The 60,948-nt window shown below is 38.4% G+C and overlaps 8 protein-coding genes across 12 annotated transcripts; 4 read left to right on the forward strand and 4 right to left on the reverse strand.

Annotated features, from left to right (window-relative positions):
* The first annotated feature begins 6,568 nt into the window (after positions 1-6,568).
* LOC137749583 (uncharacterized) lies at positions 6,569-9,973 on the forward strand. The gene is made up of 7 exons (XM_088688430.1): positions 6,569-6,795; positions 8,202-8,300; positions 8,438-8,500; positions 8,603-8,650; positions 8,752-8,805; positions 9,476-9,533; positions 9,663-9,973. Exons 2-7 carry the CDS (start codon positions 8,241-8,243, stop codon positions 9,704-9,706), a joined length of 327 nt encoding a protein of 108 aa, XP_088544556.1. The 5' UTR covers positions 6,569-6,795; positions 8,202-8,240; the 3' UTR covers positions 9,707-9,973.
* A 12,902-nt stretch (positions 9,974-22,875) lies between these two features.
* LOC137709469 (pfkB-like carbohydrate kinase family protein) lies at positions 22,876-24,924 on the reverse strand. The gene is made up of 5 exons (XM_068448561.2): positions 24,629-24,924; positions 24,107-24,517; positions 23,521-23,655; positions 23,266-23,382; positions 22,876-23,159 (listed from the first exon to the last, which is right to left on the reverse strand). Exons 1-5 carry the CDS (start codon positions 24,809-24,811, stop codon positions 23,022-23,024), a joined length of 984 nt encoding a protein of 327 aa, XP_068304662.2. The 5' UTR covers positions 24,812-24,924; the 3' UTR covers positions 22,876-23,021.
* Positions 24,925-26,136: 1,212 nt separating this feature from the next.
* Positions 26,137-36,065, reverse strand: LOC137707697 (Zn-dependent exopeptidases superfamily protein). The gene is made up of 16 exons (XM_068446601.2): positions 35,685-36,065; positions 34,278-34,391; positions 34,051-34,165; positions 32,881-32,963; positions 32,562-32,638; positions 32,135-32,212; positions 30,786-30,857; positions 30,590-30,663; positions 30,022-30,154; positions 29,873-29,944; positions 29,308-29,427; positions 28,822-28,893; positions 28,104-28,244; positions 27,499-27,583; positions 26,951-27,392; positions 26,137-26,591 (listed from the first exon to the last, which is right to left on the reverse strand). The coding sequence occupies exons 1-16, from the start codon at positions 35,746-35,748 to the stop codon at positions 26,324-26,326; spliced, it is 2,010 nt and encodes a 669-aa protein (XP_068302702.2). The 5' UTR covers positions 35,749-36,065; the 3' UTR covers positions 26,137-26,323.
* A 154-nt stretch (positions 36,066-36,219) lies between these two features.
* On the forward strand, positions 36,220-41,737 carry LOC137707571 (NADH dehydrogenase [ubiquinone] iron-sulfur protein 1, mitochondrial). Its single transcript, XM_068446468.2, has 5 exons — positions 36,220-36,768; positions 37,218-37,464; positions 38,922-39,216; positions 40,076-40,450; positions 40,623-41,737. Exons 1-5 carry the CDS (start codon positions 36,336-36,338, stop codon positions 41,520-41,522), a joined length of 2,250 nt encoding a protein of 749 aa, XP_068302569.2. The 5' UTR covers positions 36,220-36,335; the 3' UTR covers positions 41,523-41,737.
* A 1,410-nt stretch (positions 41,738-43,147) lies between these two features.
* LOC137708660 (uncharacterized) lies at positions 43,148-45,481 on the reverse strand. Its single transcript, XM_068447782.2, has 3 exons — positions 45,271-45,481; positions 44,467-44,715; positions 43,148-43,485 (listed from the first exon to the last, which is right to left on the reverse strand). The coding sequence occupies exons 1-3, from the start codon at positions 45,384-45,386 to the stop codon at positions 43,407-43,409; spliced, it is 444 nt and encodes a 147-aa protein (XP_068303883.2). The 5' UTR covers positions 45,387-45,481; the 3' UTR covers positions 43,148-43,406.
* Positions 45,482-46,379: 898 nt separating this feature from the next.
* Positions 46,380-49,175, reverse strand: LOC137707935 (uncharacterized). The gene is made up of 2 exons (XM_068446879.2): positions 49,049-49,175; positions 46,380-46,997 (listed from the first exon to the last, which is right to left on the reverse strand). The coding sequence occupies exon 2, from the start codon at positions 46,915-46,917 to the stop codon at positions 46,549-46,551; it is 369 nt and encodes a 122-aa protein (XP_068302980.2). The 5' UTR covers positions 46,918-46,997; positions 49,049-49,175; the 3' UTR covers positions 46,380-46,548.
* A 99-nt stretch (positions 49,176-49,274) lies between these two features.
* On the forward strand, positions 49,275-54,693 carry LOC137707934 (serine hydroxymethyltransferase 3, chloroplastic-like). Of its 5 annotated transcripts, XM_088689114.1 has the most exons (8): positions 52,039-52,071; positions 52,183-52,295; positions 52,425-52,547; positions 52,725-52,829; positions 52,963-53,049; positions 53,126-53,233; positions 53,482-53,554; positions 53,958-54,434. In XM_088689114.1, the coding sequence occupies exons 2-8, from the start codon at positions 52,287-52,289 to the stop codon at positions 54,230-54,232; spliced, it is 780 nt and encodes a 259-aa protein (XP_088545240.1). In that variant the 5' UTR covers positions 52,039-52,071; positions 52,183-52,286; the 3' UTR covers positions 54,233-54,434. The 5 variants fall into 5 exon arrangements, 4 of the variants coding, with proteins under 4 accessions (XP_088545240.1, XP_088545239.1, XP_088545238.1 ...); XR_015958441.1 differs by lacking the exons at positions 52,725-52,829; positions 52,963-53,049; positions 53,126-53,233; positions 53,482-53,554; positions 53,958-54,434 and adding exons at positions 49,275-49,354; positions 50,679-50,940; positions 51,414-51,609; positions 51,706-51,880 and having other exon boundaries at positions 51,954-52,071; XM_088689113.1 differs by lacking the exons at positions 52,039-52,071; positions 52,183-52,295 and having other exon boundaries at positions 53,958-54,266; positions 54,425-54,693.
* A 2,192-nt stretch (positions 54,694-56,885) lies between these two features.
* On the forward strand, positions 56,886-60,683 carry LOC137707692 (disease resistance protein RPP8-like). Its single transcript, XM_088688753.1, has 4 exons — positions 56,886-57,642; positions 58,200-59,963; positions 60,090-60,151; positions 60,380-60,683. Exons 1-3 carry the CDS (start codon positions 57,132-57,134, stop codon positions 60,104-60,106), a joined length of 2,292 nt encoding a protein of 763 aa, XP_088544879.1. The 5' UTR covers positions 56,886-57,131; the 3' UTR covers positions 60,107-60,151; positions 60,380-60,683.
* The last annotated feature ends 265 nt before the right edge of the window (positions 60,684-60,948 follow it).

A 60,948-nucleotide genomic window follows, 5' to 3' on the forward strand; every position in this document is an offset into this window, starting at 1 on the left:
GTATATACGGAAAACCAAAACCCCACTCATTGGTATGTGGAAGGGTCGTAACCCTGAAGCCTTGAGTGACTGCGCTCGTCCTTAGGATAAGTCTCACCTATATGCGAAACAACTATAAAAAGATCAATTTAAAGCACATAGCCAAAACTAGGTAATAACTTCTCATACAATGCTCAAATGGGGTGTTTAGATATACCAACGTGATTTACTCAACCTCACGAACATCCCCATATTTTAAAAATAATTTTCTGACCTCCCATGCGCTGGCCATGCACTGGTACGTGCCTGGCACACGTGTGGTAACCCTAACGACGTTAGAGAATATTCCGTCCAAAAATGGAATATACTGTTATATATATACCTGACACCGTTAGTAACGCCGTTAATATATTCCGTCAAAGTTGACGGAATATTCCTTGTCTTCTCCGGTGAGTCTCGTCGACCGCCGCCGTCTGCAACTTGAATTCTCGCCAGAAACTGGAAAATTTTCAAAACTTCATATCTTCTTTATTTCTCAACCAAATTCCATGAAATTGGTACCAAAATGAAGCTTACAACAAGTAGAACAAAACCTTACCACTTTCAAGCCCTGAAATTCACGGAATCTCGCCGGAGAAACCTCGCAAAATCCGGCCAACCTTAGAACTTGCTTTCCCGACGTCCACTTTCACCAACGAAACACTCCGAGCTTCCTGAGGACCTCACTAAGCTTCTTAAAAGCTTCAAATTCCCTAATAATCAATATTTCACGTGCGCATGAACAGTGACAAAATCGGAGGATCATGGTTCGACGTGAAATCGAAAGATTCCTTACCTGAATTTGGTATGATTGAACTCGTATGGTCCTCACGAACATAAAGGTACCATTTTCCACTTCGATTCGTCACGTTTGCAAGGGTTTTGAGTCCCGTCCGTACAAGTGAGAAGGAGAGAGAGTCACGGGGGAAAGGAAAGGGATAGGTATGTGTGTGTGTGTGTGTGTGTTTCCTGTAGAGTCAACCCCCCAAAAACAATTAAACAACACCCCAAAATGACAAATACCCACCAAGGGCAAAATCGTCATTTCACACCTACGGTACAAATAATTCGGGACGGGCTGTCACAACGATATTCTATTTTAATGAGTACAAAATTTGTTTAGCAACGATAATAAATATGGTACGCATTTACATATAAATATTATGATGACTAAAGCAATGATGATTGACACACCCCGATCGAAGTTGAGACGTGCTGGCCATCACGTGAGGGTGACGTAGCCAAGTGCGCAACAGAAGTGATGATAGTAATAGATAAATGCGAATAAATAAAAACCAACCTAAGCAATTTTAACTAGTGATAATAAATAAGTGCGTGAAAGTGATCAAGTACCAAATACAAGAATTCAGAGCATAGGCAATCCACAGTGCAGTCAAACCAACTAAGTTCTAATTATACAAAACAGGAAGAAGATCCCTGCACTTATTTAGTGGATTGTTAAAACCGTCAAGAAGTCCTCGTGAACCACCAAGATTTACAGCTACCTAGGACCTGGATGGGTGCAAAACAGAAGGGTGAGTGGTAAACAACAAAACGTTTGAAAACACATTTATCTTTTCTGAACATAATAAACCCTCACTGTAAAACCCGTATAGTTTTCAGAAAAAAATACTACGTATATACATACGAATACCAATGAACAAGGCCCGTAAAAACTGGAGTATGCCATGTCATAACGTTTCTGCACTAAAAGATGTAAGCCAGGTGAAATCAGTATAAAGTAATATGCCAGTCGGAGTCACCTAATGTGACCTGTACGACTGGACTCATAGCTCATCAGTATATGCTAGCACATGAGTCGAAACCACCTATTATGGTCTGTACGACAGGGCTGGATGTAAATATGTACACTCAAGTGCTACGATCATGTGAAGGCTGTGCGAATAATTGCGGCTCACCTACGAGTATCCACGCTCGTCATCAGGGTACGTTTCACCTATATGTGAAATAACTAATTTTACTTTAATTTTAAAGCACATTCACAAACCCTAAGAATAAATTCTCATACGTTGCTCAAATGAGGTGTTTGAATATACCAAAATGATCTACTCGACAACACGAACACCTCTATATTTTTAGAAAAAAATTTGGATGTTAGACGTGCTGGCCACACGTAGGCATGTTGTGAGATCCCACATCGCCCAGGGGAGTGGATCCTCTAAGCCTTATATGTATATTCTCATCTCTACTTAGCATGAGGCCTTTTGGGAGTTCACTGGCTTCGAGTTCCATCAGAACGCCGAAGTTAAGCGAGTTCGCGCGAGAGCAATCCCATGATGGGTGACCCACAGGGAAGTTCTTGTGTGAATTCCCAAAAACAAAACCGTGAGGGTGTGGTCGGGGCCCAAAGCAGACAATATTGTGCTACGGTAGAGTCGAGCCTAAGATGTGGTGGGTGCCCAGGCCGGGATGTAACACACTTGCCTGGCACGTTGACGAAACCGTTAACGACGTTAGGGAATATTCTGTTAAAATTATCTTATGCTGTTAGAATATTCCATTAACTTTAACGGAATATGCTCATTCTTCTCCTGTGACTAGCCGGAGTCAGCCGCCGGCTGCCGTCTGGTTCGTCGGTTTCTAGAAAATTTTAAAACTCTTATATCTAACTCGTTTTTCAACCAAAATCCATGAAATTTATATGGATTTGAAGCTCTTGAGGAATAGAACAAGTTCATACCTCTTAAGAGTCCAAAATCAAACGGGAAAAGGCCTGAAAATCCCTCGAAAGAACCAGCCAAAACTGAAACTTCTCGAACTCACTTGTTCCGACGTCAACTCCTTCCTAAACTTACTTTAGAGTCCTTAGGGAGTTACGTGGAGGTTTCCCGATTCCCTAAGTCTCAAAAACCGAGTCAGAGCTCACGAGTCACCAACTCAAAGTTCACCAAATCGAAGAACAAATGGTATAACAGTGATCGTGAAGTTGAGGGGAGTTTGATGGTAAACTTCACAAGTTCGATCCGTAAGAGTTTAAGGTGTAAGTGAGCTGAGGATGTCTCGGGTGCAAGAAGAAGAAAGAGGAAGTCTCAGAATGAGAGAGAAAGAGGGTACGCATGCTTGTGTGTGTGGGTTCTGATTGGGTAGAAAAGGGAAAGGTATTTTAATTGGCCCAAAAGGCAAAAAAAAAAAAAAAAAAAAAAAAATACAAAAACAAAATCTGATTTGACCAAGGAAATATGAATCCATATAATTGGTCCACAATTTATCCATTTACGCACCTAAATAATCGTAACTTTTTGGTTACGAATCCGATTCAGCACTAACTCACATCGACACGCTCGTGACGTCGAGTATGATCTAATTATGATAGCGAGGAAGATTATTTAAAACTGTATATGTACATCCACTTCACTAAGCCACCGAGGGCATAACCGTCATCTTACATACTCAGGGAGAAAATTATAATTAAAATTGGGACAGGTCGTCACAATGAGACTTAGTACTTATTACTCTATTAATTATCATCAATAATTAAATTTTGTACTCATTGCAATAGAATACAAGTCGTTTTAACCTTTTTCTATTCCAAGAATCTTTTAATTTCTCCCTAATATATGTGATTTTTCTTCCAAATTATGTTCTATAGGGCTTGAATTTTAGTTGTTTCGTTGCCAAAATCATCTAAACTACATATTAACACAATTTCTTTTGTCAACTGAAAGAGTGTGAAAAAACAGTTTAATCTTTTATCACAAAAAAAATTAACGGGCCTTAATGTAATTTTGCACCAATCAATTTTTACTTTTTTAACCCATATATGATCCTAGCATATCTATACTATTAAAAATGAAAAATAAAAATCGCTCTCCCACCAAAACTTGTGTAGGGCTTGGTTTGCCATTGAATTTCGCTGAGTGGCACTACAATCTACTCAAAACTCACAACGTGACAAGTCTTAAATATAATCTTATATCATTTTTTATATTTAAAATTCTCATAATTATATTTTTTACTAATTAATATATACCATGGATTAATCTAATGTTTCCTCTCTGTTTTTTTTTGTTTTTTACTTCTTTTCCCCTTTTTTTCTTTTCAAAATTTCCCTCCACTCTATATTTTGCCGTGGGTCTTCACTCTCTCCCAATTTCATATTCCGTATTCCTCTGTTTCATAAAAATTCATAGGGAAAAAGAACATTCTACTTTGCAGAAAACCGAACGAGCTAGAAAGGAGACAAAGTTATTGGTTATGGCTTTTCTTGACACTGCAAAGTCTGCAAATTACAAACTGAAAGTTAATGATTAAATTTTGTCATTTCTTCTTACTCTTGATGCCATTATAAAGTTTCGGACCTTACTTTTTTTAACAGAAATTCAAATGACTAAATCTATATACGAGCTGTTCAACGCACTGAGCATGATAAATTCGCAAAGCTATCTGGCCAAAAAAAAAAGGAATTAGCAAACCATGTGTAGAATTACATCTGGAATTTATAATCGAATGACTGAGTCTATTTAGAATTTGCATGCTTTCACACCACCAACCCACAAACCTAAAAACAATGTTCTCTTCTAAGGCTACTAAAACTTTTATCTCATACTAAAGGTTGAAGAATAATAATATTAGAATATGTGTAAAAATAATTTTGGGTGTATTCATATTTTTATTTATTTTTTAAAATTTTTATAGAGCTCAAATAGTCATTCATACAAGAGTATACAAGTTATATAATAATAATTTTTTATGTGGCATGTATTCAACAATATCTTGAGTGTTAATAAAACAACCAAAAAAAAAAAAAAAAGGAAACTTTAGATTGATTCATGGTATATATTAATTAGTAGGAAAAAATAATTAGGAGAATTTTAAATATAAAAGAATGATAAAAGATTACATTTGAGACTTGTCACGTGACGAGTGTTGAGTAGATTGTAATACCACTCATCGAAGTCCAGTGGCAAGCTAAGCCCCGCACAGGTTATTCTCCACTCTCATGTTATCTCTCTCCCCTCCTTTTTCCCGTTTTGAAAACGAAAAGAAAAATGTTCACACAACCCTTACCTGCGTTGTCGAGAACTGTTTTTTGAACGTGGCGGTGCTGCACTGGTTGGCGACAGAGGCGGGGCGTTGGATGTTGATGCGATGTGGTTTTGAGGGCGTTGATGTGGTTGCTGGTTGGCTAAGGATTTGGGTGTTGGTCGTGGGTTGGCTAGGGTTTATAGGGCTAGTGCGACTGTTCTGGGATTTTGAGGGGAGGTGCTGATGGTGACATTGGGAGTTGCGGGGTAATTTTGTTAAAGCCTGGAAAATTTGAAGAAGAGTTTTTATTTTTTTTTTCTACTTTTAAGGAGGGTTGGAGGGTAGGAGTATAAGATGGTTGGAGTGGGCGTAACTTCACTCTTGATAAAATGAAATGTACAAATACACCCCTTATATACTTGAAGTTTGTGAGTTATGTAATTGAATCCCATCCAATCCTAGCGCAAACGAGGTTTTACAATTTTATTATTGGTCGCAAATAAATGCAAGTTTGTTGCCTATTCTGAAACTAGGAAATAATAGGTGTCTTTCTTTTCTTTTTTAAGGGAAAGAATATTATTAGATTCGAATTGAAATGTTTACGTAAGAAACTAAAGTGTTAAACAACTATTTTGTCTTAAAATAGTCCCATCCATAAGGTATCGTTTGGTATGCAGACGGGACGGGACGGAACGGAATGGGACGGGACGGGACGGGACAGGATGGAACGGAACGGAGTGGGAGAAAAGATGCCCTCGGATGGAAATAAGGAGGAAGAAGATGGAGACGGAGAGATTATAATTTTGTGTTCCACGGATGTGGAACGAGTCGTTCCAGGGGGTGAGGTGGAACCAAAATTCATCCAAAACTCGTCCCGTGGAACAGCTCGTTCCACCCGTTTTAGGCGCACCAAACGTGGGACGGAACGCCTTGTCCCACTCTGTCCCGTCCTGTCCCATGTACCAAACGGTACCTCCCATAAGACGAAAGCTGCCATTACAAATATGAGGAGCAAAAATGACATCCACTGACCTCAGCCAATGCTTCACATATTGAATATCAAGGAGTGTTTCAATTGCAACATTTGGTTGAGCCTTGCCGTTAATCATATCCACAAGTCCTCTAAAATCTCATTCAATCTAAACTGCATCAAAACCCATATCAATACAAGCCAACAAAGCCGCCCACACCAATTCCACCTCTGCCATTAGACTAGATTCACATAGGAAATTTCCCACTCCCTCCGCCCCCTAAAACATACCTGTGAAATTCCGTACCACCCATTTATACCCTTTTCGTCCGGATTCCCTTAACCACTTAAAAAATAAGTGTACCATCCACACATTTTATCTTTATTTTTTTACATACTTTTTGTTTATTTTTGTCTTTTAATCCTCTTCAACTTGTTTAATTCAACGGTCGAAAATTAAGAAGATATATAGAAGATAAAAAAGCAAAATGTAGATAAGCACGTCCAAAGAATAAGGTAAGGAAAATTATAACAAAGTTTGTTGGTTGTTTGGGAGAGAAATGAAGTAAAAGAAAACGCGTAAAGTGAGTAACCAGATAATGACAGTGACTAAAACAATGGATAGGGAGATAATAATCAGACTCATCACTACCACCCAATGCAGAAACAGCCCTCGCACCACGTGACGACATTTCCTCCCTCCCTCTTCCCCCCACCATCCCTCTTACCATTTTAAACACTAAACTCCTCCTCCCTCCCTCTCTCTCTAAGATTCGCCTTCTTCTCTCTCTAGATTTTTCATCCATCTAGATCGCTTTCAGGTACGAATTCTCGAGTTTTCTTTTTTTTTTTTTTTTTTTTTTTTAATTCTTTTTCTTAGAGTTTGAATTGCATTTCTGACTTATTGCTTATCATTCTCAAAAATTTTGATGATGGATATAACCAAATTACAACTACATTTGATCTGGATATGATAGCAAATGTGAAATTAAATAAAATTAGGTTAAAAATTTTAATTTTCAACATCGTTTGTTTTTTTTTTTTTTTTTTTTTGCTGTTGAAGAATTTTCACCTAATCCCGTTTATTTGATTGTTCAATGTTTTATCAGCTTGGACGAAATTTCTGTAGTATATTATATTCTGCGATCGAAATTCAGAAAATTAATAGTTTTTTTTTTTAAGGTCTATTTTTAGCTGCGCTCTGGAACTCGATTTTATTAACTGAAAAGCCACCACTTTATTACCTGAAACTCAAAATTTGGTCCAGTTTAACTTGTAAACTCTCTTTCTAAAACTCAAAAGTAGCCTCTAATATGTGCCAATGAATTTGATTATAACTCTTCACTAACATTCAACAATAAAAAAAATATTAAGTTTAAAAGAAGAAATTAAGAATTGGAATTTTTTTTTTTTTGGGATGCTGTGCTTGAGTTGCTGAGATGGAATAAATAAATAAATAAATTGATTAGCCTAGTGCATTCAAATCAAACTCACATAACGGAATTCACAAAATTAAGGCGATGTGGAGAAAATTTTGAGTTTTATAGAGTAAAATGATGATTTTTGAGTTTTAGAGGGCAAAATAGCATCAAAATCGAGTTTTAGGGGCAAAGTAGAGTGGATTTTGAGTTTCAGGGACAGTAAGTAAAGTAGCGAGTTTTGAGTTACAGGGTAAAGTGAGATTAAAATCGATTTCCAAGCGGTGTAGGTAAAGTAAAGCCTTTTTAATATAGTTTGACTATTATTATCAACCCTTCTGTTTAAATTTTTGAGGAAACTGAGGTGAATGTTAAATGATATGTATACGGCATACCCAATAATTGTAATAGCTGGTTTTAGCTTATTGAGCTGTCTTACAAAGAACTATGGACCTACTTGAGAACTGAATTGAATATATCACCATGTAAATGTTAAGACGATTGCTACGAATGAGTTTTGGAGATCATAGCATACTTCTTTGTGCCAACAAAATAGTCTACAACCTTTCCGGTTCACCATTCTTTTACCTAAATAATTGAATTGTCACTGTATTTATGAGAGTATTAATGCTAGGATATATTTGTTTTTGTTCTGAAAGACTGAAACGCTGTCTCAGATTAAACTGAGTCTATTTCTCTTGTTTGATTCGGTTGCAATGTACAGATATATAGTAGATGCATTGTGATTTGTGAGTTAGTTTCATTGCGCATTGGTTGATGACTTGAAAATAACTAGTATGCTGCTGCAGCTTGTATTTGCAGGGTGGTGTGAAGACGTTATTTTGGGGATGGAGGACGGGAAAGAGCAACGGGTGGATGAGGGGTCTGAAAAATCTTCCCCAGAGGAGGTTGTGATTATACTTTGGTTTTCCAAGATGCTTAATACTTGTTATTGTAAAGAACCTTATGGAGAAATATGTACAAAATTGTTTGCATCAAAATCTTTGTGCTGCTATAGAGGATTGACCAAGGTTTGTTTTTCTAGGAGGAAGTTATAAAGAAAAAGTATGGTGGAATCATTCCAAAAAAACCACCACTAATTTCAAAGGTGATATTTGAATTTGATAATGCTCAGATCTTACGTCCTGTTGTTCGAATTATATGCTAGCTGTACTGTTTTTCGTCTTAAGACTTTTTCTATTGATCTCAGGACCATGAACGTGCTTATTTTGATTCTGCTGACTGGGCACTTGGAAAGGTAGCCTTCCCAACACTAACATTACCCTCTAGTTGCAACAGTAGGAAACAATTATTTTGTTAATGATTTCATATCATTTGATGCTTTTTGGATGATAACAGCAAGGTGTTGAAAAGCCAAAAGGACCACTTGAAGCCCTTCGGCCAAAGTTACAGGTATTTCCCATTTTCTGTCGTGGTGGTGTCCACCTTATCATTCTTATTTGGCTTTCGTAGATGTTTAGGTGAGAGTTTTTGGTCCTGTTGAACCATGTTTTGTGGTATGTTAAAAACTCCGTATTTAATAATCTACATGCTGCGATGTCAACTAGTTGACGGCTATTTACTGATTTTGGCGCTAGAAGCAGATGAAGTTACTTTAGTATTATTGGTAGTTAGGTAGCTTTGGTTGAATACAATGTTGTTCTGAAGTCTTGATTAGGCCACAGTATCAGGCTTTTAGATGAGATGGCAAACTTGTATGCGCTCACCACAAGACAACGATGTTCTAAAATTCATGATATATTGTTTGGAGTGTGATGTAACGGAAGAATATCATTCTCTTTGATAAGTATTGCATATAAATGGCACCTTGCCAAGTAGTTGCATCTTAAGTATAATCTTGCTGGAGCATGATGCTAGAGTTGGAAGAAATCCTTTATGTTTTCGGATTCGATACATCAATGTTCATATTTTTATATTCGTGTCAATCTGCTCACCTCCTCCCCTCCTACCCTCTTATGCATTAGCGGTTTCAAGGAGTAAAAATGAGATAATTTAGACATTCCATGGTTCTCCTTGGTTATTTTATTGCTGCTTTAATACTCTTTTTTGTTTCGTGCTTCAGCCCACACAGCAGCAAACACGATACAGAAAGTCTCCTTGTGCTCCGGCAGATGGTGAAGGTATGCTAAACATTAGAAGTCCAGAAAGCCATTTCCGTTAATTAATTATTCTTTCCATATTGTTTCTTTGAAAATTTAGAAAGGAAAGAAAGAAAAAAGCCATTTACGTTGTTATACTACTTTACGTAGATGAAGGAAGTCCCGCTTCTGAGGATACAAGTGCCAACGAATGACGGAGCTTTTGGTGTTTTGATCTTGTGAGAACCTCAGACTGTTATTGTGATACCTAATATTGTACTGGGTAATATTCTGTTCCTGACAACAAACTTGGTGAAGATGATGTGATCATAGCTATAAAACATGCATTGCACCAACGTTACTCCCGTTGAAACTAAACCATAACTTCTGGCGTTCCAAGTTTTGATGCGGGACGTTATTCCTTTTCTTATTAACATGGTTGTATACAACTAGTGATTGAAGGCAGATTTCCTCTTTACAGATATGCATTTTTGCTGTGAAGTGATTTTTACACCGCTTTTACCCTCATGCACTCCCTTTCTTCTGGCTTTAGTATTGAGTTGACCGAAGCAGAATTAACGGACATAACCAAACAGAAGAGTGCAAGAGGACAAAAGGGGAGCGAAGGTCACTTCCGATTTATTGTTTCAGTATAATTTTCATAGCTCTAAGCATGTGGACTAGGTGTTCAGCAAATATGGATAGAGGCAAATTCCTCTTTTCCCAATTGACACTGGCCGCTGCGTGAATATAAAACATACCTCTCATCTAAAAAAATTAGGATTTTTATCACAATGGTTCTTGAAATTGACCTTCACCATCAAGATGATCCTTGAAATTAAAAATCAATTAATGTAGTCCATGAAAATAGGTGTCGCAAATAAATCACAATTTTGTTAAAAATTTTGATAAATGTTGATGTGGCACATAAATTGGTCTCACAAGATTTACGGTTTTTTTTTTTTAATTTTTTTGTTTGTTTATGTTTTAATTTTTTTTTATCACAAATGGTCTCTGAAATTGACCTACACTATCAAAATGGTTCTTGAAATTGACTCATACCATTAAGATGATCGCTGAAATTGAAAATCGATCAATGTAGTTCTTGAAAATAAGTGTCGCAAATCAATATGATATTTCCGCCACAATTCTGTAAAAAAATTTGTTATGTGTTGATGTGTGTTCAATAATTAATTAAAAAAGTTGTCTAAATACCTTTTTGCACAATGAAATTTTTTTTCTTATAGTAGGACCTACTCCGAAGAAAGATCATTTCCATAAATTCTCAAAGGCACAAGGCTTAACCAAGGCCTAAAAAGGGGTGTGGAAATAATTTTTAACCAACAATAGACGCACCTCGGTAATAACCTCATTATCTCAAGGCAAATATTGCCGATCCTTGCATCACTAGACCACCAGGGAAGCGCCGAACAGGTTCTCCAAGATTAAGGTTGTGAGAATGTTGATCGCCTAAATGTTAATGGTGATGTCCCAGAAGTTGTTGTCAATCGGCCAAGCCGTCACCAAAGGTGATCTTGATCCAGGTTCAATTCAGTGAAGGTGTCAAAGTGTGTAAAGATGGGTATATTGAGATTTTTTTTAGAGAATAGAGAGCGAATGAGGTAGAGAAATGTGAACTGAGATCGAAGGTGATTGCAGAACTAGGTTTTTGGGTTGACAAATTTTTTTATTAACTATTAAATTATTAAGCCTAATTGTAATTTTTTAAATTTAATTAGACTTGTGTGAGTCATATATGTCACATCAGTATATAACAAATTTTTTTACATAATTGTGACGAAATGATTATATTGATTTGAGACACTTACTTGCTAGATTACATTGATCAATTTTCCATTTCAATGACCATTTTGATGTTCGAGGTCAATTTTAGGGACCATTTTGATGTCACGGTTCAATTTCAATGAATATTTGTGAGAAAAATAACTTATAGGACCTATTTATGTGTCAAATCAGTACTTAAAATATTTTTTAAAAGAATCTGATAGAATGATCACATTTGACACACCCCAACCGAGATCAGGGCATGCTGGCCGTCACACGAAGGTGACGTAACCATGTGCGCGTGCGGAAGCTATTAATATAGTAAAATAAAAGTACGAATAATTAAAAACCTAAAAGCATACAAAGTACTAGTGTATGTGAGACACAATTCAGAGCAAGTCTACAACAGTCCAAAAGGAAAAGATACGATGTATTTACACCCGAAGGTGACCCTACAATGGTGAGTGTCTGTCAGAAATGCCGGGACGCCCTCTGGGATAAACCACTGAACTTGCTAGACCACTAGAACCTGGAGGGGCGCAAAAACAAAAGCGTGAGTGGGCAAAAACAAAGTTCTTTGAAAACTCTTTAGCAAAACACATTCTAACCCCTCGCCGTAAAACCTGTATACTTCCCAGAAAATGAACATATATACGTATTTATAGGTATGTCAATCATGCTCCATGATATGCCATTTATGCTCGAGAATATGCCATGACAGAATCTCATAATCAAATATAAATGCTCAAGCGTAAATCACATCAACAACATATAAACTGGCAGCCGGGAGTCACCTAACGTGACATGTACCGCTGCACCTAGAGCTCCACGCTCAACTCAATCACTGAATCTGCACACGAGTCGGAACCACCTAACGTGGTCTGCACGACAAGCTGGGTGTAATATATATGTATGCTCTAGTGCTACGATCACGTGAAGCTGGCGATAAATCGCGGGTCACCTACAAGTCGGAACCACCTAATGTGATCTCTACGACAGGCTTGCACCTAACTTGGATCCAAGACGAGCATGCGGTGCTGGTGAACATACACGTGAAGGCTGTGCCCTGGCCCTGGACGGGAGCACTAACACCGGGGGTGCAGATTATGAGCTCTCTAAGCATCTCAAACTACTATTGCATAATAAACAGGAATGCATAACCACCTGAATACCGCTTACCTGGCACTTACCTGTGCATCCACCGCACCAAATACACATGTATATATGTATGTATATCACCAATAATACATGCAATGATGCGTAAACAACATTCATATAATGCATGGCATAAAACAAATAACATTTTCTATTTAATTTCTGGGAATATAACTGTATATAGGTATATACGGAAAACAAAAGCCCACTCACTGATAATTAGAAGGGTCGTAGCCCCCCTGCCTCGAGTGCGTACGCTCGTCCTCGGAAAACGAATCACCTATACGCGACAAAGTTACGAAAACATTAATTTAAAAGCACCTAAGCAACTTCTCGTAATAACTTCTCATACATTGCTCAAATTGGACAATTGAATATACCAACGTGATCTACACAACCTCAGGATCACACCCATATTTTTAAAATAATTTTTGGACCACGCACGCGCCCCCACGCGCCTGAACAGTCACTGACCCACGCGCAGTCACGTGCACTGCACACTGACGGCGTCAACTGACGCCGTCAGGAATATTCCGTTAACCTGACGGAATATTCCCTAACTGACGCCGTCACTGCCGTTAGGAATATTCCGTTAAACTTAACGGAATATTCCCCTTCCTTCTCCGGCCAGTCACCGTCGCCGGCGCCGCCGCCGTCGCCGGCGCCGTCGCCGGAAAACTGGGAATTTTTCAAACTTTGTTTTCTCCTTCGTTTTTCAACCAAATTTCACGTTCTTTATACCAAAATGAAGCCTAGGACTAGTAGAACAACGTTAGACTAGTTTTAAGGCCTAAAAACCATGAAATCTCACCTACAACAACGATCCAAGTTCGGCCAACTTTGCACAGGACAATCCCGACGTCCAAATTCACCCAACGAACCACTCCCAAGCTCCTGGGAACCTCACAAACACAACTACAAGCTTAGAATCTCCCAAAACAAGCTAGATTAATTGTGCATGAACAGTGTTCAAATCGGCCAAAGCGATATCGACGTGAAAACGTCAAAGTTCTTACCTGGAAATGGCACCACTGGACTTCTCTCAGCCTCACGAGCACGATGGTGGTCTTGGTTTCTCGATTGGTGGAGATTTGAGTATATGTGTGTGTTGTCTGTGTGTAGAAGAAGAAGAAGAAATGGGCTCGGGGGAGAGACAGAGACAGAGACAGAGTGAGACAAAGAGTGAGGGAATGAGGGAGGGAATCCCGGGAGAAAAGAGAGTGTATGAGTGTGTGTGGTCCCACCACACCACACAACACACATTAACGGGATAAAACGAATTAGGGGTATAATCGTAAATTCACACGTACGTTAAAATGAAATTTGGGACGGGATGTTACAACCTACCCACCTTAATAGAATTTCGTCCCGAAATTCAAAACAACCTTATATAACCCCTAGTGATCGAAAAACAATCTAGGATACAAATCCCTCATTCTACTTTCTGTCTCCCAAGTAGCTTCTTCAACCGAGTGATTCCTCCACAAGACTTTCACCAAATTCACCGTCTTGTTCCTCAGAACCTTTTCTTTCCAATCCAAGATCGTTAACGGTTCCTCGTCATACGTTAAATCTGGATTTATCTCTAACGGTTGAGGAGGTATCACATGCAACGGATCCGCAACATAATGTCGGAGCATAGACACGTGAAAAACGTTATGCACTTTAGCCAACTCCGGAGGCAACTCCAACCTGTAAGCTACCTCACCAACTCGTTCTGTGACCGTGTACGGTCCAATGTACCTGGGACTCAACTTCCCTTTCTTTCCAAACCGCACAACACCTCTCCACGGTGAAAGCTTCAGAAATACCCAATCTCCGACCTCATACACTCTGTCCGTAGCATGTCTATCTGCTAAACTTTTCTGCCTGTCCTGAGCTGCTTTCAGGTTAGACCTAATTACCTGAATATTTTGAGTAGTCTCCTCAACAATCTCCGGACCTACTAAGACTCTTTCGCCAACCTCTGACCAACACAACGGAGTGCGACAAGATCTACCATACAAGGCTTCAAATGGCGCCATGCCAATGCTCGAATGGAAACTGTTGTTGTACGCAAATTCCATCAAATCCAATCGCTGGTGCCAAGCATCACTGAACTGTAACACTGATGCTCGCAGCATATCTTCCAAGGTCTGAATAGTTCTCTCGGACTGTCCGTCCGTCTGTGGATGATATGCCGTACTGTAAAGTAGTCTCGTACCCAAAGCTTCCTAAAAAGCTACCCAAAACTTCGATGTGAATCGTGGATCACGATCCGAGACAATACTTACAGGGACACCATGGTACTTTACAACCTTCGAGATAAACAATTCTGCTAACCGGCTCAAAGAATACTTCTCTCTTACTGGAATGAAATGTGCTGATTTAGTGAGCCGATCAACGATCACCCAAACGCCATCAAAGCCATTATGTGTACGCGGCAACTTGTACACAAAATCCATAGTGATATTTTCCCACTTCCATTCTGGAACGGGAAGCGGCTGCAACAATCCAAACGGCTTCTTTCTTTCTGCTTTAACCTGCTGACAGACAGCACAACTGCTCACATACTCAGCTATCTCCCTTTTTATACCCGGCCAATAGTAAAATGGTCGAATGGTATGATACATTTTAGTTGCCCCTGGGTGCATGGCATAAGCCGAGATATGTGCTTCATCGAGAATTTCCTTCTTCAAATCCACATTACTAGGCACGAACATTCTACCCTCTAACATCAACATGCCATCAGAATCACGAACTCTGAGATCTCGCCTCCTTCCTTGATCTCGAGCTCGAATTAGTTCTTGAATCTGTTCATCAGCTACCTGAGCTTCAAGCACCCGATCAACCAAGATTGGCCTAACTTGAAAATTAGCAAGTAATGCCACTTCTCGATCTTCTGCTTCTAACCTTACTCCTGTAGCACGCAAGTCCACCAAAAGAGGAATACGACTAGCGTACAGCGCATTGATACGACCATGTGACTTCCTGCTAAGTGCATCGGCTACTACGTTCGCACGACCAGGGTGATAATCAATCGTGCAATCGTAATCGCTGAGCAACTCCAGCCACCTCCGTTGACGAAGATTAAGTTCCTTCTGGGTGAAGAGATACTGAAGACTCTTGTGATCTGTGAAGATCCTACACTTCTCTCCGTAAAGATAGTGTCTCCACAACTTCAACGCAAAGATGATAGCAGCCAATTCCAAATCATGTGTAGGGTAATTCATCTCATGGTTTTTCAACTGCCGCGAAGCATAAGCAATCACCCTACCATGCTGCATCAATACACATCCCAGACCATTCAAAGAAGCATCACTATAAACCTCAAAATCACCACTATCGTCCGGGAGTGCCAAAACAGGTGCATTAGTAAGACAATGCTTCAACTGCTGAAAACTTTGCTCACACTTATCATTCCACTCAAACTTAACGTCTTTCCTTGTTAACCTCGTCAGTGGCAAGGCAATTATCGAAAAATCCTTAACGAATCTCCGATAATATCCCGCCAAACCAATGAAACTTCTCACCTCAGTGACGGTTCGTGGTTGCTCCCAACTCTCCACAGCTGCAACCTTTTGAGGATCAACAAGAATACCTTGAGCAGAAATGATGTGCCCCAAAAATGCGACTTGATCTAACCAGAACTGGCACTTGCTAAACTTAGCATACAATTGGTGTTCTCTCAACCTTTTCAACACCAAAGTAAGATGTCGAACATGCTCTGCTTTGGACTTAGAATACACCAGAATATCGTCAATGAAGACAATAACAAATCTATCCAGGTAAGGCTGGAATACCCGGTTCATCAAATCCATAAAAGCTGCTGGTGCATTCGTCAACCCAAACGGCATAACCAGAAACTCGTAATGACCGTAACGAGTCCTGAACGCCGTCTTAGGAACATCATCCCTACTAATCTTCAGCTGATAGTACCCAGACCTCAAGTCTATCTTAGAAAATACACAAGCACCTCTCAGCTGATCAAACAAATCATCGATACGAGGCAATGGATAACGGTTTTTAATCGTCACCCGATTCAATTGTCTGTAGTCGATACACAGCCTCAAAGTCCCATCTTTCTTCCTCACAAACAATACTGGAGCGCCCCAAGGTGAAGTACTAGGCTGAATGAATCCCTTATCCACTAATTCCTGTAACTGCACTTTCAATTCCCTTAACTCAGCAGGAGCCATACGATAAGGAGTTAAAGAAATAGGATTAGTACCTGGAAGCAATTCAACATTGAACTCCACATCTCGATCTGGGGGTAAACCAGGTAAATCTTCCGGAAAAACATCAGGGAAGTGTCTAACCACTCTCACATCCTCAATTCTGCTAGGAACGGCCTCCTCTAGCAACACATGAGCTAGATACCCCTGACAACCTTTAGACAACAACTTCTTCGCTCGCAAAGCCGAAATAACACCGTGTCTTACTCCACTCTGCTCACCCACAAAAGTAACCTCAGGTAATTCAGGATGGTGAAAAGTAACTACTTTCCCGTAACAATCAATGTTGGCACGATAGAAGTGCAACCAATCCGTGCCCAAAATCACATCAAAATCAACAATATCTAACGGGATAAGATCCGCGAGCATAACAACACCCTCTACTATCACTGGACAACCTGGGTATAAACAATCTACAACACATCTCTCTCCTCTAGGCATAGCGAATTCTAAATCGTACCCTAGAGGTGTGGGGCGAGGTTGCGTTACTTGAGCAAATGTATGAGAAATAACGGAATGTGTAGCTCCACAATCAATTAAGACTCTAGCAAAATAACCAAGAATGTTTAACGTACCCATTATCAAGTCCGGGTTGTTCTGAGCATCCTGCAGGGAAATATTGTGAATACGCCCTTGGCCCTGCTGTCGTCCGCCACGACCTCTGCTCGCTTGAACACCGCGACCTTGAGCTCCACGTCCCTGACTGGACTGACCCATCTGTCTCGAAGACCCGGCACTACTAGTGGCCATCTCACCCTGCTGATACTGTCCTCCTTGGTACCATTGAGAACCACCCGTTGGAGCTGGAGGATACGGCATGTAGTTGCTGGAATACGGGGGATAACCACCTTGTGAATACGGGTCCTGGGGGTATTGATACGGTCCTGGAGCATAGGGAACAACATCACCTTGATAGTGATAGGCACCACCTCTACCTGCTTGCCCATAAGTACTCGGACCCTGGATTTGCCGAATCGGTGCAGGTGGCGGCAGAAAGGTCTGCTGCGGCTTCTGCTGCTGACCCTGGGGACAATCCACCGCTCTATGTCCCGTCCGTCCACACGTGAAACAAGCACCGCTGATCTGCCTGCACTCGCCGAAGTGTCGGTTATTACACCTCCGGCAAAATGGGGGTCGGTTTCGGCCACCATCACCTTGTCTCTGGCCTCGAGCACTTCCATAAAACCTACCTCCACGTCCTTGTCCAGAGGCACTGAAACCACCACTAGACGAACTTGAACTTGCACCACCCCTTTTAAAGTTCTGAGTTTGGCGAGGCCCAAGCGACACTTGACTTTTTCCTTTGTCGTCTTTCTTCTGATTGCCGTTTTTCTCTTCGTCACTATCACTTGACATATTCTCAGAGTCCTCTACCCTCAACAATATCTCATAGAACTCCTGGTAGGACTCACAGTGAGTAGTAGTTACCATAGAACGCCATCTCTTCTTAGTGCCCAAGCGAAAACGACGAAGCATCTCCGCCGGATTACCAGCGACATCAGGATAGTAACGAGACAAATCAGTGAACTTACGATAATACTCGTTAGCCGTCATCTTTCGCTGTTTCAACTCAGTAAATTCCTGTTTCTTACGGTCGATATACTCAGGAGGTACAAATCTCCTCTGAAACACGTCCTTGAAAACATTCCAATCGGTTCTCTGAGCTGGAGTCAACATACGAAGTTCTTGCTCCCACCAAGCTGCAGACTCCATCTCCAGAAACCAAGAGGTTGTCTCAACCCACCTTTCCATAGGAAGGTTCCCCTGGTTATGTAACACACGAAAAGTCTTCTCTATGTGTTCCAACCAACGTTCTGCGCCTTCATGACCCTCGTTACCTTTAAACTTATCCAACTTCAGGTTATACATAGTCTCCAGAGGAGTCCTCTGGGGAGGGCGCATCACTGTTTGAAGGGCTGTGGCAATCACTTCCCCCAACTGAGTAAGATCAGGGAAACTAGACTCATCTGAGCGACGTGGTTCCCGACAAGGCGGCATGATTCTGACAGAAGACACCAACTATTAGAATACTCACAAAGACACAGGACTGCCAAACCTAGGCTCTGATACCAAGCTGACACACCCCAACCGAGATCAGGGCATGCTGGCCGTCACACGAAGGTGACGTAACCATGTGCGCGTGCGGAAGCTATTAATATAGTAAAATAAAAGTACGAATAATTAAAAACCTAAAAGCATACAAAGTACTAGTGTATGTGAGACACAATTCAGAGCAAGTCTACAACAGTCCAAAAGGAAAAGATACGATGTATTTACACCCGAAGGTGACCCTACAATGGTGAGTGTCTGTCAGAAATGCCGGGACGCCCTCTGGGATAAACCACTGAACTTGCTAGACCACTAGAACCTGGAGGGGCGCAAAAACAAAAGCGTGAGTGGGCAAAAACAAAGTTCTTTGAAAACTCTTTAGCAAAACACATTCTAACCCCTCGCCGTAAAACCTGTATACTTCCCAGAAAATGAACATATATACGTATTTATAGGTATGTCAATCATGCTCCATGATATGCCATTTATGCTCGAGAATATGCCATGACAGAATCTCATAATCAAATATAAATGCTCAAGCGTAAATCACATCAACAACATATAAACTGGCAGCCGGGAGTCACCTAACGTGACATGTACCGCTGCACCTAGAGCTCCACGCTCAACTCAATCACTGAATCTGCACACGAGTCGGAACCACCTAACGTGGTCTGCACGACAAGCTGGGTGTAATATATATGTATGCTCTAGTGCTACGATCACGTGAAGCTGGCGATAAATCGCGGGTCACCTACAAGTCGGAACCACCTAATGTGATCTCTACGACAGGCTTGCACCTAACTTGGATCCAAGACGAGCATGCGGTGCTGGTGAACATACACGTGAAGGCTGTGCCCTGGCCCTGGACGGGAGCACTAACACCGGGGGTGCAGATTATGAGCTCTCTAAGCATCTCAAACTACTATTGCATAATAAACAGGAATGCATAACCACCTGAATACCGCTTACCTGGCACTTACCTGTGCATCCACCGCACCAAATACACATGTATATATGTATGTATATCACCAATAATACATGCAATGATGCGTAAACAACATTCATATAATGCATGGCATAAAACAAATAACATTTTCTATTTAATTTCTGGGAATATAACTGTATATAGGTATATACGGAAAACAAAAGCCCACTCACTGATAATTAGAAGGGTCGTAGCCCCCCTGCCTCGAGTGCGTACGCTCGTCCTCGGAAAACGAATCACCTATACGCGACAAAGTTACGAAAACATTAATTTAAAAGCACCTAAGCAACTTCTCGTAATAACTTCTCATACATTGCTCAAATTGGACAATTGAATATACCAACGTGATCTACACAACCTCAGGATCACACCCATATTTTTAAAATAATTTTTGGACCACGCACGCGCCCCCACGCGCCTGAACAGTCACTGACCCACGCGCAGTCACGTGCACTGCACACTGACGGCGTCAACTGACGCCGTCAGGAATATTCCGTTAACCTGACGGAATATTCCCTAACTGACGCCGTCACTGCCGTTAGGAATATTCCGTTAAACTTAACGGAATATTCCCCTTCCTTCTCCGGCCAGTCACCGTCGCCGGCGCCGCCGCCGTCGCCGGCGCCGTCGCCGGAAAACTGGGAATTTTTCAAACTTTGTTTTCTCCTTCGTTTTTCAACCAAATTTCACGTTCTTTATACCAAAATGAAGCCTAGGACTAGTAGAACAACGTTAGACTAGTTTTAAGGCCTAAAAACCATGAAATCTCACCTACAACAACGATCCAAGTTCGGCCAACTTTGCACAGGACAATCCCGACGTCCAAATTCACCCAACGAACCACTCCCAAGCTCCTGGGAACCTCACAAACACAACTACAAGCTTAGAATCTCCCAAAACAAGCTAGATTAATTGTGCATGAACAGTGTTCAAATCGGCCAAAGCGATATCGACGTGAAAACGTCAAAGTTCTTACCTGGAAATGGCACCACTGGACTTCTCTCAGCCTCACGAGCACGATGGTGGTCTTGGTTTCTCGATTGGTGGAGATTTGAGTATATGTGTGTGTTGTCTGTGTGTAGAAGAAGAAGAAGAAATGGGCTCGGGGGAGAGAGAGAGACAGAGACAGAGTGAGACAAAGAGTGAGGGAATGAGGGAGGGAATCCCGGGAGAAAAGAGAGTGTATGAGTGTGTGTGGTCCCACCACACCACACAACACACATTAACGGGATAAAACGAATTAGGGGTATAATCGTAAATTCACACGTACGTTAAAATGAAATTTGGGACGGGATGTTACAACATTGATTTGCGACACCTATTTTCAGGAATTACGTTGATTGATTTTTAATTTTAGGAACTATCTTGATAGTCATAATCAATTTCATTGATAATTTGTGATAAAAATTCAAAAAATTATTTATGACTTGTTCGACCTACATTCAAACTTTTTAATCAAAAAAAAAAAAAAATATGATTCAAGTAGGTAATAGGTCTCTACATATTGAGAGATTTGTCAACTTGCTGAGCATGGTTCGGTACATTCAGTGTAGGATTGGTTGGAACTTACAAAAAAAAAAAAAAAAAAGTTTACAATCAACTGTATTATACTATTGTGACACTTGACGTAATAATATTTTGCGTATTATGTTATATTTCTGGCACATTAAAAATTTGTTCTACGTATTGGCCCACTACAAATTCATTAGTCATAGCAGGCTATCATGTCCAACATCACACCCATCTACATCATATCTCAATTATCCCTTGGGATTTTTAGATTTTAATTATCCTTTGGGTCCTTTGGGTCCATTGTAATGTCTTGTCAAAAGAAAAAGCGGAGGATAACGTGGGAAAAGGATTTCACTAGATCTTCTTTGAAGGAATCCGAAAGATCAAGCAATTATAACATTTCATTGTATATCGTGCGATTAGTTTTTATTAGACATTATTTATATTCAATTTTGAATTTTAAATTTTAAATAATTTCTGACCGTACGATATACAATGAACGACCGTAATTATTTAATCTTTCAAATCCCCACAAAAAGAATCTGACGAGGATCATTTTCCGATAATATGAATGTTTTCTATTTTCTTTACTTTCCTGCCATTTTCTCTTTGATGAAATTTGAAATTTGAGAGCTCCATCGTAGATGAATGCCCAAATAAAATGCATAAGTACGTAAAGAGATTACGAGGAGTAATTTTTGTAATTAAGTCAACCGGAAAATTGAGCAAAAAGCCCAAGAAACTAGCAGTCCTAGAGAAATTTGGAGTAAGATTTTCTCTCATTCTATTCCTATCATTTTTCCTTCCTTCTTCTCACACATTATTTTTTATGTTATTATCTCTATAAAAAAAATCCATATAACATAATTTTTGATTTATTATCTCTAAAAAAAATTCAATATAAAATATTAATATAGTTTAACCATAACTATTCAAATAGAAGAAGAGGAAAATAAAGAAAGATTAGGACGGAAAAAAACCCTCTGAAGAATTCTAAGGTGCAAAAAAAAATAGCAAGTACGAAAATAGGAGTAAAGTATAACAAAAAGACGTAGGGGTGGAAATCAAAGATCTATCTTGTAGGGGATAAACAGAATATATAAAAAAAAAAAAAAAAAAATTGGGTACTGTTCTAATTTAGAAACTGCATGTTTTAAATTTCATTTAGAAATACTTTTAAAATGATTGAAAACGCTTTTAACAAATTTTTTTTTTGGAATTCATCCCTAATAAAAATGCAAGTGAATCTTGTAAAAACATTTAAAAGTGTTTCTATCAAGAAGCACCAGTTATGTGATTCTTATAGAAAACACTTGCTTTTAGAACCTACAAACATTTTCGAAAAAAAACGCTTTCATTCATTTTAAAAACACTTTCAGCTATTAGTCATTGTGGTTATGACAAAACCAATTTCGGTTGAAGTATTGCTACATTTACCACATTCTTTTATGATATTTGTACAACCCTTCTAATAGGTAAAGTCCATCAATTATCATCTCTATTGGAAAAATGATACAAGTGTGATATGGAAAATGTGTTAAAAAGTAACATTTTTGTCTTTGTAGTGGTATTTTCAAATTAAAGAATTGGAATAACGTGTTCTACAATAATAAAATAAAAAGTGCACGACGGATCAACAGAACATGAATTGCTAAGAGAGAGAGGAGAGGCTTGGCATAAAATATAGAGAAATTAACAAATTTGGGATATTATTACTCATTATCCTCAAAAACTAGGCTAACCAGAAAATAAACAATTAATTAAAAAGGGTTTGGATGTGGTGCTAAACAAATTAAAGATGGAAATCAAAACATGGATGGATGGATGGATCTATTTGGCTTTGGACTTGGAAATGAGCTCACGGGCATCAGACTGGGTTGGAAGAGCTGGAATGGCACCCTTTTGAGTTGTACAGATAGCTCCACAAGCATTTGCAAAACTCAGAGCCTCCTTCAATTTTGCTTCGTCCTGTATATATTTATGTAGGAAATAATTAAGTTAATTAAAATTTAAAAACACAGAAAATAGAAACCAAAAATTAAGAAGTGTCTAGTTTGGGACTGAATGTACTTACCTCAAAGATGGACATATCATTGGCCATGGAAAGCAAAAATGAACCAACAAAAGAATCACCGGCGCCGGTTGTGTCCACGGCTTTAACTGAGAAGCCGGCCACCTTTCCTTTGAATTTCTGCACGTATATTATCATGACATGATCAATAATTTACATTTTCTCTCATATATATATATATATATATATAGTCGTTATCTGCAAGTGTATGTAGTTGTGAAAGATATGAGAAGAAGTTGGTTTAGGGTATGAACGTACCTTGGTGTAATATCTGCAGCCCTTCTCACCATCAGTGACCACGAGCAGTTTGAGGTTGTCATGCCACAGGGACAGAACCACATCTTCTTTCTCAGAATCTCCTTGCGTCAGGAAGTTCACCTCGTCGTCGCTCACCTATATGCATATCCATATAGGAATATACTAATTAATCATCAAAAACGCAAACAACTCTACGTATATTCATACGTATCTAGCTACCAATATCTCAGATACATATATATATATATATATATATATCATCACAGTGAATTAATCTTATACAGAAAGAAATCGATATGAGTATACATAACATTGATCGGATCAGATACATATATATACATACATACATATACATACATACATACATACATATATATATATATATATATCATCATAGTGTATTAATCTTATACAGAAAGAAATCGATATGAGTATATGTAACATAGATCGGATCAGATACATACAGATACATACATACATACATACATATATATATATATATATATATATATATATCATCATCATAGTGTATTAATCTTGTACAGAAAGAAATCGATATGAGTATATATGTGTTTAGTGTTGGTACCTTGATGAAATCAGCCTGATTCCATATGCTCTTGATCTCCTGCCTAGCAGCATCAGCAGAGGGCCAGAGGGGCAACCTGACGTTGGGATCGTAGGAAAGCAAAACGCCAGCTTCCTTAGCGGCTTTCATGGCTGCCATATGAGCCGATCTGCATGGCTCGGCTATGAGGCTTATGGATCCGTAGTGGAATATCTTAGCCTGCTTGATAAGACCCATGTTTAGCTCCGAATCCTTGAGCAACATATCAGCACTGGGGTTCCGGTAAAACATGAACTCCCTTTCACCGTCGTTCTTCAAGGTCACGAACGCCAACGCTGTTCTGGCATGCTTATCCACGCACACTCCCTCCGCGTTCACCCCGTTCTTCTTCAATATGTTGATCAGCATGTGTCCGAACTCGTCATCTCCAACCTAAATCAATCATGAACCAAGAAATTAAAACAAAATTAATTAATTCATTGATTTCTAAATCATAAAATTAAATAAAATATCAGATGGACGGGTCGGTCTAGTTTCTATTACCTTGCCAACGAAAGCCGATTTACCACCAAGCTTGGTGATGGCACAAGCCACATTGGCAGGTGCACCGCCGGCGGCCTTGAGGAACCCCGTGGACTCGGCCAACGAAACTCCGGCCGTGTCTGGCACAAAGTCGATGAGCATCTCCCCAAACGCTACAATTAGTGGACTCTCTGAATTCGCCATCCTCAACTCACTCTCTCTTAACTCTTGCGATTGAGATCACTTTATCGTTCTATGAAACGCTGCTTCTGTGAAACAGATCAAATTAATTATTAAATTGTCAATGTCCAACCCTTTATATAGAGTTCAATCAGCGTCGGTCAGCCATCCATGTTCCGATATAACTCTAACTGACATCAGTTTGTTGCGTTTCCGAAACCGAAACAAAATAGGCAAACTACTTTATGCATATGTAAGTACGTATAAATTCTAGCAAAAATCAAACGGCTGATATTAATGAAAGATTGCCATACTCACTATTGTCCGTCTGATTGCCAGACAAGCACACAGATATATATATATATATATATATATATATATATATATATCCAATTATCGGTATCAATGTTGATTTGGATTTGAAAGACTAATCTAATTGAGATATGATCTATTGTGTTTTTTCATGACAAGATAAGTTGATCTTATCGTCTGTAATTTATCCAATTATTCCCTTTGCTTTTTTTATTTATTATTATTTAATTTATTATTATTATGGGAGGAGAAGAGTTCGAAACTATTACAATAATTTAAGAATAAAGGAATTTCAAACCTGAAACGCATGATTAAAAACCCAATACCCTATCAACTTGAATATTTGACAAACACCCCAAAGAAATCTCCTTGAGGGTATTGGATTGTATCATCTCTCCTATGGCCTTTGAGTAACTGTGAAATCCTGGCGGTATCTACTAGGGAATTGAATTAGAAGGAGATTAGAGAATCAAACGAGATTGAGTATTAATCCAATTCATTTTCCCCCTTTTTAAGAGAAACAATCAAAAGAGGGCTGGTTCTCTCCCGCACATCTCAGTCGTTTTTTATTGTCTTTTGATGCATAGAAGAGCGAAGCTCCTCAAAAGAGATCCCCAATACTTTACTTGTATTAGTGAGTTTTATTTTTATTTGACATATAGTGTCACGATCCTAATTTGGGCTTGTTGTAAAATACCCCTGCGTCCGAACAGTAAATGTTGCCACGTTCCGAATTAATGGTAATACTGAAATGGTTTCGAGGTTGTGTATATACTTAGAATGACAAGCCATGCTTACTTGAGACAAAAAAGGGGTTGCAGTTGCTGGAGGAGGTTTGATACCCGGTGCAGCGATAAAATGTGTGTTAAGTGCTTTAAAAATGATTAAAAGCGTTTTTGATGAAAGTATTTTTAAAACCAATTTGTAGTAAAACTGTACGTGAATACTAGAAAAACACTTGAAGTGTTTCCTATAAGAAGTACATGACTGATGCTCATTCTAAAATACACTTCAAGGGCTTTTAGAATCCACAATACTTTCAGCAAAAGCACTATCCATCTTAAAAGCACTTTTAATGAGCACAAACTTTTTCAAAAGCGAAGATATCAAGATCTTAAGAGACATTGAACAGTATTACAGTAACGGCAATGCTCTAGTATTTCCATGCATGCAACTGTAACAACAAAACAAAACATATCACTGATCTACGCAATTTCAACTCTATCAATCGCGTTTTAAAGCCTTCGTCACGCAGCCCTTGAAAATCACTATTGCAAAGTAAGCCAAGACTGTAACGGCAATGCTCCCGAGTAAGACGAGACGATCGAAAGAAGAATTTTGGACAGTGTAGACCCGAAGCCCGATCACATCCCAGTTGCTCTCTGTCCAAACAGCGTCCAACTGCCCCATGGGGTCAGAGTTATTCGGAGGCAACACAGTCCACGTTCCACCAGATTCAAATTTCAACCGTGTTGAGTATGCCGGAACATATCTGCATGATCAACGCACAAGCATTAAAAAAATTATACAGATTGGCAACTTTTATTTGACGTTAAACTCTACTACACGTCGCTAGACAGTTGCAAAGGCCCGAAAACATGCAATGCTAGTTAGGCTGGCAGAGTAGGAAATAAAAACATTGACCACGACCAACAGTCGACAAATATAAGGTTGGCCTGAACAAAAGCAGGATTTTGTGATGGAAGTTTCAACCAATATGACCTGGCAAGCAGGTCAGACCCCTTAACCAGGATGATGAGGTGCGGTTTATTCCATTGAACACGTCATACTCTAAACACAATTTGATTAAGCATGCTTGTTATAATGGATCTGCAATTTCTAGTTACGTACCTGGTTGTGGAGACAACACAGACACCCTTTCCCTCAGTTTCTGCTTTAATACATACTTCACCATCATTACTGCAGTCTTGAGTACAAACAGAGCTTGCATTTTCCTTCGGAATAGAAGTTCTTTCGGCCAGGAAGTTCCAAACGAACCTTGAAATGTCACCAACGTATCCCAGATCAGGTGTGGAGGAAGGTTCATCAAGTATAACGCCAACATAATGGCTCGGGCAGGTATTGGCTGGTGATATATAGCTTTTCACCAGATCACAAGAAAGACCTGGCTCACAGTCCACCAGGCAACCCACTAGTTCTTCAACTAGTGAAGCGTTCACGTTGATAGACGTCAGAGCAGAACTGCTTAGATTTTTGGTGTCACTTGCAAGAATGTAAAGGGAGCGTGCTACAAGGGAAGCAGCTGCCGCAATGGACGATGAGTTGATATTTGCTGCAGTGAAGTTTCAAAGTATGAATGAAATAAATGAGAATTTGGATCACCATGTAGCATCAAGATGATTAATCAAGAAAGAACAAAAGAATACAAATAAACTCACATAAATCATCAAGGTGACTGTGGTAGAACTTGTTGGTGAAGACATTATCAAAATCTTCCAACACAACCCCAGAGGTTAGAGAGTTCTGTTAAGAGTAAAAGAGCCATTGAGAGTTCCATGAAATCAACAATGAAAAATGATTTCTATATTCTTGAGCATTCAATATCTACAAACAGAACAAAAAGCTAAATAAAAGAAGAAAAAAATGCATAAATATACGGCCCAGGAACAACATAAGCTATCAAAAACAAAAAAACAAAAATTTCATCCTTCCTGAGTTCAAGGTTGTGTGGATTCAATAAAATAAAACTTCCACATGGAATGAGACATCCAATACCTCCCGATGATGAATGCTCTATGGATAAATTCAAGGGGACGTTGCACAAGAGTAGTTTATGTTGCTATCAAACCAAAGTTCTCTTTTAAATCACAAACTCATCATTTTTTTTAATGAATTATGCACCTACTTTTTACAGGAGAGGTGTGGCTATCAAACCCTGGGCCAGCTACAACATTACATGCTCTTTGTTGATGTAATCATGTAGATGAAGGGAGTCCGAATTAAAAATTAACTGAATAGAGTAAGGGACTGTACTGTTACATACCTTTTTCAGAAAAGTCATCAAGGAGGATGGAGGTATCCCAGGATTTGAAGCATTTGCAGATGAGATTGTAATGTTTTCAGACTTGACTGAATCTTGGGCACGCCTCACAGCATCCAATGTCTCATTTGTGGAAGATGAAACCTACAAATAACACCTTGAGAAATATAACCATACCGAATGGAGGGGCACGTTATGATAATAGAGATGAGAGTCTCTATGTGATCTTCCCAACAGTTTCTTCTACTGTAGGTTTCACAGAAGGCAAATTTGGAATAAATGTAACCACACCAAATGTGAAGGCACTTAATGATAATAAAGAAGAGAGATCTTTCTGTTATCTTCTCAAGAGCTTCTTCTAATGTAGGTTTCATAGAGGGAAAATTCAGAATTTGCATATTATTGCATTGCATCAATTATCTAGTCAATCGTGAATGATTGGAGATCAGACGTGGAAAGGGTAAACCATCATCGACCAATGACAAGAACAAAAAGTTCATGTATTTCTATTATGATATAGAGACTGAATTTTAGACATGCACAGGGAAAACCGCATGGAATCTTATCACCCAACTTCTTCCACGAGCATACATAACTTAAAGTATTTCACTTGTGCCAGATATGAAAGCAGTTATATATGCAAGATACAATTCCAAGGCAGAGTTGCAGAAGTTAATAGTATGTGCGTAAAATTTGAATTGCAGGGAACAAGTTTTCTCACCCCAGCTGTATGAATGAAAAAGTTCTTAGCTCCTTGGTTGAGGCCCTTTCCAACAGATCCAATTTCCACAACCTACAGACAAGCATCCAATTACCATTTAGTGGGCTCCTCGAAAGGAATACTGATGCATTATGCAGAAGATCCAACTAAATTAAATGAAAATCAACCATATAACCCAACATAATACTCAAATTTACACAACACGAAGCACAGTATGTTTCAGTACAATGCGAGAGAAAAAGGGGAGGGATCTTTAACATGACACAAAAAAGAATTCTCCCTGAACAGAAAGGGAGGAATGGAAATTTATATCTCCCTATAACTGATGCATTTGAAGATTCTGGTCAGGAGGATCATGTAACTTGTAAATTTGCAATGCTTAGGCGACTGGCTGGGTATAGCATTTAACTGATTGAGTATATTTACAATAACAGACCTTTGAGATTATAATAGTTTACTTCCATAACATCTCGAGCAGAAGTGTACCTTCTCAATCAATGAGTAATTAAGACCACTAACAGCATTAGACTGCAGATCAAGTTCAAGCAAAAATCTCCTGCTACCAAGATAGCCCCAGGCTTCTCCAGTGAAAACGGCGAAAACAAGCTGCATTGAAAATTTAAAAATTAGGATCATCAAATAATACATATCCACATGCACTGAAGTCAGAAGCAATACATTGTCATTGGTCACCAAAATTTAAGAACATTTTTTTAGGATGAATAAAGTGAACCCATAAAAAAATACATCTCAAGAACTTAAAATGCAATGCATTTATAAAAAAATGACATGATATGAAAAGGAGGGGACAGGCCAAGTATAGAGGTAGTATACAAGAGAAGACCACCAAGACAACATGCTTCTACATATAAACATATACATATAGCTTGGTACAGAGATGCAAGACAATCAGGCATACTAGAATGGTCTCAAAACTCAATCCGAGAGGAAATTCATAAATAAAAAGCCCCTCTAACAAACCAACATGGTTTTCAATATGAGCAAACTGACAACAATGTATTACACATAGATTATCCATCTTATAGCCCACCTGTTTATTGAAGCCATCCAGATCATCCGCATGAGAAAGTGCATCAACTGCGGCCAGCAATGAAATCAGCCCCTAAAAATTGTTGCAAGTATGATTGAGTATTTCATACAAGGCAGCATAAACAATAGAAAGAAATAAAACGAACTCACAGATATAGGAGAGTTGGCGCCGAGTGCTTTATCACGGAAAAAAGAAGCTGAATCCATTGACGCCAGTACAAGTATAATGGGCTTGGAGTGTTCTGGTGATGAAATGTTGATTGGGGGAAGTGATGACCAAACACTGCCCTTCATAATCAAGATGCAAAAATTACACTTCACACAAAATTAAGAAAAGAAAAGAAAATCGAATTTGCTTTTAACAGGTAAACGTGACTACATATAGTTTTCAGGGCCCTCAGGCCTAGATATAGTCATCTAATAGAAGACACACACAAGATCCAAATCTATTTGCCTTGCTGTAATTTATGCCTTATTGTAAGAATTTAAGTCATGCCAAATAATTAATGGGATAATTATAAGACAATACTTATCTGTTTGTGTGCGTGTCCTCCATATGAATTTTATAGAAAAATCTTTTAGATCAAAGGTTAAGTTGGTTGAATACCAATACTTGACCAGTTTCCATACCAAAAGACCCCCAGCATCACAACTATATAAATTGCAAACGGACAGGTTCAAACTTGAGTTTATTCATTATGAGAATAGGAAAACTCACCTGTATCCACCTAAGGGAAGGCAAGTGTTTTCCTTTAGACAAGATTCGGAATCACGAGTCCCAGATTTCATTGTCTGATCCAAGCCAAACGTGTTATAAAAGGCCATTTAATGATATTAAGTTAAGCAAACACTCACGGGATAAAATCATCGAAATGCGGCAGGAAAAAAAACTATGCTGAAATAACAGATTATACCTGCATTACCAGATCAAACTCAGCCACATCATCAGTATAAGATTTCTTGCTCTTCTGATTCTTTATGGCCGCCTAGTCATAAGTGACAACACAACTAACTATATCAATCAGAAATTTAATGACCCTACGTAATCAAAAGGTCAAGTGCACACAGCATTGAGAACTCTAAAGTCATGGCAATAGCATGGATGTAGGGAAATATTGATGGGAGTATGGGTGACAATCAAATGGAAAAAGAAAAAAAAAAAAGTTAAAACCCGGAAATTGTGCATTAAATTTTAGGGAATTGTAATGCTTGAATTTAGTTAAAAAACACTACTTAGCACGTGTTATAACAACTTTCACATTAGTAAATTTAAATCAAATTAATTGAACTTACCTTACATTAGATACACTTACAGCCCAAATTTTACCAACATAGCCACTTCAATTATTGCACAGAGTTTTAGAAAACCGGGGAAAAAAAACTTCAGACCTTGCTAACCTTCAGATCTTACTAACTTCCCATAGTTTCTATAGGGTGGAAGCGTACACCCTGGTTTCAGCCGACATCTCTTCCATTTGTGGCTCATAGCACAAACATAAAATAAAAATAAAGGCTTAACTATCAAAATGCCCCCTGAACTATCAGGGAATTATCACTTTGCAATTCCTTTCCAACCTGGACTTTCACTCCTGTTAAATTTTGCTCCATGATATCGACATGATATCTGGATGACATATTGATGAAATATTGAGTATCTGACAATTAAAAGTTAACGAGTCAATGGAAAAAGTTGACGAACAGGGGTAATGTGAGGCACAACAAAGTAAAACTCCTAGGAGAAAGTGATTCAACTGCAAAAGCAGGGGGTAAAGTGATATTTAGGGTATTGTTCAGGAGGCATTTTTGATAAATAACATAACTAACAAGATGCCATCCTTTTAATTCATAAAGAATGCAAGAAGCACCCCTTTTATTGGGTAAATAATATGATTAATATCCAAGAGGCATTTTGCAAATTGGGACAATATCTACCATGGCATTCTAATTATATTTTTCACACCATTATATCTTTTAATGAGAAGATGAAGCACTCCTTCAGATTAGAGATGTAAAAGGCAATGAATCTAGGTCAAACAGTAATTCCTCTTATGATTTAACAGGGATTAAAAGATTATCTAGGTCAAACAATAGTACAACTTGTGATATTATGAAAAGTAACAAAGGAACGAGAACAACCATAAGCAATTATGTCTATTGGACTCAACATTTTAGCCTGTTAAGCCATCTCACATATCAAAGTAAATAGTATGACATTTAGCCAGGGCCACATATGGTACTGGAAACTTTTAAGAACTTGCATTACCTCCTGCATGGTCAATGTGCTAGTCTGCGAGAGTAAGAATACAGGAAAGTTATATGGGTTCCACATTATACCAGAGCCCTGCAAATTTGAAACATTGGTGCCTCAATTTATCAGAGGAAAAAAACAAGTCAAAATTTACATCCTCTGATTCTAATTTTATCAACTCTAATCTCGAGAGTTTAGTCGACACAAAAAGTAAATCTTTAAATGCTAAGTTTGTACGTGGTCTCCTTAAACGATATATTTTATCTTTGGAATTGATCATCAACTAGCATCTTGCATTTTCAAGAAAATCAAACACTTGCTTGGGTACAATATATTATCCGTTGTCAAATTATTGATCCATTAAGACATTTTTTTAGCAGCAAGCATTCAATCATTAGCAGCGTATATAAAGGTAAATAATAAAGACTATAAAAGAACTTACAGTTGGGTTCCATTCATAGTTGATGCTAGTGTAAGGAGCAAATTCAGATTGTGGGAACTTTTGAGCTGGAGAGAATCCTACACGCAAGACAAGAAGCACTGTCAACAATGCCATAAAGAATGCCTATGGTTAACACTTAACCGGTATTAGCTTTCTTGAAAGAGAAAAAAACAGACAATGACAAGTAGATGATCACAACTTTACATTTTTGAACATTTCGGTACTCAAGTCCTGATTCAATGAAAATTCTAGGAACGTTGCTATGAAAATAAAAAAGTAAACACAAAAAAGAATGACTAGTAGATAAATGCATCTTTACCTTTCAACTGATTTTGCAGCTCAGGTCTGGATTCAACCAAGACACCGGCAACATTTTTAGCAAAATTTGAATCATTCAATATTCTGCAACGCAGATAACTTACAACTAAGCAATTCTTCATGGTCAAAGAATTAAATTAGAAACAAAAAATAGATTACTACAAGCATCATCCTCAAATTAACCATCAAATCCTAGGCTGTTACGCAATCTAAACCTTTGGTTATATATTACACATTGAAACATCAGTACAGAAACCTTCTACTTATATAATCCACCAAGTCCAAAACATAGCAATACATGTTGAACCATGGACATCATCAGAAAAGCACTAAATCCTAGTATGATTACCAAATGAAACACTAATTCGGCAATAGACATCATCAGAAAAGCACTAAATCCTAGTATGATTACCAAATGAAACACTAATTCGGCAATAGACTTAGCAGAAAAAAAAATTACTAATTTCTATCACAAATTCACAATTGAAACTGAAACAGATTACTATAGTTCTTGATAAAATTAACTTACTTCAATATGTTAGAACACCAGACAATATTAGAATTTGGAATTATAGAAATGACTTTTTGAAATTGATGTGAGCCTATTTGGTAGCCCTTTGATATGGGCCCGTTTGTTAACCTTTTTGACATGGGCCTGGTTTTTATAATTAAGGAAAGAGAGGATAGATAGATGAAAGACTTGACGGCAAAAAGGGAAATATTTCATAAATCTCAGTTGAAAATATGAACTAAAAACAAGTTTACATAGTTTTAAATTTTTTTAGTTTTGTGCAGTAGCTACAGCTTGGATATAAAAGAACAATAACCTTTGGAAGCAACAGTAATCATTGGACCAACTCTAAAACTAAATGACCATGGTGTGTGAACTTTGCTTATTTCTTTTGTTTGAGGATCGACGAATCAAATGACTTTTTTTCCAATTTTTGTCTCTTCTTCTCCCGCTGAATCAAACTTTTTCTTGATGTTGCCATCTTGTTTCTTAAAATAATATATTTTTCTTCAATAATCATCACTAGATATTAGATACACTACCGTGTAACATTGTTCAAAGCATACAATATCAGAGCCCTAACAAAGCACAGAATATACAAATAGCACACAAAAAAAGTTAGATGAATGCATATATGAAATTGAAAGCTTATAGGAATACCTAGCAAGAAAACTTTGAATTTTATCAACTGACAACAGAACTGCAGATAACTGAGACAACTCAGTAGCATTGTTCAATCTTATAATCGGAGCGACAACCTTCTCTCTTCCAGGATCTTGGAGTGCAATAAAAAGAGAAGAGAATTCACCGACAGTTAATTATAAGGACGGTTGGTTACATATAAAATTATACAGATAAGCTATACAAAAGACTACTGTAGCACTTACTTGAACAACCAATCTCCCCAGAAAGATTGAGTAGCCGTACACAAGGATATCCATCAAGTGTCATATACATTGAACTCTGAAGATCAGGAACTGACTCCATCTTGCTTGTCTGTCCTAAAATTTCAAAAGATAATAAAGTTATAATTCAAGCCAACCAAATTAACAATACAAAGTTGCACAGCGGAAAAAGAAATCAAAATAAAATAGATTATAAAGGTATCCCAAGAAAGGAAAAGGTAAGACAGAATTTGCAAACAAAGTATTATTCACATGATAAGGTTTCCGTAACGATGACTTGGAGAATCAACATTTCTAAATGCTAAACAAGGCCTTAATATCATTTACACTTGTGTCTACTATTTTTGCGAAAGAAGATGTTTGAAATGCTGTTCTACAACTACTTGCCATGCACAATGTAAAAGACATTTATGTAATACATATTTTCTAGCCCAAAAACTTTGGTAGTATCCTTGCCCCTAGTAAAATCATTTTTCCAAATTATGGTACGCAAAAGAAATGCAGACTGTTGACAAAGACGAGAGAGAGAGAGAGAGAGACTCTCACAATAAATTAAAAACAATTCAGTACGTGGAAGTGGAACCGGTTAAAAACAAGACAGCACATTTCGCATGAGCGCTCAGATTCTTGAATGCAACGATGTCAAAAACTCCATTCAAATAGTTACATTCAATCAGTAAATGGTCAGAGACAGATAAGTTTCGTGTTTTCTTCAAGTAGCAGGGTAGAGGGCGTGTTATCCATGTCCAGCAGTGAATTTGGAGTGTTTCAGGTAACTGACAGACCGACAGTGTATATTCGACAATAACTGTAGCACACCTTCAAATAGCATTCTTAGCTTTTAATCCATTACAAGAATTCATCCATTACTATTGATCGTTATTGCATTATGAGCATGCATTAAATTCAATAATAACAATTACTAAATTATGCACATTTCGAAAGCAGATTCATTCATCTATGTATTTAGCAGAATATACCAATAAATACGACCATTTCTATTGTTTGAGAATTGAGAGACATCCAAATTTTCATATCCCTCAACCTCATTCTCCTTCTAATTCTTAAGCTGAAAATAAGAACCACTTCATGACATGCCTGTAATTGTACTTGTACCGATGCTATCGCTATCCTCCAGAAACGCAAAGACTCGAAAACCGCAGTGGCATTCCAAATGAGAATTAGAGATATACTCAAATATATATCATTGATAGCAATTGATTTCATGTGAATTAAGTTATAAGTTTCCATTTTTACTCCTTGTGATTCTAAGCAACCAAACATAGTGCAAGTAAAATCGAAGACATCGAAAAGCTAGTGTAAATTTGAATAGATTGAAGTAGCTGCAGAGACAGAGAGAGAGAGGGAATTCGAAGAAAGACCGCTTACCAGAGAATGCGAGACGAAGATGAAAGCTGAGCAAGAAAAGCAGTAGAAGGAATTGCATGGCCATGGTGCTTCCGCAGCTGAGCTACTGCTCTTGCTCACCGAAACCCTAGACCATCGTCGACTGCAAGCAACCAAATTTGGGGACTGAGATAAGAGGTTAGAGCATCCCCGATTGCCTCCAAATTTGGGGCTCTTTCTATGGAAAATTTCTATAATTTTGAATTTTCGTAGGGGCTAATTACAATTCACACCATGCGACAGTTAATTACAAAATCAGCCAATATGTTTCCATTTCTTCAAAACACACCCTAAAATTTTGATATTTGGTCAATTCGCACCTTTCGTTGAATTGACTATCCGAAGTTTGAACGTCAGGTGTTCAAGCCACCTTCATCGCACGTGCCTGTGTTTCTTCCCCTCAAAACCGAAAAAGTGGGGGATGACGTGTCACCGTGCTGGGCCCACCCCAAACTTGTGTCTCCCTTGGGCTCAAGAATACAAATGGGCCTTAAATGGGCCTCTTATTTCTTCCATTTTTTTGGGAAGAGCCTTCACTTCCAAGGTTGCAACGCAACCTCCGCTCTCACTCTTCGTGGCTCACAGAGCTTCTGAAAACAACAAAATCGAAAGCGAGAGGTATCATCGACAGCAATGGGGTTGGGATCGCTTGCTTCGAGGGCCATGAGGCCCACAGCGTCAAGGCTCCTCAGCTTCCATAACCCTAGGCCCTTCTTCTCCTTCCACAGAGCGGTCTCAACCACGCCGGAGCTCCAGAACGCCGATCAATCAGCGGCGGCGGCCCATCCCGACCCCCCCGCAGATCTCCCTCCTCGGACCCCTGTGGGCGGGGCCCGTGTCCACTTCCCGAATCCCGAAGATGCCATCGAAGTCTTTGTCGATGGATACCCCGTCAAAATCCCCAAGGGATTTACTGTTTTGCAGGCCTGTGAGGTCGCCGGCGTTGATATCCCTAGATTCTGCTACCACAGCCGGTTGTCGATTGCCGGTAATTGCCGTATGTGCCTTGTTGAGGTTGAGAAGTCGCCGAAGCCCGTCGCCTCCTGCGCCATGCCTGCCATGCCTGGTTAGGTTCCCCTCTATCCTCCATTTTCGGCTTCTATTAGCTGTTTGTGGCTTCAAAGTTCCGATTTTGGGACTTTTCTTTCTGGGTTTTGGCTCTACTATTTGGGCATGTGTCGAATGAGTATGATTAAGGCCCATAATTTGTAGCTTATGATTTGTCCAACCTTAATTTTGAATATTGGGACGATGCATTGTTAATAGTTTTTTGTTGGACGTAGATTTCGTTCCGTTTTCCTTTGGTAAAAGTATGAATTATGATGCTTTCCTTCTTTTTCAGCCCAGGATTTTCTGTAATGCTCAATAACATTTTGATTTTGATATGATATTTTGTTAATTGAGCAATGCATTGTTTGTCTATGACATGTTTTGGTTTTGGTTACAGTGGAATTTAATTTTGTTTTATCTTTTTGTGCAAAAAGTTGTGATCTTTTGACAAAAGCTTCTTCTTAGGCATGAAAATTAAGACTGATACTCCAATAGCAAAGAAGGCTCGAGAAGGGGTGATGGAGTTTTTGCTGATGAATCATCCCTTGGATTGTCCAATTTGCGATCAGGGAGGAGAATGTGATCTGCAGGATCAGTCTATGGCATTTGGATCTGACCGCGGCCGTTTCACTGAGGTTAAGAGATCTGTGGTTGATAAGAATCTTGGACCTTTGGTGAAGACTGTAATGACTCGGTGTATTCAATGTACAAGGTTAGAATCCAGCATTACCTCTTCTTATACACCACATATTCACTACAGTTCTAGTGAATTGTATGATGTTTTGGTAAAACTTACCTTTAGTATAATCATTTTATAGTAAAAAAATCACTTATATTATTCTTTCATGCCTTGGTTAAAAGCATGAGTTATTGAATGCTTGATTTTGTTGTTGTTGTTGTCGGTGTTAGTGGAATTTAGTGATGCAAAGTATTGTCGCATTTTAACCTCTAAAGTGGGAGTTGTTAGTCTATCCCTAGTGTTTTGTGTAGTCCATGATGTGTCCTCTAGGTAGAGTAAGTTTTCAAATTAACAACCATACATCACATATTTGATACGCTTTGAGTTTAGTCACCTGATTATAAATATTACTTGGTTTGGCTGTTGTGAAACAGGTGAAAATGAATTCCCTCAATTGAATTATCTATAGTTTGCTAATTGAAAATAATTTTACATTTGAATAAAGTGTATGAGTGGGATACTTGTAGCCCTCTGCATCTCAATCACCACATGTGGTGTGCCTGGTTTAATATATCTCTGTGAGTTTATGCTGAGAGGTTTATTATTCTATTTGTAAGTAGCTTTAGTGAAGCAACTCGAGACGTTCCTTTTAAATTGATAACTTTCTTTGTTTGAGAGAATTTATCCAACATAGTTTTTTTCCTTAACTAAAAGATGTGGAGTCCTCTCCAGTTTCTTCACATCAACTGTTCTAGAAACCATGAGGACATAATTGGTCTCAAGCATATTCGAGTTCTCTTTTGTATTCTATATGTTAGTTAGCATTTGAAACAGAAAAGTGAGGCTTTGTCGATTTATTTCATTTCCTGGTAAGTAACATAATTTTGAAATGTGGCTTTGTCTTATCAGAATCTTTATTTAGTTCATTTGGAGTATCTTTTTATTTTTTTATTTTTTTTATTTTTTTATTTTTTATTTTTACTTGTGTTTTTCATGGTGCTGCTTTTGAGAAATCCTGTTGAGCCAAGTTTGGACCATATCCATGATCATGTGTTATCAAGTTTAACAACCTAATAATACAATTTCTTAGCACCTTACTTCTATTATCATGCCTGGAGTACTAAGTTACCTTTCCAAGTCTGATGGGAGTGGTTCGGGTTGTATGTTTTTACTTCTTTGTTATCCATGATCATGTGTTATCAAGTTTAACAACCTAATAATACAATTTCTTAGCACCTTACTTCTATTATCATGCCTGGAGTACTAAGTTACCTTTCCAAGTCTGATGGGAGTGGTTCGGGTTGTATGCTTCAAATACACTTTTCTCCAGTAATAATACTAGGGTTTTGATATTTGACAATTGAAAATGTAGGCATTGAGTTTTTGATATATCAGAAAACAGTTACCTCATTCACCTTGGCTTGGATAGCACTCATCTTTTTAATTGTAGTTACAAGCTTCTGATGTATAGAGCTCTTTTGATCGAACAGGTGTGTCAGATTTGCAACAGAGGTTGCTGGGGTTCAGGACCTTGGCATGTTAGGTCGTGGCAGCGGAGAGGAAATTGGGACTTATGTCGAAAAACTTATGACAAGTGAGCTTTCTGGAAATGTGATAGATATCTGTCCTGTGGGAGCCCTAACCTCAAAACCATTTGCCTTTAAAGCCCGAAATTGGGAATTAAAGGGAACAGAGACCATTGATGTTACTGATGCTGTTGGATCCAACATTCGAATTGATAGCCGAGGTCCAGAGGTCTTGCGCATTGTCCCACGATTAAATGAGGTAGTTTTTGTTAGACTACTGCTGATGATTATTATCGCTGAGACTAGCTTTCTTTTCCGCAATACTAATATATGCCAAAGATGCTTAAACATAACTTCAAAACTTACATACATGAAAATTTTTAGCATACAATGTAGGGGCTGATAGTACTCATTTTTAATTTCTCAAATACGTGTTTCTTCAAATAAAAAATGTATAATAAGTAAAGTTGTCCCAAGTGTTTCCGTTAAAAAAAAGCTTTTTGAGGGACTTTTTATGGTTATGAAGGATACAAATTGTTTGATACAACTAAATTGCTACAAGTTACTTGATGGACTGTGCATACCTAAATTGTTTACCCATAAATGCAAGAACACTATCCATAACATTTTAATTGCAACCTAATCTTAAGTCCTGATAATTCAATAGAGCTACCTTTGAACTACCCAAAACCTTTTAATTGCAACCTAACCTTAAGTCCGAGTGAAGAAATTTATCCTAGTTTGGTCTTAGTGTTAACCTTGAATGCCTGCACCTGTCATGTTTCAATCTGGTCTCAGTTATTTAAATCTATCTCCACCGTCTTGAGTCCATATATTTTGTTTTAATTTTGCCTTCTGCTAATAAATCTGCAAGTTGCCCATATTTTTTAATTCTTCTTTAACACCAATTGAGATATCAAATTACATGCACGTCATAAAATTTGCCAATCTACTTGAGTGCACTAGCACCTCTTATGAATAGGCAACAACAAAGCCTTTTCCCACTTAATGGGGCTATTATGAATAGACACTGAAGTTTAAAATGTGTGGGTGTTGTCCTCCACCCTTTTATAGTTATCCTTCCTTTGTATAATATATTTGCTTACCACCACTTGCAGGACATAAATGAAGAATGGATATCAGACAAGACTCGATTCTGTTATGATGGTTTGAAGAGGCAGAGGTTAAATGACCCTATGATTCGTGGTGCTGATGGGCGCTTTAAGCCTGTGAGCTGGCGTGATGCCCTTGCTGTAGTTGCCGAGATGGCCCATCAAGTTAAACCAGAGGAGATCGTTGGGGTTGCTGGTCAGCTATCTGATGCTGAGTCTATGATGGCACTGAAAGACTTCTTAAATAAAATGGGGTCAAACAATGTCTGGTGTGAAGCAAATGGTTCGAACCGTGATGCTGATCTTCGATCCGGATATATTCTGAATAGTAGCATTGCTGGTCTTGAGAAAGCAGATGCTTTTCTATTGGTTGGTACCCAGGTATGTTTCTAGCCATCTAATCTTAGTTTCTGCAATCCAGTGCAAGTGATTTGCACCTGTCTCTTACATTTTTGTATGACATGCTAAAGACTTGTGGATGCGTGAGTGGATTAATTGTGTTTTTAAGTATATTCGCGTAGAGTAATTCATACTTTCATATTATGTTTACCAGCCAAGGGTAGAAGCTGCTATTGTAAATGCTAGAATCCGGAAGACGGTGCAAGCTAACCATGCCAAGGTTGGGTACGTTGGCCCTCCAGCTGATTTCAACTACAATCACGAGCATCTCGGCACAGGCCCTCAGACACTTCTAGAAATTGCTGAACGTCGTCACCCATTTTCCTCAGTCCTCGCAAATGCTAAAAACCCTGCCATCATTGTTGGTGCTGGGGTTCACGAGAGAAAGGACAAGGATGCAATTTTTTCTGCTGTTGAAGCCATTGGAAAATACGCTAATGTTGTAAGGCCTGATTGGAATGGATTCAACGTACTGCTTCTCAAAGCCGCCCAGGCTGCAGCACTTGACCTTGGGCTTGTGCCAGAATCTGAAAACAGCATCGAATCTGCAAAGTTTGTTTACCTGATGGGCGCTGATGATACCAACTTGGAGAAGGTTCCAAGTGATGCATTTGTGGTTTATCAAGGGCATCATGGGGACCGAGGTGTGTATCGTGCTAACGTCATCCTTCCTGCAGCAGCATTCAGTGAAAAGGAAGGAACATACGTAAACACTGAAGGGTGCTCACAGCAAACAGTACCTGCAGTTCCAACTGTCGGTGATGCCAGGGATGACTGGAAGATAATTCGGGCTCTATCTGAGGTGGCAGGCGTGCGGCTGCCATATGATACGCTTGGGGCAATCCGATCCCGGATCAGGACAGTTGCACCAAACATTTTGCAAGTAGACGAGAGAGAGCCAGCTACCTTTTCATTATCGATTAAGCCCGAGTCCACTCAAAAGGTGGATACCACTCCATTTGGGACTGCAGTTGAGAATTTCTACATGACCGATTCGATCACCAGGGCTTCGAAGATAATGGCACAATGCAGTTCATTGCTCCTGAAGAAGTGATGAGTGGATTTTTGTTGTTTGAATAAAGTCGCAGATTCACATGTTTTTCTCCTGTTATGTTTATTGGGTTGTTTGTAAGGCCCTGTTTGGCCAGAGTTGGAAGTACTTCCAATAAAACTACTTTTAGGCTTTTGTTTCATTGTAATTCAAATGAAATGTAATAGCATTTTCTCTGTAAAACTGTTTGCATATATAATTCGGGATTTTTCATTCCATTTATTGTTACATCCTTATTGAACATACGCAACTGAAATTCCTTACCACCTTCACCGGCACAAAGTTGAAGAATAAACAAAAACAAAGCTTGCTAAACTCAAAGTTTTGGATACGGCTAAGTTGGCTAAAACAGTGTGTCCCGTAGAGGGTTTCGGCTACTACTGCTGTTGAGGCTGTCAAAGAGATTGAACAAATGATCTCTTGCAGTTCTATCTATACAGGTGAAGATCAGTTTGATCACCAAAATCACAACTTTCCTGGACCAATTTTTGATGCAATTGAAAAGGAAGTTCTCAATTGAAAGAAAGAAAAATTGATTTCCCCCTACAATGGTTAAAACAATGAATGAATTTGAAGAGGTTGAAACAGGATTGCACACTTGTCGTGGGATTGTAACTCAAATGACTAATATCACGTACCTAACATCCCGGGTTCCATCCTTGCTTCCCCAATGTCGCTTGTAATAGAAGGGTGGGGTAGTTATCAACTCCGTGACAATGCGTACGCACCTGATTGCTCGGTTGTCGATGACATGGACCTAGGAACTCACCCCTTATGTTCATAGATTATTAGTTATGTAAAATCGCCTAGGTTAAGAAAAAAGAGTAATGTTAGGTAGACAAACTTTTAAGACCAAATTTGCAAACTGTGTGATATGTCACCAAATTCCCATTTATTCTTTCACAACCGCTTAGGGTTATAGAGTTAGACACCAATTGTGCTTGGATCAAATCGTTTACGAGACTACTGACGGATCCACATAGGAGCCAATATATGAAATTGCCCCCCTCACCACCTTTGCTACACATGAAATTGATAAAAGTTCATTTGTTATTCTTCTTGAACATAAATACTATTCAGACAAGATACTTGACAAAATATCTCAATCGAATCAAAGAGGTTGAAGTAGGGTAGGTAGCAAGGGGCAACTTGTCAAAGTGGTGTGCAGGTTTCATCTCGGCCTCGGAAGAAAGAGAATCTTCCATTCCCCACTAATTGGTAATTGTTGTGTTCCTTCAACTTCTACCAAATTCTTTCTATGCTCGTCTCTTTTAATTCTTGTTTCTGGTTCTGGCCTGCTGGCCATTGCCTTGCTTTGGTCTTGTATGTTAATGTTTGTCTCTCTTAATAAATTTGGTCTTTTATAAAGACACCAAAAAGAAACCAATTGGACTTGATGGCCATGTTACAAACTATTGACAAGATCATGTTATAAACTATTCTTGCTTATTAGAGAGGCTGATTTGAACTCAACTGCAAGCAGTAAACAGTGGACATACTCTCCTGATTAAGCACTCGTTTGAAAATGTTTTTAAAATAACTTAAAACACTTTCATCAAAAGTGATTTCGATTATTTTAAAAGTACACTTTCCAAACGAGCCCTAACTAATATAAAATTAACCTGATGTTTAACCATATGAAAATCATGTAACTCATACATCTTAAACATTTGAATACATAAAACATCAAAAGTAGGCCTACAAAACGCAACAGACACACTCCGTCCTTCCTATATCTTGCACTTTATTTGTTATTCAAAAGCCAACACTACAAACAAAAGGAAAACTGCAGGACCTTTTAGCAGCGCATATGAGACAGCAATAGTAAGCAAGCAAGCCCTCCCCCGCCATAAGAGTCTGAGATGAGAGCTTCGTTCAGCTTTTTCTTTATCCTCGAAGAAGAAGACTGACCCCTAATGAAATTGTGCACCCTATAAGCCCGAATATAACCAAGAACCCGTATTTCCTGTCATTTTACAATAACAAAGTGTAAATTAAGTCTGACATGTTATGGTGCTGGTCACGTAAAAATTTGTGTCATTGATAATTGAAATCTTATCAATCTGAATATATTATCGATCAATATTTACAGTCTTATAACATAAAATATCATGCGAGGTAGATATTAACAAAAGAATATGGCTTAAAATTGTATATATATAGGAAATAGATTCTCTTCGGATCTCTTCCTCCAAAATCATTAAGTCAAGTGATCCGGACCCTTGAAATTTAATCCAACGACAGAGAAGTTAGTAAAAACTTTTAAAAGTTATAATAATTTTTAAACATTGGATTAAATTTCAAAGATCCAGATCATTTAATTTGATAGCTTTAGAGAAAAAAGATCCATATCTTTTTTTGCATATATATACATATACACGCGCTAAACAAACCCTAAGGCCTCGTTTATTGAGAGGATGTACTTTGTAGGATTATTCACACTAAAAAAGACAACTTTTAAACTTGGACAAAATAAAAAAAAAATTGTCATCCATTTCTTCATTCAAAATACCTTCAATATAGTAAATAATTCCAAAATAAATCCCCTCTAACAGACAAGGACTGATAGTTCATCTACACACCCATCTCAAATTTCTCGATATCTCCATTTCTCTATTATGAAAATGAGACGAATTCATAATGGATACTAATTAAGATCTATTTAATTTGTTTTCACCTTAAAACATCATTATCACTATTAATCGCACCCTTATATCAAGGTGCTTTTATATTAAATGAGTTTATTTTTTTGTTGAGTTCCAAATTAAACGGATCTTTGTCGACATCCAATAGCAATCTAATAAATTGATTTACCACATCTACATATGACTATTCTAAAATACGAATGATAAACTACAAATATTGATAAATCATCAAACTAGCTAGTGAAAATAGCGAAAGTAATTGGTAAGATTGTAAATTGGTGGAAAGAAGAGGGCATATATACCCGATGGCGAGGCGCTTCATGGGGTCACCGGTGGCGTAGCCTTTGAAGTAGAAATAGCGAGTGAAAGTGAAGAGGAAACCAAGGGCGGCGGAGATGCAAGGATGCTTAAGACCTCCCAGTACCAGAAGCACAAAGAACATAGGCATCATTTCCAGAGAGTTCTGATGCCCTCTCTGCACACAGTTGAACACTTTTGCATCTTTGCTCTCCGATTCCGACGCATACATGGTCGGATATGGCACCTTGTACCTGCGGCGGTGGTGACCATTTCCAATTAATTGACGATAAACGATAATCAATTAGACAAACGATAATGGTAATTATGCTGAAACTAAGGGAGAGAGATTCAACTTAGCTACAAAGGCTACAAAGATGAATCATACTGCTCTAACCAACTCGACTAATTCAATTTCAAACAAATAAAGATGGGATAATTACGCTAAATTCATTTACAATGCAGGAGAGAGATTCGAACATAGCTACGGAGTTAGAACACAGCTCTAGCCAACTCAACTAACTCAATTTCAAACAATTAACAATAGGTGATAATAAATTTGACAAATGATAAGATAATTACGTTAAATTTATGTACACTACGAGAGAGAGATTCGAACTTATCTACAAATGCAGATTACACGGCTCTAGCCAACTCACCAACTCAATTCCAAACAATTAACAATAAATTTGACAAACGATGTAATAACTACACTAAATTCATCTGAAATACGACAAAGGAGTTTCAAACTAAACTCGCGCTAATTTAGTGAACTCGACTAAGGAAAGGAGGAAAAGATTTATGCGTACCTTTTTCTGGCCCTGCCAACTTGGGCGGCCATCCAGAAATTGAGAAAAGTGTAGAGAACGACGGCGAGGACTACATAGCCGTATTCTTTGGGCAGCAATTCGACTGCAGAAGTCATTTTCTCTTCTCCTCTTCTTTACGTGGGTTTAATTTGGGCATTGGGTATCCACCTTTACTAGTCTTATACTTGTTTCCCGACTTTTTCTCCAAGACAACTCAAGAGTTGAATATTTCTACAGTCGTATATACAGAGGGCCACTTTGCTCACTGCTGACGCTCACTTTCATTGATTACTGCTTCTTCTTTTGTAATTTTTTTCGAGATGATATCATTGATTACTATTAGACTCGTTTGATATAATTGTTTTAACAAAATTGTTATTTTTACTGTATATTTATATCATCATTTATTATTATTTTCTCAGGAGATCGTATGTGTTGATGAATTCTACTTTTATTAGAGAGATGATACACATAATATACAAATAGAAGTGTAGCACTACTCTTAATTTAATACACAAAACTAAAATTTAAACTAGAGATTTAACGGTGGTGCATTTTTGCTAATTACCCTAAAGGGTGGCAGTGTTCACCACCTATTTAGATGAGTATAAATTTTGTGTTTATCCACTGTACAAATGTCAAAATTTTAAATTTATCTAACGATAATAAAAAATATGCTAAACATTACCATCACTTAAGTTGGTGAACAAAAAATTTAGAAAAAATGCACCCATCAAATACGTTGACCCAAAACAACAAAATAAAAAGATAGCAAGTACATTAGTTTTTTAGAGTGGTTGGTTTTCGTGATCGACTTTTCCTCCATGCAATGCATCCACTTTTTTTTTAACTTCAAAAAAATAAAAACAATTAATGGTAAGTTATGATTATCAATCCGAAGCTGGAGAAACACATGCATCCCTTTATTTTTGACATTTTTTTTTTTTATAATCTTTATCTTTGACATTAACTCCAATCAATTTTCCAAAGATTAATATTGTATGCAACAATTGTAACTACAAGGACAAAAGTGGACGTTTTCTACAAGTACCAAAATCATACATTTGGCCAAAACAAAAGGAACACGAGAACAAAACAAAAGGGTAGACTAAAACAACACAAGAAAGTAGCCATTACATACAATGATACAAGCCATAACATTCCACATAAACATTGTAAAATCCCCAGAGGCAGAGGGCCTAAACGCACGACGACGACTTAGGCTATATTTTGCAGAGTGTGCACTTCTGACTGCGACACAATGCCTGATAGACTGTGTCAAACTTCCCAATTTTTCCCGTCGAAATGCTTAATCTCAACACAAGTGAGTGTTCCAGGATCAACACACCTAAATGTGATTGCGACCCCATCAGGGTTCTCGCGTTGATAATAGAATGAAGTTATCCCACAAACTTTACAGAACGTGTGCTTTGCCGTATGAGTACCGAAGGTGTAAGTTGTAAGAAACTGCTCAGATTCACCCAAAAGTTCAAATCTTTCAGCAGGGACAACGAAAGCGGTGGTACCCCTCATAGAGCAATTCGAGCAGTTGCAACTAACAGCCACAACACTGCTAGGCGCCTTCACTCGCCATCTTACATTCTTGCAGTGGCACCCGCCTTCATGTACTACCAACGCAGAGTCCATGCCTCACGATTCTAAGTCTTCAACAGTACCGCTAATGAGCAGGATTATTTCTTCGAATTTCTAAACGCACGCGCTCTAACCTGTCAATAAACAGCACATCATAACAATTTGTTGCAGTAGATGGAACCCAAATATACAATTGCAATTCCAGTTCATTCAAGTCGATCTTACTCTAGTTTAATGGTCAGTCAGTGCGGAATCGAGATTTAGATTACCATCTCATCAAAATACAAATCCACACTTGAGCATAATAAAATACAAGAAATAAAGATACTGAATAATTTACGAGGTTCGACAAAATTCTACTTATGACCCCGGAGAGAAATTGCTCACCCACTCACAGAATTCCCCGAGCGCTCACTCTACCCCAAGAGTTTCTCACTCTGACTTCTATTTTCTCTCCTGTGTTCTCTTTCAAATGCACTTACAGTGCATGAATACACTTATAGGCATACACTAGCAACTATGCCAACAACCACGACCAGAAAGTCTTAAGCTCACATGGCATATTCGACACCCAGCCTACCTAGCCTACAACTTGCAATCTTTTCCTCCACCAAGCCAACAGCATTGAAGAAGGAGGAAACTTACAATTATGCAATACACAAAGTCACAAATGGTTGCTGCCATTTCCTTGTAGCATTCACAAAGTTACACATGCAAAATTGTTGTCAACCCATAATTAATCCCTAATTTATGAGCCAATAACAACAGTAAGGCCAGTTCATTGAGGCACCAACAAACTGGATAAGATAACGAAATCCAAGCATGGTGGGCGGATGTGATAGGTTGTGATCAATTAAATGGACTTGAGTCCAGTCAGTAGTTTGTTGTGTCAAAATGTGAGATGAACTGAACTGATAAGGCCCAATCTCATCCAGCCCACCAAACGGACCCATAAAGGATTGACATCGAAGATAAGAATCGAGAGATGTGACTCAAACAAGAAATAAAGATGTGACTCGAGATAAGACTCGAAATGTTTGTCCAAATATCAAATCTCTCACTGAGATAAAAACAGTATTTCATCAAAGACGTCGTAACAGATGAGTACCTACAAATTACAACACATCGATTGTGGTGGATGAAAACTACTGCTTGACTTGGAAGCTCAATAAATTAACAGGACAAACAATTACTCTGCCTTCTTATATGTAACGCCCTACTCCATCTGCAAGACTTGAACCAATTGTGCAGATAGGATACAGCGAAGAGAGCTTCTTCGCCATGTTCGTAGCGGGAGTGGCATTCCCAATTCAAGAGAGCTCCCAGGACTAATCCTAACATGCCCAAAACTGTTACAATATTTGGGTCAATTAAGATCATGCTACGTTTAAAGAAGTAGAAGAATCTCAAGAGGGCAGTTGAGGAAGAAACCACAGTTTTCAAACATTCTACTCTGTGTTTCTGTGTACGTAGAATAAATCAAGTAAACCTAGAATGCTAACCCAACTCCGCTCTCATTTCGACCTTCTTCTCTGCGTTTTTCTACATTGCCCCGGACAGAATTTCCCGGTATGAAAATAGGAAGCCAAGAATTCAACTCTAAATATGAAATAAACAAACCTGAGGATTTGTCTGATTTGATTGCTGTAATGGCAATTGTTAAAACAAAATCATATGTAATGGCCTCAATCCACAAATCCAAGAGTGAATTTATCTGGTTACCTACCGCAAGGGGAAGGAGTGGGCTTAGTCCATTGTGGTTCAAATTCGCATTTGACGAAAATCAAACTTAAAACCTCTACCAATGACAGAAATATCACTAGACCGTAGTATTAAGTGGCAACGGAGCGTGTGTTAAAAAGTCAAAAAAAGTGTGTGGACAGCACCGCCCTAATCGTTTTTTTTATAATTTGAATTTGTTTGCCATAATTTTGCTATATATTTATCACTCTATCCCTTTTTCAGTTCTTAATCTTCATTTATCTTCTTCTTCCACAGCTAACAGTCCTAAGTCTTAATTGGTACACAATTTTTTTTATCAAATATTATGAAAAACCTACCCCCATTCCCTTTGGTTCCAACTTCCAAATGAAAACATATAATTAAGCAATTACAAAATATTAAAATTAAAACCAATAAGAAAACAAAAGTAGTAAGAATTGAGTAAATTGGAAAGAGAGGGAACCTGATTCCGCCACCGCTGTAAATCAAAGGGCATCTGGACAATATCCTTTGAGGACTTATAATGCCAAATTGGCAGCTACTGGCGGCGGCGGCGGCTTTTGAGAGGGGCTCTTTAAGGGACGGCCCAGCCCACGGCTGAAGTAGCAGGCTGTAACCTATTCTTCAGCCCACTTATAGCCCATACTTCATTTTTTTGGTAAAAAAAATGAAAAAAAAAAAAATCTTTACTGAATCAGCCAAAACAGTCCCGACATCCCTACCTTCTCAGCAGTCCAGCCTCCACTTTCTCCTCCTCTGTTCTCACTCTGTAAGTCCTTCTTGTTATTCTGTAAGTCCTTCTTGTTATTCTTCCTTAAAATTAGGGGCTGAGTTAATTTCCTAATTATGTTTTAGGGAGCCGATTAACTTAGGAGCCAGTGAATTGTTTCGGTTAATACTCTGTGTATGTATAGTTTCATATTTCAGGAGCTTCCAGTTTCAGTGGCCTAACAGTAACAGGATAGATAAACTGACTTGTTTGATTTTCATAATTTGTTGTTTGACTGACTGACATGGTTGTTGTGATTTGTTGCTTTAGTAAACTACAACTTAAACTAGTTTTACATTGTTTTTCAATTCCATGGATGTTTGTTGTTGATTTTTTTTGTTTTTCTTTTAAGTTTTTGACAATGTATAGCCGTGTTTAAAGTATCTACGAGATTGTCGATATTTCAGTCGAAATATTCGAAAAATCAAGGATGATTATGGAAATAGGGTGAAATGTAAACTCCACCTTATTTCGGCGAGATATAGGAAAATCAATGAATATCAAGGATGCTTACCAATTCACCACATAAATTTTGGTGGAGCTCAATGCAGATTTCGAACTTTTGACTTTTTTTTTTTGAGAAATTTCTCTCAAATTTTGATTAAATCTGAATGAGTTGATATACCCACCCATTGCAAATTTCCATAATTTCCATTGAAGGCAACCAATATCGATATATCCATCGATATTTCAATAAATTTTCATATTGATATTTTCCACCTATATCGATATTTTAAGCACTGTATAAGTATGCATTTTGAGGTGTAAGGCTCATTACGCTCCCTAGAGTAGGCGTATCTTTCTTAAATTTATTGTTTCCTGCTTGTCAATGAAATTCACTCGTGCCTGTTATAATACCGTTGGATTTCTATCGGGGAAATGATTAACGAAATAGTCTTGTTCATGTTCCATGTGGCAAGTAAATTATTATGAATATGATCGACAATGATCAATGAGACGGTCTTGTTTGTTGCCCTTGTGGAAGCTTTAAAAGTAGCAATTATCAACGAGTTATGAGTGTTTCATCAGCATTGGGAAACAGTTCCCTTTTGAATTGGCAGTAGCCATCATGTGTGAAAATAAGTTTTGAGGAGTGAAATACTGTATGTTGGGTTATTTATCCATGATGTTTACTACTTTATGAAAACAATTTATATACTTTCTCTAATGACAAATTTGGAACTCTTGTGGATATGCATGTATATAATATATATGTGTGTGTGTGTGTGTGTGTGTGTTTGTGTGTGTGTGTGTGTGTGTGTGTGTGTATGCATTCATATCATTTGTATGTTAAACTTGTGCTGACTGCCAAGAGTTTCTGTAGAATCTGTAGGAAGCTTTTAAGGTATAGTATTTGGAAGTAAAGATGCAGGCTTGTGGTGGAGCTGCAGTGATGGGTTCTCTTCAACAACCCGCTTGGACCAAAGGAACAATTTTTTCAAACAAGGGGCTTACCGGCAGTGGATTTTCCCATCAACTAAAGCTCAATTGTGTGAAGCCCGTTAGATCTTCTTCTTACATAGAAGGAAGCTTGGTTACTGGAAGGCCATCCTCTTCTGTCACTGTACCTTTGCCTGAAATTGGTGGTAATTCTACTCCAACCTGTGAACTGATATCAATAATTTCTATTTACTTTTGGTTCTATTTGTAAATTTTATTAAAATGCATGTCAAATTTTTGTTCTGAGATTTCTACAGCAGGAATAGTTCCGGTTTTTCAAATTTTATGGTGTTATAATATAATTTTGATTTCAGTTTCTCTTAAGAAATACAAAAATCGAAACAACCATCAATTTGCTCAGCATCTGCCAGAATGGTATTCCCTTATATTGCTTGGATTTGATGCTCTGTGTATTTATTTTCTTAATATCTACTTAGCATAACTACAGAATTTCATTACTCAATTCTATGACGAAACCATCCTTATGAATAAACATCTTTAATAGAACCATATGTTCCGGCTGTATTTTCCCAACTTCTGATGTAGTATGAAGGGAATCATTGGTTAGTAGCAGGAGTTATGTCTGACTTGTTCATGAATTGTATAATTTGGTTTACAGGTAATGGAAGCAGTTTTGTAGACAACGGATTAAGTGAGGCTGACCCTGAGGTGCGTGCTATTATTGATATGGAGAAGCAGCGACAGTTCAAGAGTCTTGAGCTTATTGCCTCAGAAAATTTTACTTATCGGGCAGTGATGGAGGCAGTTGGCTCATGTCTAACGAACAAGTATTCAGAAGGTTTACCAGGTAAAAGGTACAGATACAGACTGAGAGTAATGTGAGTTCAATAGGGATCTTCCGTTAAAATTATTTTTCTTGGTGTAGCTCATCATTTGATTGTACATATCAGGTACTATGGTGGCAATGAGCATATTGATGAGCTTGAAACACTTTGCCAAAAGAGGGCTCTTGATGCATTTCACTTAGATGGAAAGAAGTGGGGTGTTAATGTTCAACCATTATCTGGTTCCCCTGCTAATTTCGAGGTTTATACCGCAATTCTTAAACCTCATGATCGTCTCATGGTAAGTTTTCCTCCTGGATTTGGTTTACTCTTTATTGGTGGCTACTAGCTACTAACATGTGCATGCAACTCAGGGTTTGGACTTGTCTCACGGAGGACATTTGTCTCATGGTTTCATGACTCCTAAAAGACGGGTGTCAGGCACATCCATTTATTTTGAGTCCATGTCATATCGACTCAATGAATCCACAGGTGCTGCATTTTGTTTCCGTATAAGACTATGTTGCCTTTCAGATTTATTAAGGGTGTAATTGTTATTCTTTGGAATGAGGTTGGTTATTTTGTAACAAAAACAAAATGCAGGTCTGGTTGATTACGACCAGCTTGAGGAAATGGCTGACTGATTTAAACCAAAACTCATTATTGCCGGGGCTAGTGCTTATCCTCGAGATTTTGACTATCCTCGCATGAGGAAGGTTAGTATTTATGTATTCATTCCATATAAATAAATTTAATTCGCGTAATGGATATGGAATTCATTATCATTTATAAGCAGTGTGTTTTTCCTTGGCAACTAATGAATTACATCTAATTTGCATTGGAAGATTGCGGATTCGGTTGGTGCTTTTCTTATGATGGATATGGCTCACATAAGTGGGCTTGTTGCTGCTTCTGTGCTTGCAAATCCCTTTGACTACTGCGACATTGTGACAACAACAACACACAAGGTATTGTTCAAACTCATATATTTATAATTTACCAAATTTTTCCAAATTAAAAAATTTCACTTGAATGGACTCTTAGACATGCTAAAACGCAAATACTTCGTCAGTAGCCTCATCACATGCTTCCTTGTTGTAATCCACATTTGGATGATCTCACAAATTTAAGACACTTCTTTTCAGTCTTTAAGAGTTCCAAGAGGTGGGATGATCTTCTTCAAGAATGATACAGTTCTCGGGGTTGATTTAGAAACTGCCATCAACAATGCTGTTTTCCCAGGTTTACAGGTTAGTTGTACTTCTTTTCATGATAACAAATCTCATCGATGCGATGCCTAATTATTTATTTATTCTTCTATAAATTAAACATTTATTTTGAATTTTGATGTACAAAGGATAAAGGCTTGAGTTCTTTATGCAGGGTGGTCCTCATAACCACACTATTGGGGGCCTTGCAGTTTGCTTGAAGTATGCACAGTCCCCAGAATTTAAGGCTTACCAGAACCAGGTACTGTAATATTTTTTCCTAGTGTAAAAATGGTCGAAGACATGCCCTAAGTTAGTGTGGATACTCTACCTTGTAGGTGGTGTCTAATTGCAGGGCTCTTGCTAGCCGATTAACTGAACTTGGATACAAACTAGTTTCTGGTGGAAGTGATAACCATCTGGTTCTTGTGGATCTCCGGCCTTTAGTAAGTTCCTAGTCCTAGATTGTTAATTAATTTACTTGTTTGGATTGATGCTAATTTCTAATTGCTGCTTATATGAGAACTTGTCCTGAGATGTGGACATTTAAATGGCTTTTTTTTTGCGTTTTCTCATTTGTGAATGACATTATAGGATATTAATTAAGGATTAAGGTTATTATTTGGTCCTGTGCATTAGGTTATATACCCAAATCTTATTTTCCAATGTTATTTCTCATTTCCTTTATCGACAGGGTATCGATGGAGCTCGAGTGGAGAAAATTCTTGACATGGCTTCTATCACCCTTAACAAGAACTCAGTACCTGGTGAGTGTACAGGTCAATTTGGTTGAAAAAATTGAAGAGAACTTTTGGATTTCAGAATAAGGCTAATTTAGTTCATGAATGCTATGAAGTTTTACATGATCCATATTTGAAATAGTTGTATGCAAGTAATCATACGAAATGGACGTGTTTTCTTTAGTTCAAATGTAGGAAGATATATATATCCTGATAGTCTAATCAAGCTGTTTACATAATTTCACCCGATATGCTAAGGGTTCCAGACTTTTACTTTTGGTTTCAGGCCTATTTGGCCCTACTGGGTACTTGCCTAGTTTTGAAGGTCTTTATCTTTGAGCTATTTTGTTAGTGTAGTTCTGGTTTTTACGTCTCTGAGCTATTTTTTGTTTTCTTCTTGATCTTACACCTGCGATGTTTGATGAATTAGGTGATAAAAGTGCTGTAGTGCCCGGTGGCATTCGCATTGGATCACCTGCCATGACGACAAGAGGATTCACCGAGAAAGAATTTGTAGCTGTTGCAGACTACATTCATGAGGGTGTGCAGATAACAATTGATGCTAAACGCGCGGCCTCAGGATCAAAGCTCCAAGATTTTATGAAGTTTGTAGCTTCCCCTGAGTTCTCCCTAAAGGACCGAGTGTCAGATCTGCAGAGAAGAGTTGAGGCCCTTACAACCCAGTTCCCATTGCCTGGAGTATAACTCAGTGGTTAATGTTATCATAAGGAAATACAAGGTTATTACTTCTGTTGAAACTTAAGTTAGCATGCTCTTTTCGGTGGATACTAGATATTCATCTTCGGTTTTGTTCCTGTGCGAAGGTGAGGAAACGAGAGCTAAATGACTTTGCGTATGTGAAGCGTTTGAACTTACCATATCAATGGCAAGTGATAGGTTACTCAGAGTTGATGCTCGCTTGGTAAATATAGGGAAAAGCCTACGGTTGCAAATTCTGCAGAACATGAAATGGCCAAGAGAGAATGCCGTGTATATCAACCCACGCACTCGTGGCGGCAGAGAAACCAGCGCTGACCAGCTCTGGCTGGCGGCAGCACATTCCTCAGATCGACTACGTCCGAAAGACTACATTTTCCAGCGTTGTAGACAGGGTTTTTAACATAAGTTAGCAAAACGCTTGACTCGGATCCCACATGTTTTTATAACTGTCAAACTCAACGGTGACGACCTTGTTTCCAGAGGGTGTGAAAAGCCGAATCAGAGCTAAATAAACCAAAGCACCCACTAGAATTGTGAGGGGATGTTTGACGACGGAGGATATGCCATCACCGGCTTAAGCATCATTCAGGGCCTTCACGACGACGGAGAAATGGGTTGTAAAGTCGGTAAGCCTCCCCATGCTGGCATCCCAAAGGCTCCGCCAACACTTGTAGGAGGGGGAGGACCATCAACTTGATTCTTAGTCCCCCAGAAGGGAGTGCATTACCTTGGAAGGTCATTTTCTTTTAACAGTTCTGATTCAAATGTTAAATCACACAATAACATGTTACCAAGCTTGATCAAGTTAATATACTCAGAAAATATGATTTCTCATTGCGTTGATGTTATCGAAGCTAAGGGTAGCTGTCTTCTTTTCATTTGGATAGTAAATTTCGAACACTCATTTTCTCGCCTTGCACATTTTTGTTACGTAAAACCTATATATGGTTATAATCTTAGGACAAAACGAATTTTATCACTATAAGGAGCTTATTTTTTTACTTAGTTATCCTTACGAAAAGTTGTATGGATACAAAAGAACCATATTAGTAAAAGTATAATCATAAAGATATTTTACCGTATTTTATGTCATTTCACAGTAATTGTCTTTCTTTTCATTTGCAGGAGCATTAGATTAATAGGTCCCCCATTGGACCTTGTATTGAAGATGCGAAAGTTTTTTATGTCCAAGATATTTTAGCCCATATTCGTCTCATCATCAGGCCAATGAGATGCACAAACTGGTCCTTTCCCCAGGCCTTTGTAAATACATTTGCCAATCGGAAATGAGTAGGAGCATGCAACGGACTAATTATTCCAGCTTGTAGTTTTTCACAAACTATGTGACTGTCAATTTTAATGTGCTTTTTATGTTCGTGGAAAACAAGATTCATTGCAATGTACAAAACTACTTGATTATCACAATACAATGGTGTGGGAGCTGTTGATTGAAAATTTTTGTGGTGCTCTAAAACCTTGTAAAGAAAATAGGAGGCGCAATTGTTTTTTTTTTTTTTTTTAGGATAAAGGTAGCTTTCATTACCAAGAGAGCACAATTACAGACAAAGGGGTCCAAATACACAGTAAGCACAAAACAAAAGTGAACCCCCAACACTAAACAAAAAGCCCAACCCGAGAGAAGGGCCCAAAACAGAAAACCCTACAAGACTAGCTTCCTCCGCCGCCGTCGAAGAACTGGCCGCTGATCCAGCATCCCAGGCCAGAGCTCTCACCAAACACACCCCCAAAGAAGAAGGCTCCATTGTTCTCCACCAAACGCCACACAAATCGAAATCGCAGCCACCAAAGAAAGAAGCCAAAGGGAAAGAACTTTCCCCCAGCAACAAAGCCGAAAACGACATACAATTGGAGGGTGGTGGTGTGGACACCATATGAGCCGTAGCTCTACACACCTTCCTAGAAAACCGCAAACCGCGGGTGGAAGAGATGGTTGCTGAATCATACATGTGTGAGAATGATGTAGGACCGAAGCAAATGGAAAAGTCAGAAAATGGCTGGATTAGAGTCATGGAGGTGGAAAAACTTGACGGAGAAGAAGAAAAGGGAAAGTTGGAAGTGGGACTGTTGGATCAAGACCAATGGAAGGTTAGATCGAAGGTCGCAGGGGGGGATCACCAAAAAAGACGGTCAGAAAAACAAGGAGAAAGCCAATCTCATAGAGAAGGGAAGAGACATAAAAGAAGAAGAAGAAAAAGGGAGGCCACTGACCCTGGCCTCCGCTAGCGCCGACGGCAGAGCGAGTGGACGGAATTGGGAGCACTCACACACAGGTGAGAAAGTATCTCACACAGAGAGAAGTTCTCTCAAGCAGAGAGAATTTTTTTTCAAGAGGCGCAATTGTTTTGAATAAATTTCTTAATTTGATTCTTACCCAATATTCTATACAAGATCCACAATTTCTTGACTTGCCATAATAATATGGTTCAACTTTGCTTTTGACGGGAATCGAACATAAGACCTCTCGCTTACAAATAAAGAGGACTGTAATACTAATAATGTGATTCAACTTTACTTTTGGCGATAATTAAACTTAAAATATGTCACTTACAAATGAAAAGATGTACCACTTGACCTCACTTACGATTTGTGGGATTTGACTCTAATAACATAACTGTAAAGGTTTTCTTGCATCTTGAAGGAAGGAGTTGACCTTCACAAGATTGGTGCAGAAATTGAGAACATTACCACCAGAATTTCAAATTTGCGGTCGACTTTGGAAACTTTCAACCTCAGGGTAATAAGGGAGGACGGACGTGCCGCTTCCTTGCAATTGTACGAGAGGCAACAACTACTGAGGCGAAGTTACTCTCATGTTATTGAACCCGATATCATTGGGTTGGAGGACAGTGCGAAGGAAGTGATTATGCAATTGATGAAGGAAGACAAATGCCTTGTTGCTTCGATTTGGGGCATGGGCGGCTTGGGAAAGACCACTCTTGCGAAACATGTCTATCATCATAGTGAAGTTCGGCACCACTTTGTTGGTTTCGCTTGGGTGTGCATATCTCAAAGATGTCAAGTTAGAAATGTTTGGGAAGCAATTTTATTTAAACTCATGTCTCCTACCACTGAGCAAAGAGAAGCAATTGCAAAATGGAGGGATGATGAAATAGCCCAAAAGATTTGTCTTACGCTTCAAGACTCAAGATGTTTGGTGGTCCTTGATGATATTTGGAGCATCGAGGCATGGGAGTCTTTAAAAGCTGCATTTCCACGCGGGGGAACAAGGAGCAGGATATTACTAACCACGCGCAAAAAAGCAGTAGCTTTGTGTGCTGATAGAAATGGTTTCCTCTACCAACCCCGACCACTAAATGAGAACGAAAGTTGGGAACTGCTCAGTAACATAGCAATTGCTGGAAAGGATGATACAAGTATTTCCTCACCAAACTCTTCTATGAATTTTTATTATTATCATTTTAGATATCGGAAGAACTAATTTCGGAAAATATATAGCTTCTCTAGCTCGAATTCGAACTCAAAACTTCACGTGTGAGGATTGATCATAGCTCAGGAAATGAAAATTGAACTCTAGAAAACAAGATGCATTTGACATTCAGTTTTGTTAAAGATATCAATTGATACCGATTTCATTCTATTTAACTACTGTTAGATTGATTGTTTGATGGTTTATAATTAGGCTAATTGCTTGCAGTAAGCTATTATTTGATTTATTCCTAGTTTTTCACATTTACTTGTACAAATTTCTCCAAGACAATGCTATAAGAACTCTTCCGATTCCAACCTTTTCTTTTCTCCTCTTTTGTGACCTGCTTCCTCGATCCGTATAACTTACAATAAGATCCAGAAAACAAAAGTTCATAATGTATTGTCATTTGTCAAAATATTGATAATTGTTTACACTTTTTGTCTTTCTACAATTAATGACTGATTTTCGAAGTGTTGTTAATTCAGTTTTTTATTTTTTCAGACTCTAGAAGTTATGCTAAGAAGAAAGAATTAGGAAAGAAGATGCTTCAACACTGTGGAGGTCTCCCATTAGCCATCACTGTGCTTGCAGGACTACTAGTTAGAAAAGACACAGAGAATGAATGGGATATGATGTTCAAAAATGCTGAAGAATACATAAGGAGAGGTGAAGGTCACGAAGAGGAATACGCTGGTTCACTGTGGGTCTTGAAATTGAGTTATGATGATTTACCGTATTACTTGAAACTATGCTTTCTATATTTGGCTCATTTTCCCGAGGATTCATCCATACCAGTGAAAAGACTAACTCAATTATGGATGGCAGAAGGTCTTGTACCTTTTACACAGCTAAGACCTGCAGGTTCATTGGAAACAATGGAGGATGTATCATACAGCTGCTTGAATGAATTGGTGGAAAGGTGTATGGTTCAAGTTGGAGACCAAGGTTCGATTAGAAAGATCAAAACTTGCCACCTTCATGATCTTATGCGAGACTTGTGCTTGTTAAAGGCGGGCGAGGAAAACTTTCTCCAGATTGTGAAATTTTCGCACAGAAATGAGGCAATGCATCTTTTTTCTTCTTCCACAGTAACCAAGGTTGCGTCAATGGGTAAAGTTAGAAGACTTGCAGTCTATTTGGAGGGGAGTGCTGATAAACTGGTTCCATCAAGAGATGAAAGTAATGTTCACATCAGGTCTTTGTCATACTTTACCCCGGTTGACTGGACACCAAGAAATATAAAGTTACTACGGCCAATTTTCAAGGACTTCAAACTGCTTAGAGTTTTAAAGTTGGAAAACATGACAAGAGAAGTAGAGCTATCGAGGGATATTGGGAGCCTAATCCACTTAAGGTTTATAAGTTTATTCGAGAGTAATATAAGACGGTTGTCATCATCCATAAGTAATCTGTTATGTTTGAAAACTCTAGATTTACGCTTTTATGGTTCAGCAGTTATCCCAAATGTTATCTGGACGATGGACCAACTGAGACACTTATATTTACCCTTGAAATACAGTATAAGTGATAATGACAAACTAAGATTGGCTCCTCTTCGCAATTTGCAGACGTTAAAATATGTTTCAACTCGCGATTCTGATTTGAATGAACTTGCTGATTTGACAAGTCTTAGGATACTGTTTATAGATGTGTACGAATGTGATTTGAGAAATCTGGAGAAAATCTTCAAGTCTACAAGCCTCAAATTCAACCATCTTCAGTCCTTATCTGTGCGTAACTTGCGTGTGCAGGACTCGAGAGTTATATCAATGATAGTGTCAAGTTGTCCTCAGATATGCAAGTTGCGTCTGCATGGGCTAACCACAGAGCTACCAAATGACCTCCAGTGCTATCCAAACCTCATCAAGTTATCATTATTTGCGACTCATCTCAAGGAAGACCAGATTACAATTCTAGAGAGGCTGCAAAACTTAAGAGTTCTACGCCTTAGCCAGAGTACTTTTGAGATGAACACAAAGACATTGAAATGCTCTGCTGGAGGCTTTCCTCGTCTTGAATTTCTTTCACTTCGCAGGATGCACGAAATAGAGGAGTGGATGGTGGATGAAGGAGCCATGCCTTGTCTTCGCCGATTGTATATTGAGCACTGTGGAGGCTTGAAGAAAGTTCCCGATGGGCTGATCACTGGGATGTCAAAAGCATTCTACGGTGGACTTGAGAAAGGAGGAGCAGATTTCTACAAAATCCAACATGTGCCTTCCCTTGATTTTGGACCAGCCAGTGAGGAGTTTCTCTCATCACTTGGTATGTATCATAACCAAGCCAACTTCTTCAATTAATTCATTTTTGTTATCTATGTTTCAACATTACAGTACAGTAGTTGATTTCTTTTGTCGTACAAATATATAGATCGCTAATCTCAATATACAGATATAAATTTCCGGTGAAGGGAAGCATGAATTTCAATCGTCGACACACGCCATGATGATAAGGTAATTAGAAGCCCAAGCAAATCTTTCATGTTCCACTCACGTCAAGGTTGTTTGCTGATTCTATTGCGAATGGAAGAGCACAGTTGATGCACTAGTACTTGTGTGATATATGCTTTTTTCCCAAAACATTTAGTTGGCCAAACCAATATATCCACTTTGATTAATTTTTTCCATGGTATGTGCCTTAGCTTATTGAGTTTACTGGATAGTTTTGTTACTGTCTTGCAGAAAAAATTGAACGAGAAAAAGCTCTCTGACCAAACCGCTATAGTGCTGAAAGCCTGAAGCTCTTCAGAACCTGCATTGCTTGCTGCTCAAATCTGGTTAAAATTGTTGAAGGCTTGAAGCATGTTTTATATTTTACTTATAGAGTAAAAGTGCTTCAGTTAAAGACATCATCTTCACGTTGAGTAATTTCTTCTGTATTGATTGACTGTTATTTATAGCTTCTCAATTGGATAGCAAAAAACATTTATATTTTTAGACCGTTTTGAACAAAAACATTCATGAAATGGACTGTTATTATACTCGACATGCAGTGACTCTCTCAAAGTGGGACTCCCTAAGGACTTTCCGTTACCTCATGTTTTATACACAATGTTTTATAATGTTGGCACAAAAATTGTGTCAAAAACATGAAGTGGTGGAGAGTCTATGGATATATAGTCCCACTCTTGAGACTTTTTTTAATTCCTACAGTTTGTCAAGTATTTGATTCTTGGAATGGAGTGTTTCTCAGTAACCAGGAGACTAGCTACACTAAATTTAACTTCGTGAAGCAGTATATGTACGTTCCT

The sequence above is a fragment of the Pyrus communis genome, chromosome 17 (genome assembly GCF_041283825.1).
Source record: "Pyrus communis isolate YQ-2024b chromosome 17, ASM4128382v1, whole genome shotgun sequence".
In the NCBI taxonomy this organism is placed as follows: domain Eukaryota; kingdom Viridiplantae; phylum Streptophyta; class Magnoliopsida; order Rosales; family Rosaceae; genus Pyrus; species Pyrus communis.

Coding starts and splice junctions, on each gene's coding strand:
- LOC137709469 (XM_068448561.2), bottom strand. CDS start 24,811: ATGGCGAATTCAGAGAGTCCACTAATTGTAGCGTTTGGGGAGATGCTC. Junction 23,656..24,106: donor ATCAGGCTGATTTCATCAAG/GTACCAACACTA, acceptor ATATGCATATAG/GTGAGCGACGACGAGGTGAA. Junction 23,383..23,520: donor GCTGCAGATATTACACCAAG/GTACGTTCATAC, acceptor ATATACGTGCAG/AAATTCAAAGGAAAGGTGGC.
- LOC137707692 (XM_088688753.1), top strand. CDS start 57,132: ATGCAATTGATGAAGGAAGACAAATGCCTTGTTGCTTCGATTTGGGGC. Junction 57,643..58,199: donor TGCTGGAAAGGATGATACAA/GTATTTCCTCAC, acceptor TTATTTTTTCAG/ACTCTAGAAGTTATGCTAAG.
- LOC137707935 (XM_068446879.2), bottom strand. CDS start 46,917: ATGGACTCTGCGTTGGTAGTACATGAAGGCGGGTGCCACTGCAAGAAT.
- LOC137707934 (XM_088689114.1), top strand. Junction 52,548..52,724: donor TGACAACAACAACACACAAG/GTATTGTTCAAA, acceptor ACTTCTTTTCAG/TCTTTAAGAGTTCCAAGAGG. Junction 52,830..52,962: donor CTGTTTTCCCAGGTTTACAG/GTTAGTTGTACT, acceptor TTCTTTATGCAG/GGTGGTCCTCATAACCACAC.
- LOC137707571 (XM_068446468.2), top strand. CDS start 36,336: ATGGGGTTGGGATCGCTTGCTTCGAGGGCCATGAGGCCCACAGCGTCA. Junction 36,769..37,217: donor CGCCATGCCTGCCATGCCTG/GTTAGGTTCCCC, acceptor GCTTCTTCTTAG/GCATGAAAATTAAGACTGAT. Junction 40,451..40,622: donor TTCTATTGGTTGGTACCCAG/GTATGTTTCTAG, acceptor TATGTTTACCAG/CCAAGGGTAGAAGCTGCTAT.
- LOC137708660 (XM_068447782.2), bottom strand. CDS start 45,386: ATGACTTCTGCAGTCGAATTGCTGCCCAAAGAATACGGCTATGTAGTC. Junction 44,716..45,270: donor GTTGGCAGGGCCAGAAAAAG/GTACGCATAAAT, acceptor CCACCGCCGCAG/GTACAAGGTGCCATATCCGA. Junction 43,486..44,466: donor ATGAAGCGCCTCGCCATCGG/GTATATATGCCC, acceptor GTAAAATGACAG/GAAATACGGGTTCTTGGTTA.
- LOC137707697 (XM_068446601.2), bottom strand. CDS start 35,748: ATGGCCATGCAATTCCTTCTACTGCTTTTCTTGCTCAGCTTTCATCTT. Junction 29,428..29,872: donor TGGATGGCTTCAATAAACAG/GTGGGCTATAAG, acceptor TTTTCAATGCAG/CTTGTTTTCGCCGTTTTCAC. Junction 26,592..26,950: donor TGTGTTGTCTCCACAACCAG/GTACGTAACTAG, acceptor TTGATCATGCAG/ATATGTTCCGGCATACTCAA.
- LOC137749583 (XM_088688430.1), top strand. CDS start 8,241: ATGGAGGACGGGAAAGAGCAACGGGTGGATGAGGGGTCTGAAAAATCT. Junction 8,651..8,751: donor CTGACTGGGCACTTGGAAAG/GTAGCCTTCCCA, acceptor GGATGATAACAG/CAAGGTGTTGAAAAGCCAAA. Junction 9,534..9,662: donor TGCTCCGGCAGATGGTGAAG/GTATGCTAAACA, acceptor TACTTTACGTAG/ATGAAGGAAGTCCCGCTTCT.